Here is a 72,089-nt window from a genome sequence, read left to right on the forward strand (position 1 = left end):
AACTTGCCAGCTTGGTAGAGTCACGTCTAGTCGGCCTGGGTATGATCCATCACCTCTCCTAGACGTAGCACTGCACGGTCGAGCTCGTAGACAAGGTTTGGCCGCTCCTGGCCGTCGTTTTGGCCATGCCAGCTTGGTGACCGCGCGAGGACACGACGCCTGGCAGCGTCTCGACGCGCTCTGGCTGGCGCTTTGCGTTCTGTTTCGCGCGTGTGCATGCAAGCGCTCGCCTCCGACTGCCGCAACGTGCCACAACCCTCGACCCATCACCCATGACCCCTCCCTGGCGCTCGCCGACGCCGGAGCCGCCGCCACAAGCCCGGTCAAGTCGCGGCCAAAACGGCACAGTGCGCGCGTGTGCTTGTCCCCATCTCAAACCGCCTCCTGTGCTTGTCCGCGAGCGTGGGCAAGCGCCGGCGTTGACGCTGCACCCTGTCCCCTCGCGTTGGAGCCTCTCGTCGACGTTCGCCGCGTGTCCAGAGCGCTCCAGCGGCGACACGTCCCCCCTGCTCCGGCTATATAAAGCCACCCCGCCTCCCTTGCTAGCCACGCACCACTCCACACCACCTCCATGAACACGTAGACGAGTAGAAGCCCGGTCGGGCAGGCCTCTGGCCGTCGCCCCGACCCGAGGACTCCGGCAATCCCCGCAGGCCAGCTGCCGCTCTCCAGGGCCTCTCGAGCTCAAGCAGCTGCTTGGGCAGGGCCTTGGTGGTCTGCTGGAGCTGCCCCCGCCAAGCCCTCGGAGCTGCCTCTAGCCACCGTCTTCCACCTCTCCGGCCGCCTCGTATATTTTTTTACAGTAGCAGGATCAGAATAACTTACTCATTAAGTTCGCCACCAAACCCCGTCCGCCACCGAAGCTTGCGAACTCGACTGCGACCAGCTCTGTCCACCTTTCACCAAGCCACGGGTACGGGCAGGTGCGCCGCGAGCCCCGCTTCCGATCTATCCCTCTAGCCTAGCCCCAAACCCCCTCGTCGCCGGCATGAGCTCCGGCGAAGCACCGCCTCCCCTCTGATCTCGATCCCCTTCCCTCTCTCCTGACTGGTGGGGCCCAGTGTCAGCCTCACCACTCGCGCCCGAAGCGGTACGAGTGGAGGGGCACTCCCACTTTACGCCTTCGACGTCACCCCCCCCCCCAGGATTTTCTATTTATTCAAATTTAATTCAGAAATTTGACTAAACTTTGACCAGCCACCATTTCTAAACCATAAGTCCAAATGAATTGATTCTTTTTGCATTGTGTTTGTTACAAAAAGCTCTAGCAGCACACCAAAAGGTGGATTTTTCCTTGCTGTCTAGACCTTCTGGTGATTTTCAGAATGTGTTTTGACATTTATTTTTGTGGTTTTAAAATATTTTCAGAAGGAGGATCTTGCCTTGAAGCTAACCAGGAGGAGTGTGACCCTCCTCTGCTCTAAGGCAAGCCACAGCATCATTTGGATGGTGTTATTTCAATATCTATGATTTTCTACTTGAATATGAGTCTTTATTTGCATTAAAATTTGATAAATTAATATGGTTAATTGCTAGTTGTTTTATGATGCTTGATATGCTTGTTTTAGCTTCTGGTTGAGTTCATAGAATTGTTTGGCTAAGTAGAGTAAGATTTTGCACTAGATATTTTGTTATGGAAAGTTATGGTAGCTATTTTTGCTAGTAATAGTTTTCAACTAAATGATGAACTAATAAAAATGTTGTTTGTAGATAAAAATGAGTTATAACCAGAGAAGTTTCTGATCTCAGTATTGCAAGATAGTTATGTTGCTTGTTTTGATCCATGCTTAAGAGTTGCTTGCTCTGTGTGACGAGTAGTTGCATGATTTCCGGTATGATGCCATGTTAGTAATAAAAAGTTTTTCTGAAAGTTAATACTTGATTAAGTTCAACCTGAATATGATGTTGATCACATCATGGTGCCACTGAATCGGGTTTTTAATTCAGTGCGACCACATTTACCTAATGGGAAGGTCTTGATTCGGTCCTTTGTCGTGGCTCTCACCGGTGCCTCCCGCGAGGGAAGGTTATGGGCGTGCATACCCTGGCCTGGTAGGCAGACATAACCTTGTGTGCTCGTTTTGTTTTTATGGTACCTTGTCCCCGTTTGGGACCGTTTTGCCACGACGGTGGTCGTTGGTGTCTTTGGTAGACACAGGGCCACCCAAGACCTAGCCCTGAGTGGCAGATGGTCGGAGTGGCCGGGGAGAGTGCATGGCAAAGGGAGGGTTTCGTCGGAATACTTTGGTCCATCTGAATGGGAGTACGAGGCCAGGTATTCTGTAGTGTGGGTAAAGTGCGCTACCTCTGCAGAGTGTATTTAATCTATCGATAGCCGCGCCCTCGGTTATGGGCAAGACTCGGGAGTAAGTCACACCATGGATCAACTTTTATAATTAATCTTGCAAACTAGTAATTGTTGTGATGCATTGTTTCGTGGTGAACCTTGAACACTCGAGGTGTTCATGAGTGATTGGTTTCAGGTGTGACCCCGGTGTGGTCACCGTTTGGTTACGAGGTAACCGTCTGGTAAGCGAGTCCGTGTGACTCGGTGTGCTGTTTGGTTGCTTTGCATTTGTAGTAATTTCTTGCATTAATTTAACTTGATTAATTATCATGATATTGTCTGTCATCGTGCTTATGTTTGTTGTGAGCTTGCAAGTACATTCAATGTACTGACCTGGCATGTCATGCCATCTTTCAGGCAAGTTGATTCGCATCGGAGCGCATCTCGTGTCTAGGCCGTGTCCACGTCGGTGTCCCTGTGCCATGGAGTTCCGCTACATCATTCTTTCGCTGCCACGTAGTTTCGTGTGATCGAGGCCCCAGCCATGTTCATTAAATAATGTACATACTGTCTAGCAGCACCGTGTGTGCAGCTTGGCCTCGAATCTCGATGTAATATCAGACCTTTGTACCATGCTAGTATCAATAAAGCGGTTATTTCTGTACCATGTTGTTGTGTATTGCCAGAAGACTCGATCTCTGGGCTGGCAATGCAGGGTAAACCGGTTGCTCTTAGCCGGGGTGCCACAACGCTTGGTATCAGAGCCGCGCTGATTGTAGGACACGCTAGACCGGTAGTGCGTTAGTAAAACGGTAGATAGTTTCGTTTGAGTGCCGGTAGACATAGGAATTGGTTGTTGCATTGCATGCATGACTTATTGTTGTTATTACTAACCGTATGGTTTGTGAGTGTAGATGGCACGAGTACCGATCTTGTACCATCCTGAGCCAGCTCCGTGCACATCGCCGCACCTGCTTCAGAACGTGTGGCGACGACTCTATCCAGCGGGTGCTGATCCAGAGTATCGGGTGTATTGCGAGCATCTGGCTGGTGCATTGTATGAGTATTATGCTGAGGTCACTCTACACCATAGTTCCCCATCCGGCGCTTACACTCGTTCGTCTAAGGGTGGTCTTGCTTCTACGCCATCTCAGGCGGTTCAGTTTGCTGCTATCGAGGCTCTTGTAGACTTGCGCTACAATGAGGTTCGCAGGCACACCCACCCTGGACTTTTCTTCTACCCATCTCTGCACGAGAATGGGCGTATCCGCTTTCCTTTGATTAATCTGGCGTGCGATCGTCCCACTAGCCACCTTGCACGTTACATCACCGCTAGCTATCTCCTTAACTACGAGTTAGCTCGGGAGCTCTCATGCGCTCGCGCCGCTCTCGCTGCTGCTCGTGTAAGGAACCCTCTTCCCGCTGTCATCTACACTTCTGCTCCTCCCACCTCCGTTCCTACGATGACCTCGCAGGGTACCATTAACCCTTTGACAGTGAACCCTCGCAGAGCTCCTGCTGCATGGTCTTCTCTTGTTGCTACTCCTGCCGCTCCTATGCTTAGATCCCATCCCCCGCCTGCCCCTGAGGGAGAGCCCTCAAGGCAGCGCCAGCGCACCTCTCTTCCCCCGGAGGTCTCTACTATCAGTTCAGGATCTGGGTCCGGCTCAGGAGACGAGCCTGCAACAGCACCATCCGAGCAGTAGATCGTTAGAGTATCATGGTAGTCATGAGCATGATGTATGGCTGTAATTGCACTTGTCATGATGCGTAGTTTCATGTACGAGGGTAGTAGACCCATTGCGATGTTTATTTTCATGTTGGGACTATGTATAATTATGTTGGACTCTTTTTCGACTTGGTTTTATTCGCTGCTTTCTTCCGGGATTTGTCATTGGTTTTTCCCCCATTTTGGAATTTCCTCATCATGGTTGCTATGTATTGGGAAAACAAAAAACATGATGCCGCATGGAGGCAGCAGCAATCAAGCTGGTGAGGATGTCCCTGTCCGTTGTTCCGCAAGACAGGCAGGACATTCCCCTGAACCATACCAGCCACCTCCGCCTCCACCGCCACAACCGCCTTCCACCGAGCAAATCCTGCGAATGTTTGAAGAAAGAAGGAGCAACGATCTGCTGGAAATACTGAAAAGTGTACAAGTTATGGTTGGGCAGAATGGAAACCAGAATGGCCATCATTCCAAGCTATCAGATTTTCAGCGAACCAAGCCTCCCAGTTTCAGCCATGCTACTGATCCTTTGGACGCCGACGACTGGCTAAGGACTATTGAAAGAAAACTGGAAATTGCTCGAACAGACGACGGACACAAGGTTCCCTTCGCAACGCATTATCTCGAAGGAGCTGCCGCTATATGGTGGGATAATGCCAAAGCAATATGGCCTACCGACGAGGAAATTACTTGGACAAAATTCAAGGATCATTTCCGCAAATATCATATTCCCACCGGAGTCATGAAGATCAAGCAACGCGAATTTCTCACTCTCACTCAAGGCAGCATGACCGTCGCCAAGTATCTGAATAAATTCAACCATCTGGCCCGCTATTCTCTCTATGATGTGGCCACAGAAGAGCGGAAGATCGACTGATTCCTTGGAGGCCTACATCACCATCTTTGGTGCACTCTCAGTATGTTTGATTTCCCGGACTTCCCGACTCTGGTGAACAAGGCCCTCATCGCCGAGAGGGAACACAAGCTCCTGCACGACAACAAGCCAGCTGCTAATGACCACAAGCGCAAATTCGAGCCCAAGAAGGATATGCAACCAGTGCAAAAGGCTCATACATGGCAACAGACTCAAGTGGAGTACAAACCCAATTGGCAGCAGAACGTCAACAAGACTACTACACAAGTCAAGAATGTCGTGACCAGCCCGGTGCGTGACGATTGCTAGCGCACAATTCGTGCTTCAGGTGTGGTCAAACCAGACACTACGCCCGACAGTGTCCCAAGAACACCAAGCACGTCGCTCCATTTCAGCCGCAAGTCAACTACATGGAGCAGTATTCCGCCCCCGATATAATCCAAGGGCAAGTTCATCACATCTCCGCACACGAAACCCAAGAGGACCCGGAAGTCGTCATTGGTATGTTTCTCGTTAACGACATACCCGCCGTAATTTTATTTGACTCTGGGGCTTCCCACTCTTTTATTCGCGGAGTTTTGCTTCCCAAAACAATTTTTCTTGCTCGATTTTGGGAAAACACATGCTGGTACAATCCCCGGGATCCCTCCTCAGAAGCAATCTCGTCTGCCGAAATTTGGAGATTGACATCAAGGGCGTCAAGTTTCCAACATCGTTGATAATCATCGATTCCAACGAATTGGATGTCATTCTGGGCATGAATTGGTTAACCCAATACCAAGTCTGCATCAGCTGTGCGACCAGAGAAGTTACCATGAAGAATATGGAAGGTCGCACTACCAGTTTTTATGCCCGCAAGCGCATCCCCATGAAGGATATGGTTTTCGCAGCCGTGACAGAAGAGGTGGAATTAATCCTAGTGGTCAGTGAGTATCTAGATGTATTTCCTGAAGAATTGCCCGGCATGCCACCAGACCGGGAATTGGAGTTCGCTATTGACCTAGTGCCTGGAACCACCCCGATACATAAGAAATATTATCGAATGCCCTCCTTAGAATTGGTGGAATTGAAGAAACAACTGGATGAGATGCTGCAAAAAGGATACATTCGTCCAAGCTGTTCCCCATGGGGATCACCAGCAATCTTCGTGGACAAAAAGGATGGCAGTCTACGAATGTGTGTAGACTACCGACAGCTGAATGACGTCACCATTAAAAACAAGTATCCACTGCCGAGGATTGACGATCTGTCTGATCAACTCAATGGGGCCAAAGTACTCTCAAAGATTGATTTGAGGACGGGATATCATCAACTCAAGATTAAGAAGGAAGATATTCCTAAGACCGCGTTCACCACTCGGTACGGTCTTTACAAATACATTGTTATGTCCTTCGGCCTCACCAACGCTCCTGCATTCTTTATGCATATGATGAACAAGGTGTTTATGGACTTCCTGGACAAGTTTGTGGTGGTGTTCATTGATGACATCCTCATTTACTCCAAAAGCAAGGACGAACGTAAGGAACATCTTCGCGCAGTTCTGCAACGGCTTTGCGATCATCAACCGTATGCCAAATTCAGCAAATGTGAGTTTTGGCTCCAGCAAGTGGGATTCCTCGGACATATCCTCTCGGCAGAAGGAATCTCGGTGGACCCAAGCAAGGTAAAAGATGTACTTGATTGGTCCGCACCCACCACCGTCTCAGAAATCCGGAGTTTCCTTGGACTGGCCAGATATTATCGCCGTTTTATCGAAGGATTTTCCAAGATCGCCAAGCCAATGACTGAGCTCCTCAAGAAGGACAAGAAGTTCGTATGGACTGAAGACTGCGAACGGAGCTTCAATGAGTTAAAAACCAGACTGACATCGGCACCCGTATTAACTCTTCCAGATATCTACCGCAGTTTTGATGTTTACTGTGACGCCTCCAAAAAAGGACTAGGGTGTGTACTCATGCAAGATGGCAAAGTGGTGGCCTATGCATCTCGCCAACTGCAACAACATGAAGGAAACTATCCTACTCATGATTTGGAATTGGCCGCAGTGGTGCACGCTTTGAAAATCTGGAGACATTATCTGATTGGAAAGAAGTGCCAGATATGCACCGACCATAAAAGTCTCAAGTATATATTCACTCAGCCCAACTTGAACCTTCGACAGCGAAGATGGCTCAAGTTGGTTAAGGACTATGACCTCGGAATAAATTATCACCCGGGCAAAGCTAATGTGGTGGCTGACGCCATCAGCCGCAAACCAGCCAACCTCAATGCCCTAATGGATTCCTTGCCTCCAGAGCTCTATAAAGAAATCATGCAGCTAAATCTGGTAATCACCGACGCCCGTCTTACCAATATATTGGAAGTTGCTCCTACTCTCGAAGAAGAAATCCGCAGAGCTCAAGTGGATGATAAGGTGTTACAGATATATGTTCAGAAGCTACACCAAGGGCAAGCACCGGATTTCACTACGGATCAGCAAGGTTTGCTAAGGTTCCGAGGAAGACTTTGCGTACCCAACCAAGACAGTCTGAAGAAGAAAATATTGGCGGAAGCACATGAAGCACCATACTCAATTCATCCCGGTGGTACCAAGATGTATGAGGATCTTCGTCAGATATTTTGGTGGGATGGAATGAAGAAAGACATCACATATTTTGTGGCCTGCTGCGATATCTGCAATAAGGTAAAGGCGGAACACCAAAAACCCGCCGGACTCCTCCAGCCTCTGCTGGTATCCCAATGGAAATGGTACGATATTTGCATGGATTTCATCACCGGATTACCAAGGTCTCATCGAGGAAACGACGCGATATGGGTCATAGTGGACACTCTAACCAAGGTGGCACACTTCCTACCCATCCGGACCACATACCGTGCAAATCAACTTGCACAGCTGTATGTATCAAGAATCGTCAGTCTGCATGGAGTACCCAAGAGTATCACCTCCGACAGGGGATCTCTATTCACATCCGCATTTTGGTCCCGACTTCATCAAGCCTTGGGGACCGCTCTGAAGTACAGCACGTCTTAGCATCCTCAGACAGATGGACAGACTGAGTGAGTAAATTAAATACTCGAAGATATGCTCCGGGCATGTACATTGGCCCAAGGAACCAAGTGGGAAGACTGTCTGCCCTACACCGAGTTTTCCTACAACAAAAGTTTCCAGGCTAGCTTAGAGATGTCACCCTATGAAGCCCTGTATGGCCAGAAATGCCGCACCCCATTAAATTGGTCTCAAACCGAAGATAGCCTTATTTTCGGGACTGATTTAATGCTCGAAGCAGAGAAGCAAGTCAAGGAAATCCGAGACAGAATGCAACTGGCCAAATCCCGACAGAAGAGCTACTATGATGCCAAACATCGTCAGATCAGCTTCGAACCCGGAGAACACGTATATCTCTGAGTCACCCCTATGAAAGGAGTCAAGAGGTTTCAGACCCGAGGAAAATTGACACCCAGATATATCGGTCCATTCCCCGTCATGGCCAGAGTCGGAACAGTTGCCTACCAGTTGGAATTGCCACCAGAATTGTCAGAAGTACACAACGTGTGTCACATCTCACAACTAAGAAGATGCATCTCGCCACCGGAGAAAAGGACTGATATGTCAGAGATAGAATTGGCTAAGGATTTGACTTATGAGGAAAAGCCAACCAGAATATTGGATCAGACAGAAAGGGTCACTCGCAGCAAAGAGATAAGATTTTACAAGGTTCAGTGGGAGCATCACACCGAAGAAGAAGCAACCTGGGAAAGAGAGGAATTTTGAAGGACTGCATACCCAGAATGGTTTTCCCAAGCAACCGAATCTCGAGGACGAGATTCATCCTAAGTGGGGGAAGTTTGTGACAACCTGGATTTTGCCTTCTCTCTTTTTACCGGACTTGCCTTCTCTCTCTTTCCGGACTTGGTTTTCATCGTGGTTTTTGCCCTGATTTGATTTGGATTTTTGGATCAATTCAAATGGACTTGTCACTTGGGCATATCCTTGGCTTTCACCCAAGTGACCTATCTACCTTATTCCTCCCACAAATTCCCAAAATAATAAAATGAATATTTTTCCTAAAAGGAAAATATTCATTTTTCTCTCTTAAGCTCATTTCAGAACTTTGTGCTCCAAAGCAACCTCAATTTTTCTTGCTCAGAAATATCTGAGATAATTCTGAATATTCTTAGGACCATGGCACATCTTCCCATGCAAAAATATTGCATCACTTTTTGTAATATTTTTGCTGTAGAAAATCTTTTCACTTCTGGACCAGAAATGCACTTTGTACTGCAAGTGCATTTTTCCTTGATCTTTTGGCCTTGAGATTTCTTGAGCTTAAAGACCTTCCTAAGAAACCCTAAACCCCAGGAGATTAGCCCTAATGGCCTTCTAGAAGGTGGCCAAACTTGGCGACCACGTTTCTGACCAGAAACTTGCCAGCTTGGTAGAGTCGCGTCTGGTCCGCCTGGGTATGATCCATCACCTCTCCTAGACGTAGCAATGCACGGTCGAGCTCGTAGACAAGGTTTGGCTGCTCCTGGCCGTCGTTTTGGCCATGCCAGCTTGGTGACCGCGCGAGGACACGGCGCCTGGCAGCGTCTCGACGCGCTCTGGCTAGCGCTTTGCGTTCTGTTTCACGCTTGTGCATGCAAGCGCTCGCCTCCGACTGCCGCAACGTGCCACAACCCTCGACCCATCACCCATGACCCCTCCCTGGCACTCGCCGACGCCGGAGCCGCCGCAGCAAGCCCGGTCAAGTCGCGGCCAAGACGGCACAGTGCGCGTGTGTGCTTGTCCCCATCCCAAACCGCCTCGTGTGCTCGTCCACGAGCGTGGGCAAGCGCCGGCGTTGACGCTGCACCCTGTCCCCTCGCGTTGGAGCCTCCCGTCGACGTTCACCGCGTGTCCAGAGCGCTTCGGCAGCGACACGTCCCCCCTCTGCTCCGGCTACATAAAGCCACCCCGCCTCCCTTGCTAGCCACGCACCACTCCACACCACCTCCACGAACACGTAGACGAGCAGAAGCCTGGTCGGGCAGGCCTCTGGCCGTCGCCCCGACCCGAGGACTCCGGCGATCCCCACAGGCCAGCTGCCGCTCTCCAGGGCCTCTCGAGCTCAAGCAGCTGCTTGGGCAGGGCCTTGGTGGTCTGCTGGAGCTACCTGGACCCCGCCAAGCCTTCGGAGCTGCCTCTAGCCACCGTCTTCCACCTCTCTGGCGAACCCTGTCCGCCAACGAAGCTTGCGAGCTCGACTGCGACCAGCTCCGTCCACCTTTCGCCAAGCCACAGGTACGGGCATGAGCTCCGGCGAAGTACCGCCTCCCCTTTGATCTCGATCCCCTTCCCTCTCTCCTGACTGGTGGGGCCCAGTGTCAGCCTCACCACTCACGCTCGAAGCGGTACGAGTGGAGGCGCACGCCCACTTTATGCCTTCGACGTCACCCCCCCAGGATTTTCTATTTATTCAATTTTAATTCTGAAATTTGACTAAACTTTGACCAGCCACCATTTCTAAACCATAAGTCCAAATGAATTGATTCTTTTTGCATTGTCTTTGTTACAGAAAGCTCTAGCAGCACACCAAAAGGTGGATTTTTCCTTGCTGTCTAGACCTTCTGGTGATTTTCAGAATGTGTTTTGACATTTATTTTTGTGGTTTTAAAATATTTTCAGAAGGAGGATATAGCCTTGAAGCTAACCAGGAGGAGTGTGACCCTCCTCTGCACTAAGGCAAGCCACAACATCATTTGGATGGTGTTATTTCAATATCTATGATTTTCTACTTGAATATGAGTCTTTATTTGCATTTAAAATTTGATAAATTAATATGGTTAATTGCTAGTTGTTTTATGATGCTTGATATGCTTGTTTTAGCTTCTGGTTGAGTTCATAGAATTGTTTGGCTAAGTAGAGTAAGATTTTGCACTAGATATTTTGTTATGGAAAGTTATGGTAGCTATTTTTGCTATTAATAGTTTTCAACTAAATGATGAACTAATAAAAATGTTGTTTGTAGATAAAAATGAGTTATAACCAGAGAAGTTTCTGATCTTAGTATTGCAAGATAGTTATGTTGCTTGTTTTGATCCATGCTTAAGAGTTGCTTGCTCTGTGTGACGAGTAGTTGCATGATTTCCGGTATGATGCCGTGTTAGTAATAAAAAGTTTTTCTGAAAGTTAATACTTGATTAAGTTCAACCTGAATATGATGTTGATCACATCATGGTGCCACTGAATCAGGTTTTTAATTCAGTGCGACCACATTTACCTAATGGGAAGGTCTTGATTCGGTCCTTTGTCATGGCTCTCACCGGTGCCTCCCGCGAGGGAAGGTTATGGGCGTGCATACCCTGGCCCGGTAGGCAGACATAGCCTTGTGTGCTCGTTTTGTTTTTATGGTACCTTGTCCCTGTTTGGGGCCGTTTTGCCACGGCGGTGGCCGTTGGTGTCTTTGGTAGACACGGGGCCACCCAAGACCTAGCCCTGAGAGGCAGACGGCCGGAGTGGCCGGGGAGAGTGCATGGCAAAGGGAGGTTTTCGTCGGAATACTTTGGTCCACCCGAATGGGAGTACGAGGCCAGGTATTCCGTAGTTGGGTAAAGTGCGCTACCTCGGTTATGGGCAAGGCTCGGGAGTAAGTCATACCATGGATCAACTTTTATAATTAATCTTGCAAACTAGTAATTGTTGTGATGCATTGTTTCGTGGTGAACCTTGAACACTCGAGGTGTTCATGAGTGATTGGTTTCAGGTGTGACCCCGGTGTGGTCACCATTTGGTTACGAGGTAACCGTCTGGTAAGCGAGTCCGTGTGACTCGGTGCGCTGTTTGGTTGCTTTGCATAGCTTTGCATTTGTAGTAATTTCTTGCATTAATTTAACTTGATTAATTATCATGATATTGTCTGTCATCGTGCTTATGTTTGTTGTGAGCTTGCAAGTACATTCAATGTACTGACCTGGCGTGTCATGCCAGCTTTCAGGCAAGTTGATTCGCATCGGAGCGCATCTCGTGTCTAGGTGTCCACGTCGGTGTCCCTGTGCCATGGAGTTCCGCTACGTCGTTCTTCCGCTGCCGCGTAGTTTTGTGTGATCGAGGCCCCAGCCATGTTCATTAAATAATGTACATACTGTCCAGCAGCACCGTGTGTGCCGCTTGGCCTCGAATCTCGATGTAATATCAGACCTTTGTACCACGCTAGTCAATAAAGCGGTTATTTCTGTACCATGTTGTTGTGTATTGCCAGAAGACTCGATCTCTGGGCTAGCAATGCAGGGTAAACCGGTTGCTCTGAGCCGAGGTGCCATAACCAGGGTGTCGGCGGCCGGCTGGGTCGTGAGGATCTGCGACATGGCCGACTGGTCAGTCGGCAAAGAAGAACCCGGCGGACGAAGAAAAGACCAAGAGTCGGAAAACTTACCGCAGGCGGTGGGTGCGCGCGGGTATACGGCCGCTTGCCGAACTGCCACTCTGACTCCGAGAGTTTGCAGTTCGTGATATCGTTCACCAGGCGGGCCACCTCCGTGGCCGTCATCTCCCTGGTGCTCAGCTGGCACAGGTCTCGATGCCCGCTCATCCGGCTGATCAGATGAGGCCGGCCTTGAAGAGGGAGAACCCGACGCTCCACGAAGGCGGTCAGCAGATCGGAGGCCTTGAGGCCCTCTGACTCCGTCATCTCCTAGAGCCGGGCGATGGCGGCGGTGGAGGCGGGCGACAGCATCCTCGGCTTGACGGCCCAATTGGTGCGGGGCTCAGCCGGCGGGCTGGCTTCATAGGACGGCAGGTTGATGAAGTCGATCGCCGGGTTGACGTTCTTGACGTAAAAATATGACTTTTGCCATAGCTTGACCGATTGGGTCAAGGTGATGGACGGGAAGCGGTTCCCAGCACCCGGGCACCGCACCGCAATGAAGGCGCCGCACTGAGCCGCCTCGTTCTTGGAGGAGACGCCGAGCTTGGTTGTAGAAGCATTCTCCCCAGAGCTCAAGGGTGGGGAGAACGCCAAGGTAGCCTTCGCAGAGCGTGATGAAGGCCGACAGCAGCACCACCGTGTTCGGTGTGAGGTGGTGCGGCTGAAGATGGTAGAACTGGAGGAAAGAGCGGAGGAAGCCGCTCGCCGGCAAGCCGAAGCCCCGGAGGAAGTGCGACCGAAAGACGACGCGCTCACCTTCCTCCGGCGCCGGCGAGATCTCTTTCGCGGGCGGAACGCGTGCCCGGACGTAGCCTTCGACGGGCAGCCGCCGCGTATTGCGGAGGAAGGTGTTGTGGTCCTCGATGACGTTCGAGCCATCCCAGTCGCCGGCCCGCTCTCGCGCCATGGAAGCTCAGGTCCGACGAGACGACGGCGCGGCGGAAAGGCTGGGCTTGGTGGCGACGGGCCGCGGCAGCACTTCGGCAAGCTGCGGGAGTGCGGCGGCGGCAGAAAGAAAGGAGAGCAAGAAGATGGCGAAGGGAGAGGAGGGCGCGCGTGCTAGTGCCGTTCCCCTCCTCCCCCTACTATAGCCCCTGGCTGCGAAGCCGAGGGGACGGGGCGTGGGGATCGTGGGATTAATTGCGCCCACGTCCCCACGACCCCGCGATTAACACGCAGTAACGGCGCAAAGTTACTGCGCTGCGGAATCCCAACCGCTTGGCTCGGCCGCATCGGATCCGCGCGCGTGCTGAGGCTTGGTAGTGGTGGGCCCCGACCTGCTACGATGTCCCATCGCACGCATGGGCTGGCAGGCGGCCTGGCCGGCTGGTGCCATGTGGCGCATAGATAGCTGGCGGCGAGCCTGGCACTTAGCTGGCGCGCCACCCAACTCCCGCTGCGACATTTCAAAAACCAGCAGGCGGCCTGCCTGGTCGTGTCCGACTCCTAGCAGTCGGCGCTACGGAAGACGGACGAAGCAAGGCATCAGAACACTCTGAGTAGGAAGCTACCGAGGCTCCTCACCTTTTCGGCCGCGGTGCCCCACCAGCTTCGGGGACTACTGTCGGAGTAAATGACCACGGGTAGCCTCATCAGCCTCCCATGGTATTTCAAGACATCGGGGCCGGCTGCGCCCCTCGAGACTCAAAGATCAACTAGCCGCCTTCTTATGGCCGGCTGGTCCCAGCGGCCGGCTGGCGGAAGACAGCAAGGCCCAGCAGACGGCCTCAAAGTGGGCCAACTCCTAGCAGGCGGCCTCTAGAGAGGCCGGCTCCTAGCAGACGGCCCCAAGTGCCCTCAAAGTCTGCACCCATATAAATACGATGAGACGGGGCGTGGCTACAGTACACCCTGCCACCCCCAAATCCAGGGCCAAGTGTGGCTACAGTGCGCCGTACCAGACGGAGATCTCCTGTCCGGCGCGACACTGTTGCCACTCTGCCCATGACATCGCCCATGACAGGGGGCCATGCCCCCACGACGTGCTGTCGGTACGGCTCGCATGCAGTGGGCCCTACCTGTCCGCGAGGAGCCAGAGGGCGGCGAGCCCTGACCAGTCGGCTTGAGTAGAGGCCGTCCCTAACCAGGCGGCTCTCCCATCCTTGGAGTTTGTGCACCATTAATCAGAAGAGACGGGGAGTGGCTACAGTGATCGCCCACCAGGCGGCAGTACTGTAGCCACGCTTCCCCGACAAAGCCTACATCATCAGTGGCATCACCACAGTATTAAGCAGCCGGCAGGACCCGTCGGCGGCGGGCGCGGCCTGTCAGCCAAGTACAAGACAGCCGGCGGGTCCCACCAGACGGCGGGCCCCAGCGGCCGGCGGAGAAGCCGGCGATCATAGACATTGACGGCCGGGTCCTACACCCACCCATATTACCTTTGTACCCCTGGGGGGTAGGCCTATATAAACCCCCCAGGGCACCCATGCAAAGGGTTCAGACTTTAGTCCATCCACACACATATAGAGAGAGGAAGTTAGGGCTAGCCTTGTTCTTCTTCCCCCTCTAGAGAAACAGCTCAAGTAGCAAGCTTGTAGCTATCATTGTTGCTTGAGTGATCATGCGGAGACCCCGCAGAGCAGGAGTAGGGGTGTTATCTCCTAGGAGAGCCCCGAACCTGGGTAAGATTTGCCGGCGTGCATGTTTGCGCCTTATCCCGTTTCCTGGCACCGGCGACGTTTTATTAGCCCCCCCATGATAAGCCATCCTTTGGCATATGTCGCACGGCACCCCCGACATCCTCTCATCGCCGCCGCCCCTCGAGCGCGCCATTCCTCCGACGAACAACGCCCGACCGCCCACTGCCGCTCGGCGCCCACAACGTGTTTGACAAAACGCTTGCGAGGTATGTATTGCTTCAACTTCATATTTTGTAGATGAATTTGGTGCATGTTGTTTGTAGTTTTATATAGACTAGGTTAAATTCAATATTGTAGATGAGTTCGTCATATGATTCTTCCGACAAAGAATTTGACATTCAGGAGGAGAAGGACCTTGCAATGATCCTAGCTATGCATGCCAATAAAATGCTTAAGCACGGTGGTTCGGTTATGCGTTGTAAAAAAAATTTGGAGGGATAAGATCGATGCTGACAACAGATTGATGAGGCACTATTTTGTGGATAATCCCATATACCCCGAGTCGTACTTTCGGCGCCGTTTTAGGATGAACACCGAGTTGTTCAAACGCATTGCAGAGAAACCGACGAGCCATGATCAGTTTTTTCAACAAAGGAGGAATGCCGCCGGAGAACTCGGTCATAACACCTTTTAAAAGGTGACAGTCGCTTTGCATATGTTGGCTACGGTATTCCGGTTGATCTAGTTGATGACCACTTGACCATGGGTGAGAGTCAAGCCATCATGTGTGTCAAGCGCTTCGCAGTCGGAATTGTGCAAGTGTTTGGTCCGGAGTATTTGAGAGCTCCCAATGCTAAAGACGCTGCAAGGCTTTTGGACATGAACAAAGCTCGTGGGTTCCCAGGTATGCTTCGCTCAATAAATTGCATGCATTGAAGTTGGAAGAACTGTCCTAAGGCATGGCATGGACAATTCCACAGCCAGAAAAAGGGTTCCACTATAATCCTTGAAGCAGTGGCCGATCAGGAGACTTGGATTTGGCATGTTTTTTCTGGAATGCCTGGATCTTTGACATCAACGTTCTTAACCGGTCAACCCTCATGAATATGATTGCAAATGATGAACTGCCATCAGTGCAGTTTGTAGCAAATGGATTTACATACAACTATGGCTACTATCTTGCAGATGACATCTACCAAAAGTGGCAAACATTTGTGAAGCCGTTGAAAAAACCGGAAGGTAAGAAAAATCTTAATTTTCACGATGCTCTAGCGGTGGCTATGAAAGATGAGGAGAGAGCTTTTGGGATTTTGCAAGCCCAATTTGCTATTGTGAGAGGACCGGCTAGATTTTGGGATCAAAAGATCCTTTGGTACATCATGAACGCTTGTGTGATCATGCATAATATGATCATCGAGAATAAGCATGGACAAGATTTAGACTATTCTCAGTATGAGCTCTTGGGATGTTCCGTGCGAGTGCGGCGGAGGGCTGCGAGGGTGGCCCGATTTGTTGCCTTCTATCATGCCATTCGACGTGCCGAAACGCATGATGATCTTCAAAAGGATCTAATCGAGGAGTGGTGGGCTTGAAATGGCCGACAAAACTAGTAATTTGTATGTTTGATGTTGTATTGTTGAACTATTTGTTGTATTGCAAGATAAACTATTTGTTTGAGTTGTAATAAATTCAACTATTTATTGTTGATTTATTTTTTATGTGTTTGATCTTCTTGGTTCTATTTAAGTGTCAAATGTTGTTTGTGCTGGGCGCGAGCGCTGTATATTTACCACGCCTACTGGAGCTGCTCGTGCGCGCAATATTTTGCAGGGCCGCTGGAGCCAGCGCTCTGCTGCGTGCAAAAAGTTGCTATTTCAACGCTGTACAAGTTATTTTAGCGCGTCGCGCGTTGCGCGCCTGTTGAAGATGTTCTAACCAAGACAAACGCGCACGCTCGGCGATGGACGGACCATGGATTATTCTTTCGCGATGGTGCTGGGCATGATGAGGGTGGAGGGGTTGACCGCCTTCTCGGCGACCGACTCCATCACGGATCCGGCGCCGCCAGCGGCTTCCCCGGGATGGGGATCGCGCCGGCGAGTGGCGCCGCCGCGACGGTGGCGGCCAGCAGCAGGACCGCGAGGGCCAGCGCGCAAGACACGTGGATCGAGTTGGAGTTTGGACGGAACGTATGTAGCGGAGAGGAGAGGGTGGTGGAGCGCGCAGTATCAACAGACGAGTCCCTGTACGCGGCCTACCGGTGCGTGCGAGGGATGGAACGGCTAGCTTAACTGATGGTCGCGCAACAGCACAGGAGTCTGTTTCCTTTGTTTGTTCGGTGATCATCCCCTAGTTTAAAAAGAGAGGAAATTAAGTGGTATTCTTTCTTCATCTTTTTAGTCTGCATATAAAATTTGTCTGAAGTCAAACTTTATAAAGTTTTATAAACTTTGTAAAAAAAGTATCAACACGAAATCAATGTTCTTAGATGCATCATGAAAAAAAATTCATATTGATATACTCCCTCCGTTCCTAAATATAAGTCTTTGTAGAGATTCCACTATGAACCACATACAGATGTATATAGATGCATTTTAGAGAGTAGATTCATTCGTTTTGCTCCGTATGTGGTCCATAGTAAAATCTCTCCAAAGACTTATATTTAGGAACGGAGGGAGTATAACCTTAGTATTGCGGATGTTGATATTTTTTTTACGGAATCAATAACTTCCGAACGTCCAACTTTTACGCTCTCGCCCCGAACGACCTTTTGATCGTAGGATGTCAGCATTGATCCTAAAGCATGCCAAAGCAGCCACGTCATCGATTCCTTTCGTTCGGAAAAGGAGGTGGCTGCCCTGAACGTTTCCATCGTCCTCACGCCGCTGCCTTATCCATTTTCTCTCCTCACCAACCACACACTCCCAAGCAAACCTCCATTCCCATCCCCTTTCCTCACTACGGAGCACGGAGGAAGAGCACCAAGCGTCGGCGATGAGGCGGCCATGCGCCGGTGACGAGGCGGGCAGCGGAGGACACGCGGTGGGCGGCGGCGTGGAGGAACTCTACTAGATCCAACATCGGGACATTGTGCGGCTGAGATGGGCCGAGCTGCGCTGTCCTCGTCGGCGTCGCGCCTCCCAAACTCCACCGGCGTTGAGCCTCGAGCTGGGGCTCGGCAGCCTCGTCCAGCCGCCTCTGAGCAGCCTTGCGGTGGCCCGGCAACATGCGCGGTGTCCCGCCACAGGGAGGCTCGCCGGAAGAGCCGCTCATCGGGGAGCGCACGAGGAGCAGCTGACAGATAGGCTCGCCGGGAATGCGCGTCGTGGCCTCCGTCGGTCAATGACGCCCTCATGCCCAGTGCCAGAGCAACGGCTGGGGGCAGAGGTAAGTGGCGGCGATGCCCTCAAGCGGCGCGTCCTACATCGACAGCTGACGGTCGTCCATGGGCCAGTGCCCTCCGCCGGAGGAGTCGCTGGTGCTCGCTTAGGTCGGGGGCTTCCTCTTCCATTTTCCCCACGACGCGTGCTTGGACAGGATCTGGGGAGGTCGGGTGCTTCCTCTTCCATTTTCCCCGCCAGTCGAGTGAGTAGGAGCAGTTTGCTGCTCCTGTGGTATGCATGCTATCTCCTTTTTTGTGATTGCTTCTGTTTTCCCTCTAGATCATATGCAGTGTTTTTGCTTTTGGTGATTGGATTAAGTTGCTACAAGTACTGAGTTCACATCATCACGGCAATTTTCAGAAATCTTTGTAATAGTTCACACATCATCACGGCAATTTTTAGAAATCTTTGTAATAGTTGCACGGCAAATTTTAGTTTAAGTTGCCATGACAATTTTTAGTTTAAGTCGCCATGGCAAACTTATTGTAAATAGCATGGCAATTTTTGTTTGAAATATGACGGCAAATATACATTTCCAAAACATGGCAAATTTAACTACGTATCACGGAAATATACTTGTATAGCCATGGCATTTTTAATTTGTTTCCATGGCAAAAGTACTCCATTTTTGCTATGGAAAAAATTAATCCGTTTATTGACATGGCAGTTTTCACTCCATTTTTGCCATGGCAAATTTAACTTCATTTTTTGGCATGACAAAAATATGTTTATTTTTCGCATGGCAAATTTTAGGTTAAGTTGCCATGGCAATTTTCAGTTTAAGTCGCCATGACAAATTTATTGTAAAGAGCATGGCAGTTTTAATTCAAATATTATGCAAATCTAAATTTATAGAACATGGCAAATTTTATTATGTAGCATCTTAAATATACTTGTGTAGCCATGGCATTTCTTAATTTATTTTCCATGGCAAAAGTACTACTTTTTTGCCATGGAAAATTTCACACCATTTTTGGCATGGCAAATTTAACTCCATTTTATGCCATGTCAAACTTCTATAATTAACATGTTCAAAAACATGTAAACTTGCCATGGCAAACTTATAGTTGTTCAAAAACATGGCAAACTTTGCCATGGCAACTTACGATGTTCAAAAACATGGCAACCTTTTGTAGATGTTCAAAAATATGACAAATTTGACATGGCATTTTAAAATGTTCAAAAACATGGCAAACTTGCCATGGCAACTAAAGTTGTTCAAAAACGTGGCAATGTTTGTAGATGTTTAAAAACATGGCAAATTTGCCATGGCAACTAAAATAAGTATTGTTTATAGATGTGTCTTTTTCCATGGCAACTAAATTCATTTTTTGCCATGGTTCGTTGTGTCTTTTTGCCATGTCCATCTTAAGAATGTTTGTCATGGGCATTACAAATTAGTTTGAGAACATGGCAAGTTTGTTCTTTCAAATTTGTTTTTGCCATCGGGATTACAGGTAGAATATCAGTACAACTTAAGATGGTTTCTCCATTTTTTTCCGAAAATTTTCTATGTGTCTAGAGATAGCTTTTTTCACCATATCACTTCATGGCAACTTTTGCATTTTTTTTGTAAACTTTGTAGTGTTGGCAATTTTTTTATACTGTACAGATGCAATGATTTATTCCTTTTTTCTTGTTATTTTTTAAAACATAAACTTAAACATGGCAGTTTTTTCATAGAATGGCAAAAATCCATGGCAATTTTTTCGTGCAATAGACCATTGTTTATTAGTAATCACAGAAAAAACTGGGCTTCTTTTACTAGTTGTAACTTAATATGGGCTTTATTTTTCGTTTTCCTTTTCACAGGAAAAAGGCCTGTAGGGCCCGATGGTGGGGCGTTCGTGCTGGGGCGTTCTCCTCCCGAACGAGTCGTTCGGTCGATGCCCCTCCCGTCCCGAACGAAGCCTTCGGGGTCCTTTTTTTATATAAATTTGATCAAACTTTGCTTCTTATAAGGGGCCGTGCATTGTGTTTTCCTAGAGGAAAGCGGAGCTCCAGGGTTAGCCTCGTTTGAAAGAAGAAACAACTTATATATCCGCATCTCTGGAATACACAGGGTTCTCTGGAATACTCAGGGTTTGGATTCGATTCAGTAAGTTTACTCGTAGCTGTGGAACGATTGAGACACTTTTGGGATTGCAGTCAGGTAGTAGCATCAGCATATGCTCTATTTTTATACAGTGATACTAATGTTCCTCTGAAACCTATACATCTGATGTAGCGGCTGGAGCCACAAAGGTGCAACAAGACAATCAAAGAGTAAACAGTTGCTGCAACACAGGCACTTTGAAAGAAAGAAACAAGAAAACATACTTGTGGACACACACAAACACATATTATATTTCCTTGACACGGGTTGTTTCTTCAATTACAGACCTTAATTAGTACCACCAAATCGCCAAACCGGTACATGTTTCATTCCATCTCCTTAACGGCAATTGGGCAGATCGCGAGGGACACGGTTTCACAATAAACTGGGAAAAGAGCTGCAGGCAGCAGACGCCGAATCTACATTTCAAATCCCCAGTAGCTCTATGATTGCATAATTAACCTTTCAGATTTTCTATGCAGTAATTAATCACAAGCATGATACCATTGTTTCCCACCGACAGTCATGCATCCATTTTTCATCAAATTAGTTTCCGTTGACAAAGCTCAGTTGGTAAAACATTAAATAAGAAAAAAAACATAATAAATGAACTTCGGCAAGCATAAATCACACAATTGGAACAAAGCTAACTCAGTCCATCTGTGGTTACACAACCCCAATTTATCATCAGAACATCAAGAGATCTTACGTTCGAGATAAAAAAAACTGTAAATCTAGAGCAATATGGTTTTGGTACCAGGGAATGGATTTTTTTTAATGAAAATCAGGGTATGGATTTTCTGCATGCTTTTAAAGAGAAATGGAGAACACAGATTACTCAAATGCTCTGCCCAAATTCAGGCCAACAGTTTTTCATTCATATCTGATTTTTTTACAACATGATTTGTTACTCGGTACATTGAGGACTTGCTTAACTTGAAGGTTCACCCACACGGACTCAAGAAAGGAGTTGGTTGCTTCTTTGGTGCAGCAACAACAATATGGTTTTGCTTCGGGATTTTGCAGCTGAGATCCCGCATTCCCCTTCGAGCACCCAGAGTTGAAACTGGAGTCACCTTCTTCACGCTAGGTGAAGCAGCAGTGACAGGCAGTGGTGTAGAGCCGAAGGAACACCAAGCAAACATGGTATTGTGAAAACAGAGACGAATCCATTGGATCTGTGCCTCAGTACACACTTTTCCTACTAGAGCAGCAGAATGTTTTAAGGAGCCACAGAAGCATACAAGAATAAATAGATACAAATTCAGGCCAACAAATTTTTATTCATATCTGAAATCGATTACAGTGCGACTTGATAGTCGGTACATTGAGGACTTGCTTAGCTCAAAGCTTCACCCACACATACACACAAGAGTTCACTAACCAATGTTACTCGTCGGAAACTGCAACTTTAACACACCAAGACGCCAGTGCCTAAGAATCCAATTCAGGCAAGATTAATTTTACAGGAGAGTCAGCATAGTCTCCAAACCCTAGGCAGCTCACAAGATTACGTGTGTATCGACAAGTTCAATTCTACTCCTTTTTTCCTGCTACAAGCCGGGTAGCAAACGGGCGTTTTGCATTTTGCAGCGAGTGCGTTTTCCGCTCTGTCTTGTGCTGGAATTGCAGTACATGAGTTTCCATTTTTTTTGGCTCATCTGCTTTACTTTGATTCATTGAACATGCCCTTTATTTACTTAAACCCTTGACTTAGGACCAGGTATGGATGTAGTGTAACTATGCCGTACACATCTTAACAAGGTTTTTGCTGCCTAGACTAGATGGAGACTCTGCCGACACTCTTGTAAAATTACTAATGACTGAAAGGGATTCAAAGAACACTAGAAATCTTGGTGGTTAAGTGCAGAACCTAGAGATGCAAAGATTAAATGAAACTCATGTGTGAATGGTTTAGGAAGGTAAAAGACTAGCAAGGGCGTAATACCACTGGACGCACCCAAGGAATTGGTTGCTTCCTTGGTGCTGCAGCGGTGACACGGTTTTGCTTCGGAATCTTGCAGCTGAGCTCCCCCATCCCCCTTCTTGCGCGCAGAGTTGAAGCTGGAGTCGCCTTCTTCACGCTGGGCGCAGCAGCAATGACAGGCAATGGTGTAGAGCCGACGAAAGAGCGGGCCTTGGAAGCGACGGGACAAGAGACCTTCTTCACGGGCGCAACAGCAGTGGCAGGCAGGCAGAGTGGAGCCTTGGAAGCCGGGCGCTTGCGGTGGTGGCAAGCGGACTCCTCGTCTTCAGCCATCTGGCGTCCACGGGCACGGATCGCGCACCGGACATCCACGGGGTCAGCACCAGCAGCAGCCGGCAAGGTGGTGGCAGGCCCAGGGCGCGCGGCGGAGGCAATATCAGAGGCATCGAAGGAGCCGGGAATCGCCGGCGCAGGGCTGCGTTCTCCTTGGTTGACACCCTTGAGGTGGTGAACAAGTGGGCACCAGGCACGGACGGGATCAGCACGGGCCGCCTTGGCAGGAGCAGCGACATGAGACGCGGCCGTGGCGGCGTGGCGATGGGGACGCCCTCCATGGTCGACGTAGCGGCGGAGTTCTTGGGCGGCTGCAGCGGCCTCCTTGGCGAGGCCGTCTTCCTCGAGACGGCGCTGGAAGTCGGCGTCCCAGCGGGCGAGGGACTCCCGGGACTCACTGGTGGCCTTGGCCAGGCTGTGCTTGGTCCAGTACTCAAGCACCCTCTCGAGGACGCGCGAGGGCACCCGCATCTTCAGCGGGAGGGCTTGGGTGGCGGTCGGGCGATAGTCCCACGCCGGAGCGACGAGCACCTTGCCGTCGGAGCTACGGAGCTGGAGCACCTTCGCCGCCATCGGTGGCGTGTCTTGGATTGGATCTGGGGATCGGGGAGGGAGGCGAACGAATCGAGTTGGAGCCGCTGCCCGACCGCAAGCGCTTTTATTCATCGGCGACCCGACCGCAAGCGCTTTTATTCATCGGCGAGCTCCTGGTTCTTGGCGGACTCGGATTACCAGCTGTCGCCGGCTGAACTGGAAATGAACTCGAACTCGAATTCACAGGGCTGCCACCGCGCGGGGCCGTGTACCAGCCGAGCGGGGCAGGCGATGCCACCTCGCTGGTCCGACCGGCGTACGGGTTGGCCGGCGGCATCCGCGTCTCGGCGTGCGGTCACGGCCATTCCATCAGCGGGCAGGCGCAGGTACCCGAGCTCCGCGTCGCTAGCCATGGAGATCTTCAGGTGGCTGGCTCGTTGATTTCCCAGAGATCCCCGAACCGCAGCTCCCACCGGTGCGAGGAAGACGGCTGCATCCCTCCCGTCCGCTGTCGCGCCCTGCGCCGCCTCCTCCACAAGGCCGTCAGCCGGCGCACCCACACGGCGCGGCTCTGTTCCTCTGTTCTCGTAGCTTCTTCCTCTGTTCCTTTTCTTGGCTCCGGCCTCTCGGGCTCTGCTGCTGCCGAGGGCATTTTCTTTAACATTATCGAGACTTTTATTCCTCAAATGATCACCGTATCGTTTACAAGTGCTAGGGAAATAATCCCAACTTCCAGAACTACTATAAGAATTAATGAAAAAAATATCACACTCTGTTGACCGTGCACATGAAAACATAAATAGGAGATGTAAATCGCTGCTCTAAAATTACGCTGGTTCTTAAAGCATACACCTTCAAAGATGTCACACCCTTTGAAAAAGACCTGAAAACCAACAAAAAGATAGCTAAGTGTAGTACAACAACACGAGGCTACCAGCACGACCAAATCACAAATATTACTTTGCTGAGCTTGTGTCAGATCTAGAAAGCATCTAAACTAATACAACATCCTCACGCACCAACCTCCCTGTTGGTAAGAAACAACTCTTTGAAAAGCACTGATGCTACCAACAGAAATGAAAACAGAGCAAACATAAGTTTCTCGGGCGTTCAAATCTTCAGCCAATTACAATTTCTTGTTGTTACAGTGAGATGTATATATACAAATTTTAATTTGGTAGCGCAAAGACCTATTGGAACCCACACCAGGCAAGGCTCCAAAAGAATTCTCTTCGCGGCACTGGACCAGAGCCATCCTCGGGAAGCTCTAGCTCTACCCAAGGATAGAGCCATCCTCTGCAACATCACACAGATTACAAGAGGGACGACAAAGCACACCGAGCTACCACGGCCTCCAAAATAGGTATAACGGCCGAAACGAACGCACACATCCTGCTGACACGTAAGAATGAGATATAATAAAGCACACGACACCCGACCATGTCCGGAATATACACGTAGATGATTAGGAGCCCATAATTTGCTTTACAATATGCTTAGAGAAAATGATAACACATAGAAAAATAAAACAGAATGATGAATCACCTAAAGCATTTGCCATGTGGCGTGGATGATAATATTGCATATAAAAGCGTGTGAAGAAGAGAAGCAATAAGGCAAAGGACGTAGCAGACATATTTCTTTCCTTGGATTTGAGAATACATCTCTAAATGTAGCATACAAAGGTATTGACTTTTCATATAGTTTCAACATGGGTTGTTCTGCATAGCCAATCCGACATAACAAATATAGTCTAATACAATGCTATATGAAGTGCTATTATGAGAGCATAAGCTGCCAAGTATATATATCTTCAGCAATCAGCAGAAATATCATATATGGCCAGAAACCACGGCAGGAAGATAGGCAGAGATGAGAGTAGCAAACCTTGACGAGCAGAACAGAGACAGCAAGAAACAGAACGGAGATGCTGCACCCGACAAGATCGACTCTGCAATGGTCAAGATCGAACAACCTGCAAAAAAAGGGCAGCCCGGTGCATGTAGCTCCCGCTTGTGCAGGGTCTGGGAAAGGGTCCAACCAGAATAGACAAAAAAAACATCAGCAGAAAACAATGGTATTATGTAGCAACACATATGAAAGCAAGAAGGTGCCGCTGGTCGGAGAAGCAAAAAAAAACATTAGCAGCATGCACCATAAAAAGGGAAAAAAAATCTTATACGACCTAGGTCGTACGCTTCCCTAGATGAGACCCACTCCGATTCGTGACACCTGTATACATCAATCTCAAAGCACCGGTGCCTCTGTTATCTCTAGTCTTCCCGATTCCCATCCATTCTTTATTTGACGACCCCTCGCCGGCGGCGACCGTGCGGCACGACCAGGCACTGGGCACGACGCCGTCGTCTTTGATGCACCTGCGCTGGCTACACCTCGCCGGCGGCGAACGTGCGGCTTCTGCTCCGTCACGCGCCAAGTAAGCCATGGCGACAAACTGCACAAGGTATTGTCGACGGCGGCCGAGCTGTGTAGTTGGCCATGGCAACGAACTCCATGGCAGAAAAATAAATGAGAGCAAGCTAAGTCATGCAGTGAACCCAGTGCCAAGAAACAGGTGCCAAGAAACAGCGAGTGAGACACTGACGGCGAGAAGCATGGACACGGCTAAGTGGTGCATGCAGCCTTCGTAATACGCCGGCGGTGCCGCGAGTGGAGGCGCCAGGAGCACAGCCGCCGTCAATGTGACGCCCCCAATTCGACCGTACACTAATCATGCACACAAATGTGTACGATCAAGATCAGGGACTCACGGGAAGATATCACAACACAACTCTACAACATAAATAAGTCATACAAGCATCATAATACAAGCCAGGGGCCTCGAGGGCTCGAATACAAGTGCTCGATCATAGACGAGTCAGCGGAAGCAACAATATCTGAGTACAGACATAAGTTAAACAAGTTTGCCTTAAGAAGGCTAGCACAAAAGTAGCAACGATCGAAAAGGCAAGGCCTCCTGCCTGGGACCTCCTAACTACTCCTCGAAGCCGAACTCCATGTAGAATCATCCTCGAGATCTCTAGCTCCTGGACTCCAGCATCTGGTTGCGACAATCAGGTATAGACAGGGGAAAAGAGGGAGAAAAGCAACCGTGAGTACTCATCCAAAGTACTCGCAAGCAAGGAGCTACACTACATATGCATGGGTATATGTGTAAAGGGCCATATCGGTGGACTGAACTGCAGAATGCCAGAATAAGAGGGGGATAGCTAATCCTGTCGAAGACTACGCTTCTGGCAGCCTCCATCTTGCAGCATGTAGAAGAGAGTAGATGGTAAGTTCACCAAGTAGCATCGTATAGCATAATCCTACCCGGCGATCCCCTCCTCGTCGCCCTGTTAGAGAGCGATCACCGGGTTATATCTAGCACTTGGAAGGGTGTGTTTTATTAAGTATCCAGTTCTAGTTGTCATAAGGTCAAGGTACAACTCCGGGTCGTCCTTTTACCGAGGGACATGGCTATTCGAATAGATAAACTTCCCTGCAGGGGTGTGTTGGAAATATGCCCTAGAGGCAATAATAAAATGGTTATTATTATATTTCCTTGTTCATGATAATTTTCTATTGTTCATGCTATAATTGTGTTATCCGGAAATCGTAATACATGTGTGAATACATAGACCACAACATGTCCCTAGTGAGCCTCTAGTTGACTAGCTCGTTGATCAACAGATAGTCATGGTTTCCTGACTATGGACATTGGATGTCATTGATAACGGGATCACATCATTAGGAGAATGATGTGATGGACAAGACCCAATCCTAAGCATAGCACAAGATCGTGTAGTTCGTTTGCTAGAGCTTTTCCAAATGTCAAGTATCATTTCCTTAGACCATGAGATTGTGCAACTCCCGGATACCATAGGAGTGCTTTGGGTGTGCCAAACGTCACAACGTAACTAGGTGGCTATAAAGGTGCACTACGGGTATCTCCGAAAGTGTCTGTTGGGTTGGCACGAATCGAGACTGGGATTTGTCACTCCGTATGACGGAGAGGTATCTCTGGGCCCACTCGGTAATGCATCATCATAATGAGCTCAATGTGACCAAGTGTTTGGTCACGGGATCATGCATTACGGTACGAGTAAAGTGACTTGCCGGTAACGAGATTGAACAAGGTATTGGGATACCGACGATCGAATCTAGGGCAAGTAACGTACCGATTGACAAAGGGAATTGTATACGGGATTGATTGAATCCTCGACATCGTGGTTCATCCGATGAGATCATCGTGGAACATGTGGGAGCCAACATGGGTATCCAGATCCCGCTGTTGGTTATTGACCGGAGAGTCGTCTCGGTCATGTCTGCATGTCTCCCGAACCCGTAGGGTCTACACACTTAAGGTTCGGTGACGCTAGGGTTGTAGAGATATTAGTATGTGGAAATCCGAAAGTTGTTCGGAGTCCCAGATGAGATCCCGGACGTCACGAGGAGTTCCGGAATGGTCCGGAGGTGAAGAATTGTATATAGGAAGTCCAGTTTCGGCCACCGGGAAAGTTTCGGGGGTCACCGGTATTGTACCGGGACCACCGGAAGGGTCCCGGGGGGTCCACCGGGTGGGGCCACCTATCCCGGAGGGCCCCATGGGCTGAAGTGGGAGGGGAACCAGCCCCTGGTGGGCTGGTGCGCCCCCTTGGGCCTCCCCCTGCGCCTAGGGTTGGAAACCCTAGGGGTGGGGGGCGCCCCACTTGGCTTGGGGGGCAAGCCACCCCCTTGGCCACCGCCCCCCTTGGAGATTGGATCTCCTAGGGCCGGCGCCCCCCCAGGGGCCCTATATAAAGAGGGGGGGAGGGCAGCCGCACCCAAGCCCCTGGCGCCTCCCTCTCCCTCCCGTGACACCTCTCCCTCTCGCTGAGCTTGGCGAAGCCCTGCCGAGATCCCCGCTGCTTCCACCACCACGTCGTCGTGCTGCTGGATCTCCAACAACCTCTCCCTCCCCTTGCTGGATCAAGAAGGAGGAGATGTCTTCCCCAACCGTACGTGTGTTGAACGCGGAGGTGCCGTCCGTTCGGCGCTCGGTCATCGGTGATTTGGATCACGACGAGTACGACTCCATCAACCCCGTTCACTTGAACGCTTCCGCTCGCGATCTACAAGGGTATGTAGATGCACTCTTTTTTCCCTCTCGTTGCTAGAAGACTCCATAGATTGTTCTTGGTGATGCGTAGAAAATTTAAATTTCTGCAACGATCTCCAACAGTGGCATCATGAGTCAGGTCTATGCGTAGTTTCTATGCACGAGTAGAACAAAAACTTGTTGTGGGCGTAGATGTTGTCAATTTTCTTGCCACTACTAGTCTTATCTTGTTTCGGCGGCATCGTGGGATGAAGCGGCCCGGACCGACCTTACACGTACGCTTACGTGAGACAGGTTCCACCGACTGACATGCACTAGTTGCATAAGGTGGCTAGCGGGTGTCTGTCTCTCCCACTTTAGTCGGATCGGATTCGATGAAAAGGGTCCTTATGAAGGGTAAATAGAAATTGGCATATCACGTTGTGGTTTTGGCGTAGGTAAGAAACGTTCTTGCTAAGAAACCTATAGCAGCCACGTAATAAACTTGCAACAACAATTAGAGGACGTCTAACTTGTTTTTGCAGCATATGCCGTGTGATGTGATATGGCCAAAAGGATGTGATGACCGATATATGTGATGTATGAGATTGATCATGTTCTTGTAATAGGAATCACGACTTGCATGTCGATGAGCATGACAACCGGCAGGAGCCATAGGAGCTGTCTTAATTTATTTATGACCTGCGTGTCAACATATAACGTCATGTAAATTACTTTACTTTATTGCTAAACCGTTAGCCATAGTAGTAGAAGTAATAAATGACGAGACAACTTCATGAAGACACGATGATGGAGATCATGGTGTCATGCCGGTGACGACGATGATCATGGTGCCCCGAAGATGGAGATCAAAAGGAGCAAAATGATATTGGCCATATCATGTCACTATTTGATTGCATGTGATGTTTATCATGTTTTACATCTTATTTGCTTAGAACGACGGTAGCTTAAATAAGATGATCCCTCGCAATAATTTCAAGAAAGTGTTCCCCCTAACTGTGCACCGTTGCGAAGGTTCGTTGTTTCGAAGCACCGCGTGATGATCGGGTGTGATAGATTCTAACGTTCGAATACAACGGGTGTAAGCCAGATTTACACACGCAATACACTTAGGTTGACTTGACGAGCCTAGCGTACAGACATGGCCTCGGAACACGGAAGACCGAAAGGTCGAGCATGAGTCGTATAGAAGATACGATCAACATGAAGATGTTCACCGATGTTGACTAGTCCGTCTCACGTGATGATCGGACACGGCCTAGTTGACTCGGATCATGTTTCACTTAGATGACTAGAGGGATGTCTATCTGAGTGGGAGTTCATTGAATAATTTGATTAGATGAACTTAATTATCATGAACTTAGTCTAAAATCTTTACAATATGTCTTGTAGATCAAATGGCCCACGCTAATGTTGCCCTCAACTTCAACGCGTTCCTAGAGAAAACCAAGCTGAAAGATGATGGCAGCAACTATACGGACTGGGTCCGGAACCTGAGGATCATCCTCATAACTGCCAAGAAAGATTATGTCCTAGAAGCACCGCTAGGTGACGCACCCATCCCAGAGAACCAAGACGTTATGAACGCTTGGCAGCAGCGTGCTGATGATTACTCCCTCGTTCAGTGCGGCATGCTTTACAGCTTAGAACCGGGGCTCCAAAAGCATTTTGAGCAACACGGAGCATATGAGATGTTCGAAGAGCTGAAAATGGTTTTCCAAGCTCATGCCCGGGTCGAGAGATATGAAGTCTCCGACAAGTTCTTCAGTTGTAAGATGGAGGAAAATAGTTCTGTCAGTGAGCACATACTCAAAATGTCTGGGTTACACAACCACTTGACTCAGCTGGGAGTTAATCTCCCGGATGACGCGGTCATTGACAGAATCCTTCAGTCGCTTCCACCGAGCTACAAGAGCTTTGTGATGAACTTCAATATGCAGGGGATGGAAAAGACCATTCCTGAGGTATATTCAATGCTGAAATCAGCGGAGGTGGAGATCAAAAAGGAACATCAAGTGTTGATGGTGAATAAAACCACTAAGTTCAAGAAAGGCAAGGGTAAGAAGAACTTCAAGAAGGACGGCAAGGGAGTTGCCGCGCCCGGTAAGCCAGTTGCCGGGAAGAAGCCAAAGAATGGACCCAAGCCTGAGACTGAGTGCTTTTATTGCAAGGGAAGTGGTCACTGGAAGCGGAACTGCCCCAAGTACTTAGCGGACAAGAAGGCGGCAACACCAAAGGTATATGTGATATACGTGTTATTGATGTGTACCTTACCAGCACTCGTAGTAGCTCCTGGGTATTTGATACCGGTGCGGTTGCTCATATTTGTAACTCAAAGCAGGAGCTGCGGAATAAACGGAGACTGGCAAAGGACGAGGTGACGATGCGCGTCGGGAATGGTTCCAAGGTCGATGTGATCGCCGTCGGCACGCTACCTCTACATTTACCTACGGGATTAGTTTTAAACCTCAATAATTGTTATTTAGTGCCAGCTCTGAGCATGAACATTGTATCAGGATATCGTTTAATTCGAGATGGCTACTCATTTAAATCCAAGAATAATGGTTGTTCTATTTGTATGAGAGATATGTTTTATGGTCATGCCCCGCTGGTTAATGGTTTATTCTTAATGAATCTCGAACGTAGTGTTACACATATTCATAGTGTGAGTACCAAAAGATGTAAGGTTGATAATGATAGTCCCACATACTTGTGGCACTGCCGTCTTGGTCACATTGGTGTCAAGCGCATGAAGAAGCTCCATGTTGATGGACTTTTAGAGTCTCTTGATTACGAATCATTTGACACGTGCGAACCATGCCTCATGGGTAAGATGACCAAGACTCCGTTCTCCGGAACAATGGAGTGAGCAACCAACTTATTGGAAATCATACATACTGATGTGTGTGGTCGAATGAGTGTTGAGGCTCGCGGTGGCTATAGTTATGTTCTCACTCTCACTGATGACTTGAGTAGATATGGGTATGTCTACCTAATGAAACACAAGTCAGAGATAGTTCAAGGAATTTCAGAGTGAGGTTGAGAATCAACGTGACAGGAAAATAAAATTCTTACGATCAGATCGTGGAGGGGAATATTTGAGTCACGAATTTGGCACACACTTAAGGAAATGTGGAATAGTTTCACAACTCACGCCGCCTGGAACACCTCAGCGAAATGGTGTGTCCGAACGTCGTAATTGCACTCTATTGGATATGGTGCGATCTATGATGTCTCTTACCGATCTACCGCTCTCATTTTGGGGCTATGCTTTAGAGACTGCCGCATTCAATTTAAATAGGGCTCCGTCGAAATCCGTTGAGACGATACCGTATGAATTATGGTTTGGGAAGAAACCTAAGCTGTCATTTCTAAAAGTTTGGGGATGCGATGCTTATGTCAAGAAACTTCAACCTGAAAAGCTCGAACCCAAGTCGGAAAAATGCGTTTTCATAGGGTACCCTAAGGAAACCATTGGGTATACCTTCTACCTCAGATCCGAAGGCAATATCTTTGTTGCCAAGAACGGGTCCTTTCTGGAGAAAGAGTTTCTCTCGAAAGAAGTAAGTGGGAGGAAAGTGGAACTTGATGAAGTACTACCTCTTGAACCGGAAAGTAGCGCAGCTCAGGAAGATGTTCCTGTGGTGCCTGCACTGACAGAGAGGAAGCTAATGATGATGATCAAGGTACTTCGGATCAAGTTACTACTGAACTTCGTAGGTCCACGAGGACACGTTCCACACCAGAGTGGTATGGCAACCCTGTCCTGGAAATCATGTTGTTAGACAACGGTGAACCTTCGAACTATGAAGAAGCAATGGCGGGCCCAGATTCCAACAAATGGCTTGAAGCCATGCAATCCGAGATAGAATCCATGTATGAAAACAAAGTGTGGACTTTGACAGACTTGCCCGATGATCGGCGAGCGATAGAAAACAAATGGATCTTTAAGAAGAAGACGGACGCGGATGGTAATGTTACCATCTATAAAGCTCGACTTGTCGCTAAGGGTTATCGACAAGTTCAAGGGGTTGACTACGATGAGACGTTCTCACCCGTAGCGAAGCTGAAGTCCGTCCGAGTCATGTTAGCAATTGCCGCATACTATGATTATGAGATATGGCAAATGGACGTCAAAACGGCATTCCTTAACGGCTTTCTTAAGGAAGAATTGTATATGATGCAGCCGGAAGGTTTTGTTGATCCTAAGAATGCTAACAAGGTATGCAAGCTCCAGCGCTCCATCTATGGGCTGGTGCAAGCATCTCGGAGTTGGAACATTCGATTTGATGAGATGATCAAAGCGTTTGGGTTTACACAGACTTATGGAGAAGCCTGTGTTTACAAGAAAGTGAGTGGGAGCTCTGTAGCATTTCTCATATTATATGTGGATGACATACTGTTGATGGGAAATGATATAGAATTCTTGGGAAGCATAAAGGCCTACTTGAACAAGTGTTTTTCAATGAAGGACCTTGGAGAAGCTGCTTATATATTAGGCATCAAGATCTATAGAGATAGATCAAGACGCCTCATTGGTCTTTCACAAAGTACGTACCTTGACAAGATATTGAAGAAGTTCAATATGGATCAGTCCAAGAAGGGGTTCTTGCCTGTATTGCAAGGTGTGCAATTGAGCACGGCTCAATGCCCGACCACGGCAGAAGATAGAGAAAAGATGAGTGTCGTCCCCTATGCCTCGGCCATAGGGTCTATTATGTATGCCATGCTGTGTACCAGACCTGATGTAAACCTTGCCGTAAGTTTGGTAGGAAGGTACCAAAGTAATCCCGGCATGGAACACTGGACAGCGGTCAAGAATATCCTGAAGTACCTGAAGAGGACTAAGGATATGTTTCTCGTTTATGGAGGTGACGAAGAGCTCGTCGTAAAGGGTTACGTCGATGCTAGCTTCGACACAGATCTGGATGACTCTAAGTCACAAACCGGATACGTGTATATTTTGAATGGTGGGGCAGTAAGTTGGTGCAGTTGCAAGCAAAGCGTTGTGGTGGGATCTACATGTGAAGCGGAATACATGGCGGCCTCAGAGGCAGCACAAGAAGCAATCTGGGTGAAGGAGTTCATTACCGACCTAGGAGTTATTCCCAATGCGTCGGGCCCGATGACTCTCTTTTGTGACAACACTGGAGCTATTGCCCTTGCCAAGGAGCCCAGGTTTCACAGGAAGACCAGGCATATCAAGCGTCGCTTCAACTCCATTCGTGAAAATGTTCAAAATGGAGACATAGATATTTGTAAAGTACATACGGACCTGAATGTAGCAGATCCGTTGACTAAACCTCTCCCTAGAGCAAAACATGATCAACACCAGAACTCTATGGGTGTTCGATTCATCACAATGTAACTAGATTATTGACTCTAGTGCAAGTGGGAGACTGTTGGAAATATGCCCTAGAGGCAATAATAAAATGGTTATTATTATATTTCCTTGTTCATGATAATTGTCTATTGTTCATGCTATAATTGTGTTATTCGGAAATCGTAATACATGTGTGAATACATAGACCACAACATGTCCCTAGTGAGCCTCTAGTTGACTAGCTCGTTGATCAACAAATAGTCATGGTTTCCTGACTATGGACATTGGATGTCATTGATAACGGGATCACATCATTACGAGAATGATGTGATGGACAAGACCCAATCCTAAGCATAGCACAAGATCGTGTAGTTCGTTTGCTAGAGCTTTTCCAAATGTCAAGTATCATTTCCTTAGACCATGAGATTGTGCAACTCCTGGATACCATAGGAGTGCTTTGGGTGTGCCAAACGTCACAACGTAACTGGGTGGCTATAAAGGTGCACTACGGGTATCTCCGAAAGTGTCTGTTGGGTTGGCACGAATCGAGACTGGAATTTGTCACTCCGTATGACGGAGAGGTATCTCTGGGCCCACTCGGTAATGCATCATCATAATGAGCTCAATGTGACCAAGTGTTTGGTCACGGGATCATGCATTACGGTACGAGTAAAGTGACTTGCCGGTAACGAGATTGAACAAGGTATTGGGATACCGACGATCGAATCTCGGGCAAGTAACATACCGATTGACAAAGGGAATTGTATACGGGATTGATTGAATCCTCGACATCGTGGTTCATCCGATGAGATCATCGTGGAACATGTGGGAGCCAACATGGGTATCCAGATCCCGCTGTTGGTTATTGACCGGAGAGTCGTCTCGGTCATGTCGGCATGTCTCCCGAACCCGTAGGGTCTACACACTTAAGGTTCGGTGACGCTAGGGTTGTAGAGATATTAGTATACGGAAATCCGAAAGTCGTTCAGAGTCCCGGATGAGATCCCGGACGCCACGAGGAGTTCCGGAATGGTCTGGAGGTGAAGAATTGTATATAGGAAGTCCAGTTTCGGCCACCGGGAAAGTTTCGGGGGTCACCGGTATTGTACCGGGACCACCGGAAGGGTCCCGGGGGGTCCACCGGGTGGGGCCACCTATCCCGGAGGGCCCCATGGGCTGAAGTGGGAGGGGAACCAGCCCCTGGTGGGCTGGTGCGCCCCCCTTGGGCCTCCCCCTGCGCCTAGGGTTGGAAACCCTAGGGGTGGGGGGCGCCCCACTTGGCTTGGGGGGCAAGCCACCCCCTTGGCCGTCGGCCCCCCTTGGAGATTGGATCTCCTAGGGCCGGCGCCCCCCGGGGCCCTATATAAAGAGGGGGGAGGGAGGGCAGCCGCACCCAAGCCCCTTGCGCCTCCCTCTCCCTCCCGTGACACCTCTCCCTCTCGCTGAGCTTGGCGAAGCCCTGCCGAGATCCCCGCTGCTTCCACCACCACGCCGTCGTGCTGCTGGATCTCCATCAACCTCTCCCTCCCCCTTGCTTGATCAAGAAGGAGGAGACGTCTTCCCCAACCGTACGTGTGTTGAACGCGGAGGTGCCGTCCGTTCGGCGCTCGGTCATCGGTGATTTGGATCACGACGAGTACGACTCCATCAACCCCGTTCACTTGAACGCTTCCGCTCGCGATCTACAAGGGTATGTAGATGCACTCTTTTCCCTCTCGTTGCTAGAAGACTCCATAGATTGTTCTTGGTGGTGCGTAGAAATTTTTAATTTCTGCAACGATCTCCAACAGGGTGCACCACATAACCCAACACGCTCGATCCCATTTGGCCGGACACACTTTTCTGGGTCATGCCCGGCCGCGGAAGATCAACACGTCGCAGCCCCACCTAGGCACAATAGAGAGGTCAGCACGCCGGTCTAAATCCTATGGCGCAGGGGTCTGGGCCCATCGCCCATTGCACACCTGCACATTGCGAACGCGGCCGGAAGCAGACCTAGCCTAGCAGGCGTTCCAGTCCAATCCGGCGCGCGCCACTCAGTCGCTGACGTCACGAAGGCTTCGGCCGATACCACGACATCGAGTGCCCATAACTGTTCCCGCGTAGTTGGTTAGTGCGTATAGACCAAATGGCCAGACTCAGATCAAATACCAAGATCTCGTTAAGCGTGTTAAGTATCCGCGAACGCCGACCAGGGCCAGGCCCACCTCTCTCCTAGGTGGTCTCAACCTGCCCTGTCGCTCCGCCACAAAGTAACAGTCGGGGGCCGTCAGGAACCCAGGCCCACCTCTACCGGGATGGAGCCACCCGTCCTTTCAGCCCCCTCATCAGAATCACTTGCGGGTACTCAACGAGCCGACCCGTCTTTAGTCACCACATGTGTCATGTATATAAAGTATATAGTATATACCCGTGATCACCTCCCGAAGTGATCACGGCCCAGTAGTATAGCATGGTAGACGGACAAGAGTGTAGGGCCACTGATGGAACACTAGCATCCTATACTAAGAAGTAGGATAGCAGGTAAGGGTAACAACTGTAGCAACAATGACAGGCTATGCAACAGAATAGGATTAACCGAAATCAGTAACATGCTACACTACTCTAATGCAAGCAGTATAGAGAAGAATAGGCGATATCTGGTGATCAAGGGGGGGGGGGGCTTGCCTGGTTGCTCTGGAAAGAAGGGGTCGTCATCACCGTAGTCGTACTCAGTGGCATCAGCAACGGTCTCGGGGTCTACCGAAGAAGAAGAGGGGGAAGAAACAGTAAATACGGAGCAAGCAAAACATCACAATACATAACGAGCTAATACGCGATGCTAGGTGTGCCCTACCGCGGTAGGAGGTGATACCGGCGAAGGGGGGAAACATCCGGGAAAGTATCCCCGGTGTTTCACGTTTTCGGACAGATGAACCGGAGAGGAAAGTTGCATGTTCGCTATGCTAGTGATGTCTGGCGGACGAACGGGCTGCGTATCCGGATTCGTCTCATCGTTCTGAGCAACTTTCATGTAGAAAGTATTTTCATCTGAGCTACAATTTATTTTATATGATTTTCTAAAGTTTTAAATAATTTTTAGAATTAATTTAATTAATTTAATTCAACATTATCCAGAATAGTGCATGCGGGCGTCAGCATGATGTCAGCAGTCAACAGAGGTGTTGACTGGGTCAAACTGACATGCGGGTCCCACTATCATACACTGTTAACTAATTAACAAATTTAATTAGTTTAAATAACAGATTAGTCAGGTTAATTAATTAATTAGTCTAATCTAATCAGGAATAATTAAGTTAATTAATTCTTTAATTAATTATTATTTTTAATTTAATTAATTTTTCTTTTTAATAATTTTTTTTTCAAAACGTTCTGGGCAAGGGCCCACTTGTCATAGGGCCAGAGGCCATAGCGGGCGCACGGGTGGCGGTTAACAGGGCGGCGCCCGAACGAGGGGCGGACCGGGCCGCAGCGGGGGGTACGGGCGCCATAGCGCGCCGGCGGCCACGGCGGGGCTCGCCGGCCGGCCGTCTCCGGTGAAGAAAGCCGGCGCGGAGGGGTGCGGTTGCGGGCGACTACGACGCGTGTGGGGAGGCCACGCGCATCGGTGCGGGGAGGCAGCGGACGCGGCCTGGCGACGAGCGCAGCAGGGCTTGCGGACGGCGCGGCCAGCGGCATAGCTCCGGTGGGCAAGGGCGCGGGCGAGGCCACGCACGAGCGGGCGAGCGCGGGGCTGCAGTGGCTACGCCGCACGAGGGAGGAGGTAGCAGCGGGGCGAGCGCGCGCGGGGTGGACGACGGGCGCGGTGACGGTGCTCGGCAAGCGTCGCGGCGAAGCGGGGACATGGACGGCGGCGTTCGGGCGAGGCGCGTGCGCACAGATGAGGCAAAAGTGGCAGTGGCCGCGGGCAATTGCGGGCGCGCGCGGGCGGAGCACTGTGACCGCGGGGTGAGGGAGAGGGGCGGTCGCGGTCCTCACCGCGGTTGTAGGGAACGTGGCAACGAGGGGCGAGGAGGAGACAGAGACGACGTGCATAGGGGTAGCAGGCCGTTGGGGAGGTCCGGTGAGGTGGAGGGCGGCGACGCAGCTCCGGGCGGCGGGGATCGTCGGCGGCGTCGGCGCGGTTTGTTCCCCCTCCCGATCCAATCGGGAGAGAGGGGGAGGGAGATATTTCGGGGGAGGAGTGGGGTGTCGGTGGGGGTTCGGGGTCTCACCGGGTGGGGGATAAGGGAATTGGGGGGTGGCCGGTTGGGCCAGTTGGGCCGGCCTGGCTAACAGCTGGACCAGCTGGCCCAGTGGGGGGTTCTTTTCTTTTTTGTTTGTTAGTTTGTTTTCTGTTTTGTATTTTCTTTTCTTTATTTATTTTCTTTTCTGTTTTAATTCATTTTAAGTATTTAGGTCTTTTATAAAAGCATGGATCCCACACCATAAATTCCTAGGCATTTATTTGCACACCCCGAACATTTTTGTTTTAAATTTTGAAAAACTTTTATTGTTGACATTATTTTAAATTTAAATTTTGAAAAGTTTTGATCCAACGCGATATTAACAACAGTAACCGGGGTGACGTGGCACCGTTATCGTGGGATTACTGTAGCTTAATTATCCGGGCGTTACAAAACTCCTCCACTACAAGAAATCTCGTCCCGAGATTTAAGAGGGGGTCTAAGGGGTAAAGGTTTGGTTACGGTATTCTAACGGACCTTCTCGAAGAAGTTAATCCCTTTCGTTGATGTCTTCAATTCTTTATTCCAATGCATCATGATGAAGTTGTCTCCCTTCAGGATCTCCATCGTACTTACGAAAGGATAAGGGGGTATTACGAAAGAACGAACCGCTACAATGTTTGTTTATCTAGCTGATAACATCAGGGAAGGTGGCGGAAGTAACTCTCGAATTGAAACTTTAGACATTATCGAGAGCAAGTGAGGAGGTATCATGAGAAGTTTCGAGCGGATAGACAATCGTTCGTTGCCTGAAACAGTGTGTGAGAGGGGTGCAAGGCAACGGGAATAAGTACTGTGTCTAATACCAGAATTGTTGATCACAGGGAAGGTGGTCGTGAATTATATACGACGTCACGCGCGAGGAACAACCTTGGGAACCAGTGGTGTACAGGAGAGTCAGGTTTTTGATCCCGTGGAACTGTGGGTTATGGACCCACCATGTGGGTTAAAAGTAGGAAGAGGGGTGACGTCTTGCATGATCATGTAAGCAAGGCATGTCAGAGAATAACCGGTCAGTTATGTTGGCAGCAACGTTGGTACCAAGGGCGAGGGACGAAGAGAACCATTTTCATGCTTGTTGAAACGAGGCGGACCAATAGGCAAAGTTCTCGTCCATCAGTGGTTACCGAAATGTCATCAACAATAGTAACACAGTCTTGCTGACACAGTTGCACACCAAGGTGTTTACATAAGCAGAATAATATTACTGCTTAGATCATATAGATCACAAGCAACGTTAAACCAACCAATGGAAAGGAAAATATGATTATCAGATTAAACAGAACAATGGAAAGGAAAATGTGTTTAAACACATATTTCAGGGGTATATCCTTCCCAAGGACAATGGTTAGAAGAGAACCGGTTAGGTTAGGGAAGAGGAAGTTCATGACATTACCCAAACAACGGTGTTTGAATAGTTGGTAACGAAAATTTAGCATTGTGCTTCAAATGTTTTTATTGAAGATCGGAGTACCACAGACATGCTTCGAGATAGCATTGACATGGTCATTAGGTAAAGATCAGGCTATGGATACACAAAGGATCCATCAGGAACAACTTATGGAATAAGTCTTACAATTTCCTCATGGAAGAATGGCTAACCTTGGTAAAGAGGATACTATATCAATAGGTCATCCGGCCAGGTGTGCTAGGCATGACATCATCTTACCGGGTTATATAAAGACCAATGTTAGAACTCTTGGAATTATGTTCCAGCCATCATTTCTGACCAAGATTCAGATCAGATTGGTGTCAGGATATCTCAGACTCGGGATGCCTGAGAAGAAAAGGTGCAACACCAATTGATGAGATGACATTGTAAGATTCTCGGGAAATGAACTATGGAAGCGAGTTCCGAACAAGGGTTCATCATTAAGTCAAGGAGAGGTGAGGAGGTGACTGATTGACTCAGCGACAATCCATTGAGATTTCCAAAAGATGGATTTCCACAACTATGTGAACAAGGAGATAACATTAGCTAGATCGAATGACTTAATGATGTATGCTCGAGGAAAACATACACAATTAAACATTGGTTGAAAGGTGCACCCGAATATGGGCTTAGGTAGCATGATCAATGTTAGAATGGTGATTCGATAACCAATACACAAGGAATGAAACTATCGTTCATTAACTTACAAGCAATAGGGTTGCTGGAAGTTTTGAATTTTACACATCACAGTTCATTTGTGGGTACTTCGGTTAAAATCAACATGGGGACCAAGAACTGAATGTAGACGGCAAGATGTATTACTATATCAAGAATTCTTAAGAGGTGGTGAAATTCTCACGACATTCTTGATATAAAAGATGGTAATACTCCAAAGTAAAGAAGAACAAATGCTGGATAGCAAGGATCTCAAGGTATAACACAAAACACGAACAAGTTTGTGTTGGGGGGAGGCAAGAATGTTGTCGATGATAACACAATTCATCGAGGGGCAAGGATGGTATTTCTCATCCTGAATTTCGACACACAACTTGGAAGAAGTCAAATTGTTGACAATGATCTCGACAAATTTGTCGAGAGGTTTTCAAGAAGATGTAATTGATCGACGATGACATCAAGTCAAAGGAATGATGAAAGCGAAAGGGCTATTGGAACGACGGTTAGGACACAAACTTGAAATCAAGTTTGCTGTTCAAGGAGAAGTGATATGACGAGGAAGATCGATTGTAAGATTAGCTCACCGTCGCAATTTGTGGTCCGGGAAGAAGGACCCAGTAGCACAGTTAAAATTTAGAACGATAATGATATAGCCAATCAGGCTAGGAATGACGTGATCGAGTACAAACTTGCAAGTAAAGAAGATTACTAAGAGTTGTTTAATCGCGACGCGGACTCGATTCAGTTATCGATGTCCTTGAGTGTTTAATAACTCGAAGCCCGTGAAAAACTGTAATCAGTGAGAAAGTAGTACTTGATGAAGAACTCATAAGAAGTTATGCAGTTCCGTGATAATCTCGAGATACCAGGGGGGTAATACTCGATGACAAACCAAAGTAGAGGTTGGACTGGGGTATTGCTCTGCAGAAGACAAGTGCTTAACTTGTACGAGAAATGGTATTTAAAGGAGAACATGGTCGGAACCACGATTGCAAAAGGCCAGATCCTAGATATAAGATGAACTTATACCAAGGGAATAATTAATTTAAGAGAAGCTTTTAATGATAAGATCTACATCGTGTCCATGGGCATGAACACAAAGTTCAAGGTCGACTCCCACTTCTCCAATGCATAACCTTTCATTCACTTCTCGCATTCGATGAAGTTGTATGGTAGAAAATTATCTGGTAAAATACCAGAAGGGTATGGCTTGTGAAAACCTTCGGGTTCATACGGTTTTTAGGGAAGGTATAGGTTCAATCCATCGGGGCATCTTAGAAACATATACCTCAAACTTCAAGAGTAAAATCACCAGCTCAAAAGTAGAGTATGGTTATCAAGCAGAGGATACAAATTGCCAAAGGCATTATATATCCATGGAAATGATCACAAGGTTATTGAATATGAAGGGCACTGTCGGATAATAACCCAACAAGGGGTCTTGTGGTCTACAACGGAGCTGATGCGAGTATCGGTACTCTATCAGAGGAAGAAGGAACGAAAGGGCATTGGACTATAAAAACAACTGAGTAATTCAAAGCTCAAATACAAAGGAATTATCATTTCCAAATCAAGGGATCAGAAGCCAATGGTCTGATTAAGAATGGATAAGTTGAACAGACTTAGGGGTACAACCGACGGCAATTTGATTGGTCGATAACCAGTTCACGTTTCAAATGACGTCTGAGCCGGAAGGATGAATTCTAGGCTCTGATTGAGGATTGCGAGCATTCGCAACAGATTGAATCAACGGACTCAAAATGATAATGACAAGAGATGCTAATAAGATTACGAGACTTAAGATTAATCATAATGCAAGTAAGCAAGAATTTCAAGAGCAAAAGGCTCCTGAGGATTTTCGGAATATCGAATGGTATTTTGAACACTTTTGTGAAATACTTGAATCAATTGGGGATGAGCGGATACTCGGTAAGTGCGAGAATTATCCGTAGGGGTATTCAAGTGACAAAGAACAGCAAGGCAGTAAGCTCAAAGGATTCTCGGAACAACAGAGAGAATTTCGGGGTATCTTGTAATAATAAGATCAACTGGGAAACATTGTATGAATGGCGAGTATACGTGGTTATCCATAGGAGTTTATCGATGAAAGGGAATTGCAAAAGCGATGAACACAAGTTCTCGGGTTATCAGCGGAGAGTATCTTCAGGGTCTTCATGTGCAGCAGACGATCATCAGTAATAAGGGGCTCTCCGGGTGAAAGTGATAACGAGATCCTAATGTTAGATTTAGCAAAATTCACTTAACCCGAATAGAAGAGAGATCAGAGTCCCAGAGTATAGACAAGGAGTAAAAGATCCTAATATCACCCAATGGTGACGTGGGCCCGTAAGCCACACATCCGTGTTAGTAAAAGTTTTTCAATGACTAGACTCGACTTCGGCCAAGGAGTTGGAAAGGGGGATTCCTACAAGCAGTCGGCTCTGATACCAACTTGTGACGCCCCCAATTCGATCGTACACTAATCATGCACGCAAATGTGTACGATCAAGATCAGGGACTCACGGGAAGATATCACAACACAACTCTACAACATAAATAAGTCATACAAGCATCATAATACAAGCCAGGGGCCTCGAGGGCTCGAATACAAGTGCTCGATCATAGACGAGTCAGCGGAGCAACAATATCTGAGTACAGACATAAGTTAAACAAGTTTGCCTTAAGAAGGCTAGCACAAAAGTAGCAACGATCGAAAAGGCAAGGCCTCCTGCCTGGGACCTCCTAACTACTCCTCGAAGCCGAACTCCATGTAGAATCATCCTCGGGATCTCTAGCTCCTGGACTCCAGCATCTGGTTGCAACAATCAGGTATAGAAAGGGGAAAAGAGGGAGAAAAGCAACCGTGAGTACTCATCCAAAGTACTCGCAAGCAAGGAGCTACACTACATATGCATGGGTATATGTGTAAAGGGCCATATCGGTGGACTGAACTGCAGAATGCCAGAATAAGAGGGGGATAGCTAATCCTGTCGAAGACTACGCTTCTGGCAGCCTCCATCTTGCAGCATGTAGAAGAGAGTAGATGGTAAGTTCACCAAGTAGCATCGTATAGCATAATCCTACCCGGCGATCCCCTCCTCGTCGCCCTGTTAGAGAGCGATCACCGGGTTATATCTGGCACTTGGAAGGGTGTGTTTTATTAACTATCCAGTTCTAGTTGTCATAAGGTCAAGGTACAACTCCGGGTCGTCCTTTTACCAAGGGACACGACTATTCGAATAAATAAACTTCCCTGCAGGGGTGCACCACATAACCCAACACGCTCGATCCCATTTGGCCGGACACACTTTTCTGGGTCATGCCCGGCCGCGGAAGATCAACACGTCGCAGCCCCACCTAGGCACAACAGAGAGGTCAGCACGCCGGTCTAAATCCTATGCCGCAGGGGTCTGGGCCCATCGCCCATTGCACACCTGCACGTTGCGAACGCGGCCGGAAGCAGACCTAGCCTAGCAGGCGTTCCAGTCCAATCCGGCGCGCGCCACTCAGTCGCTGACGTCACGAAGGCTTCGGCTGATACCACGACGTCGAGTGCCCATAACTGTTCCCGCGTAGTTGGTTAGTGCGTATAGACCAAATGGCCAGACTCAGATCAAATACCAAGATCTCGTTAAGCGTGTTAAGTATCCGCGAACGCTGACCAGGGCCAGGCCCACCTCTCTCCTAGGTGGTCTCAACCTGCCCTGTCGCTCCGCCACAAAGTAACAGTCGGGGGCCGTCAGGAACCCAGGCCCACCTCTATCGGGATGGAGCCACCTGTCCTTTCAGCCCCCTCATCAGAATCACTTGCGGGTACTCAACGAGCCAACCCGTCTTTAGTCACCACATGTGTCATGTATATAAAGTATATAGTATATGCCCGTGATCACCTCCCGAAGTGATCACGACCCAGTAGTATAGCATGGCAGACGGACAAGAGTGTAGGGCCACTGATGGAACATAGCATCCTATACTAAGCAGTAGGATAGCAGGTACGGGTAACAACTGTAGCAACAATGACAGGCTATGCAACAGAATAGGATTAACCGAAATCAGTAACATGCTACACTACTCTAATGCAAGCAGTATAGAGAAGAATAGGCGATATCTGGTGATCAGGGGGGCTTGCCTGGTTGCTCTGGAAAGAAGGGGTCGTCATCACCGTAGTCGTACTCAGTGGCATCAGCAACGGTCTCGGGGTCTACCGGAGAAGAAGAGGGGGAAGAAACAGTAAATACGGAGCAAGAAAAACATCACAATACATAACGAGCTAATACGCGATGCTAGGTGAGCCCTAACGCGGTAGGAGGTGATACCGGCGAAGGGGGGAAACATCCGGGAAAGTATCCCCGGTGTTTCACGTTTTCGGACAGATGAACCGGAGAGGAAAGTTGCGTGTTCGCTATGCTAGTAATGTGTGGCGGACGAACGGGCTGCGTATCCAGATTCGTCTCGTCGTTCTGAGCTACGATTTATTTTATATGATTTTCTAAAGTTTTAAATAATTTTTAGAATTTATTTAATTAATTTAATTCAACATTATCCAGAATAGTGCATGCGGACGTCAGCATGACATCAGCATGACGTGAGCAGTCAACAGAGGTGTTGACTGGGTCAAACTGACATGCGGGTCCCACTGTCATACACTGTTAACTAATTAACCAATTTAATTAGTTTGAATAACAGATTAGTCAGGTTAATTAATTAATTAGGCTAATCTAATCAGGATTAATTAAATTAATTAATTCTTTCATTAATTATTAATTAGTTAATTAATTAATTAATTATTATTTTTAATTTAGTTAATTTTTCTTTTTACTAATTTTTTTTCAAAACGTTCTGGGCAAGGGCCCACTTGTCATAGGGCCAGAGGCCATAGCGGGCGCACGGGTGGCGGTTAACAGGGCGACGCCAGAACGAGGGGCGGACCGGGCCGCAGCGGGGGGTACGGGCGCCATAGCGCGCCGGCGGCCACGGCGGGGCACGCCGGCCGGCCGTCTCCGGCGAAGGAAGCCGGCGCGGAGGGGTGCGGTTGCGGGCGACTACGACGCGTGTGGGGAGGCCACGCGCATCGGTGCGGGGAGGCGGCGGACGCGGCCTGGCGACGAGCGCAGCAGGGCTTGCGGACGGCGCGGCCAGCGGCACAGTCCGGCGGGCAAGGGCGCGGGCGAGGCCACGCACGAGCGGGCGAGCGCGGGGCTGCAGTGGCTACGCCGCACGAGGCAGGAGGTAGGAGCGGGGCGAGCGCGGTGACGGTGCTCGGCAAGTGTCGCGGCGAAGCAGGGACATGGACGGCGGCGTTCGGGCGAGGCGCGTGCGCACGGATGAGGCAAAAGTGGCAGTGGCCGCGGGCAAGTTCGGGCGCGCGCGGGCGAAGCGCGGTGACCGCGGGGTGAGGGAGAGGGGCGGTCGTGGTCCTCACCGCGGTTGTAGGGAACGTGGCAACGGGGGGCGAGGAGGAGACGGAGACGACGTGCGTAGGGGTAGCAGGCCGGTGGGGAGGTCCGGCGAGGTGGAGGGCGGCGACGCAGCTCCGGGCGGCGGTGATCGTCGGCGGCGTCGGCGCGGTTTGTTCCCCCTCCCGATCCAATCGGGAGAGAGGGGGGAGGGAGATATTTCGGGGGAGGAGTGGGGTGTCGGTGGGGGTTCGGGGTCTCACCGGGTGGGGGATAAGGGAATTGGGGTGGTGGCCGGTTGGGCCAGTTGGGCCGGCCTGGCTAACAGCTGGGCCAGCTGGCCCAGTGGGGGGTTCTTTTCTATTTTTTTTGTTAGTTAGTTTTCTATTTTCTTTTCTTTATTTATTTTCTTTTCTGTTGTAATTCATTTTAAGTATTTAGGTCTTTTATAAAAGCATGGATCCCACACCATAAATTCCTAGGCATTTATTTGCACACCCCGAACATTTTTGTTTTAAATTTTGAAAAACTTTTATTGTTGACATTATTTTGAATTTAAATTTTGAAAAGTTTTGATCCAACGCGATATTAACAACAGTAACCGGGGTGACGTGGCACCGTTATCGTGGGATTACTGTAGCTTAATTATCCCGGCGTTACAGTCAAGGAGCATACCGGCGGCTGGTGTTTGGAAGCTTTGGATAATCGAACAGGTTAGAGGAATCGCGATTTGGAAACGATGAAGTGGGGAACGAGATGTTGCTGCTTTGAGATTTGTATTGCCAGCTGTCAGACGCTGGAGAGGGTCTCCCGTTCAGCTGCGTACAACCAGGTCGTATAGGATTCTTTTCCCATAAAAAGCACACAGTTTCATGTTCTCAGTAAAGGGAGAGGGATTCGCGACTTTGTGGTTAGTATCACCCGTCAAACCAAAAAGGAAGTAACCATAAGGAAGTACGGTGGCGTTCCTGGTGTTCCTGCAACCTGATCACTTATATTGCTCCCAGCTCGTACCTTCTGAAATGTCTGCCTCTTGGCCAAGATCATGATGATATTCAGATCTTCACCAAAAGGAAGTAACTTCATCGGTTCTGACCCATGAGCACATATATATCTAAAACCCAAAGTCAAAAGGAAGTAACTTCATGAGTTGTGACCTATGAGCACATACATATATCAATAGCAGCTGAAAAGAAGTCACCATCTGAAGATTTTTACCATATGTATCACAGCTAGACATCTTTGCTTCAAGCAAATCGTTCAGTCCTTTAGTCGCTGTCACAACTTCTTCAGTTTTTCATTGTAAAACCTACGTGGTGCAGGCAAGCATAAGTACCAAGTTATTGGAAGCAACAAGAAAGAAAAGACAGTAGTATTCTAGCTAGATATTAGTAAAAGTGAAGTACTAGGTGCGTCGATGCTAAATTAACAGACTATTTAGACTCTGTTTCTAAATTTAATATATATTTATTTAAGTATAATAATCTACCTATTTTTCTCTCTCCTACCATTTATCCTCATCTTCTATTCCTCTTCCGCACAATCCACACCCCATGTCCCTGAACTCCTCTCTCCTCTGACCCAATTCCCACGACCAACTCCCTGAACAAATCCCAGTAAATGGTTTGAGGAGATACATTCATTGCCTTACACACTACTACACATGTATAACTGATAAATGAATGCCTATGACCCAGCTGCTCGAAATTTCTTCCAGATCATCATGTTTCTTCAAGTGCTCGCATGAACCTAATGAATGGGTGGTCTGAACCTTGCATTTTTTTTCAGAACATAAATAGTCAAGCTCGATTGATACATACACTATGAGAGATCAACCTTGCCAACTTTGATGCTCGGATTATCTTATTATAGCTCTGAAAAACTTTCACCTGCGAAGGTCCTCATCACCACTTTGCAGGTGTACCTCACCATTCCCTGCTATTAATGCCTTCTTTCTTGAACCTCATCCCGCCACTCCAATATGAAGAAAAATGCATGACAAAGCTAGTGCAGTTGAGAACATAGTTCAAATAATCAGCTGCTATATCAAATATGAAAAACTTACATGTGGATGTCAGTAAATATGACCAGATTTTCAGAAAGCACCCATATCCCTATGCATGTCCTTACTCATTAATGATCTTAGGCCATGATCGTATTAGCATCCAATTGTATCAAAAAAATGGAATAAGGACAACAAATATCAAACTACTTGATCAGATTGTTGAAGTTATCAATTTTTTGAAATAATGACAAAAATATCAAACTATTTGATGGGATGAATTACCAGAAAATATATGAAGAACTCGAATTGAAGCTATTCACATACAGAAGTACACCTTTTAGCATTGTTAATAAACAACATGACCTAGATGCATGCCAAGCAATGTGAAAATGAATCTTATTTGCAAAAACATGAAAGTGTGTTATATCGACTAGAGGGGGGTGAATACGCAATTTTTACAAATTCATCACTGAGGAAATACTACTTGAGGAATTTGCTAAGTGACGAAATACAAGCAGCGGATAAAGTACTCAGGTGCATGCATAACAAGACAGTAGCATAGTCATCATGATGAAATGAAACATACACAGAGCACATGTAGCATGTAAACAGGATAAGCAGGCAGAAGATAAGGTGACTGAAGAAATAGGATTGAGGAAATTAAGAAAGTCTTCAGTCAAAGTATTCAAACAGTAACGATTAATTTCATCAACAAGTAAGCGAGGAAATGAAAGGGTTGAGGAAATAGAACCAGTAGCTCGGTGAAGACAGTGATTTGGTAGACCAGTTCCAGCTGTTGTAACAGTTGTACGTATGGTTGGAGCGGCTTGGTATTTAAACCAAAGGACACGTAGTCCCAGGACACACAGTCCTTACCGTATTCTCCTTGAGCTAAGGTCACACAGACCTCGCCCAATCACTCATGGTAAGTCTTCAAGTTGACTTCCAAACCTTCACAAACTCGGTCACCCGGCGTTTCACAATTCCTCTTGGATGCTCTAGACCATGACGCCTAACCGTCTGGAAGATGCACAGTCTTCAAAGGTAACAAGCGTCGGTTCTGTCGTGGTACTAAGACTGACAGTAGAATAGGGGGGGTAGTATGGAGAGGCAAGATCCTAGCTATGGCGAAGTTGTACACACGAGTTTTGCGAGTTCAGGCCCTTCTCAGAAGAAGTAACAGCCCTACGTCTCAGAGCCCGGAGGCGGTCGACTGGATTATGCGTATGTGTGTTTACAGGGGTGCGAACCCTTGTGCGTGTGGAGGGGGTTGTCTTATATAGAGTGCGCCAAGACCCCAGCCAGCCCACGTTACAAGGGATTTAAGGTACATCAAGTGAGGGGCGTTACTGGTAACGCTAGTAATAAAGAGACATAATGACCATTAAAGCTATGGTGTAATGTCCGACCGTTGCAGTGCAGAGTGGCTTTAGATCTTCTGGCGTTCGAGTGACAGTCTCCATGGTCGAGTGACTTCAAGTCTTCCGAGTGGAATGCTTCATGGTCGAGTGGATAGTGGCTCCTCTTCGAATGCTTCTGGTTTTAGGGTGATGTCCTTGGGAAGGGTATCTAGGTCGGGCCTATGACCCTACCCTAGGTACATAGCTTCATCATTAGCCCCCGAATGGATCAGGGTTTGAGTGGAGAAGGAGTTGGAAATACTTCCGACTCACTTTTCGCGCTTCGGATGTGTATTGTTCGGACGACGGACCAACATGATGACACCAACTTCTTTTTCAGTCGCCTTGGTCCATTCCTGGTTTTGTCGAGTGAACTTTTGCTGAAAGAGCTTCGAGTGTTAATATGGAGAAGATCTTGCGTCTGACAGGTTGTTCTGCTATCCGCGGATCTCGCGGGATTCGAATTTTGGGAAGCGCGCGGGGTGGAGGAGGCCGCAGTAATCGGACTGGATAAGGCAGGGTCGCCTCGATTTCTGCACCACCTTTTTCGCCACGTATCGCGCGCGCGACTGTTGTGGGATTTGATAAGATCGTCCGGGCCTACAGGTCAGTCACTCGGAAGCAACCTCATATAAGGCGCCGGACTGGGGTTTTTTGAACAATGCGCCCTCATTCTTCTTCCTTCCTCTCAGTTTTCCCCACAGCGTCCGTTCCTGCTCCAGCGCCACCGCTCTGTTCGAGCTTTGTCCGCTGTGATGGGGAAAGAGAAGACGGAGGCCCTGGAGCGCGCGAAGAAGACGACGGCGAAGGCGAAGGGGTAGAAGTCCAGCCGGGGCGGATCCTCGTCGAGGTCCGGTCTGCCGCGCGGCTGGATCTAGGGCGACTGGATCCGGTCGACGATCCGCCAGGACGACATCGACGATCTGGCAGAGGAGGGACTGATTCCCCATAGATCTGTGCGGCTCCCGGGGAATGAGACTGAGCCTCGACCGCAGGAGGGTGAGTGCGTCCTCCTCGCCACCCACATCGACCGCGGGTTTTCTTTGCCTCCGCACCATTTTTTTCGAGCTTTCTTGAACTTCTTTGGGGCACAACTTCACCACTTTTCCCCCAACACCATCGTGTATCTTGCTGCTTTCGTGTCTCTATGCGAAAATTTCTTGGGTTGTCGACCACACTGGGGCCTCTTCAAGCACATTTTCACGTGTCGCTCCCAGTCGGTCAAAAAGGCCAATCGAGTGACGAGAAGACAAAAGTAATTCAGATGTGTGGGGGTCTTGGAATTCAAATGAGGGGTAAGAGCTCTTTCCCAGCCATAATCCTTCCCGAGTCAGTCCGAGGGTGGCAGTCGACCTGGTTTTGCTGCAAAGACCAACCGACTCCAGGACAGTCGAATGGAATTCCTCCCTTTTCCATGGCTCGCGTGGAGAAGCCCTCCGCCTTGAAAGTGACCCCGGGGGAGAAAGCGGAGGTGAAGGTGCTGGTTGAGCGAGTGGTCTACCTCATCCGTGAGGGCGTGACCGGTATGGATCTGCTGGAAGTCTTCCTCAGACGACGTATTCAACCACTTCAGGCCCGTGACCATCTGATGTGGATGTATTCGGGCATTGAAGATTCCACTCAGGTGCATCCAGAAGAAGTCGACGAGGACACGGTGGAGAAGTGGTTGAGGGGTATCACTGGCAACAAAGATAACCCCAGAGGGGCCAGGAGAATCCCTCCACTCGACCAATCCTATGAACCAGACAAGGTCCAAGTCTGAATTACCGAGTGTTATCTTGATTTATCATGCAATTGTTTATAGTCCACTAACTAATTTTTTCCTGCTTGTTTTCTTCTAGGCCCTTACTGAGATGTATTCGATGCCCAACGGAGAGCAGGAGCAGGACCCGGAAGGGAAGGCAAGCGGAGGTGAAAGCGGCGAGTGACATTCTGACGGTGAAGGGGACGAGGAGAGCGATGACCCGAGTGATGAAGAAGAGGTCGACTCACCTCCCTGCAGGGAAAGGCGGTCCAAGCTCACCCACGATCTGGCAAGCGCCAGCGACAAGGCGACCGTTCAGACCGGGCAGTCGTCAAAGCGTCCTCGGACGTCCTCTCCGACGCCGACTGAAAAGGCCCCGAAGCAGTCCAAGGTTGTAGTGCAGAAGACCCGGAAAGCGCTGCCCAGAATTAAAATTGACATCCCTGTTGCCTCTGCGTGAGTGTCCTGTCTTCATTTTACCCGAAGTTTTGTGATGTCCATTTTTCCTTGATTTGACCGAATGAATCTTGAAACTAACAGTGCCGCTACCTTTGGGACCTCTGCTTATAAAAACGAGGATGAGGACATGGAAGATGCGGTCACCTCCAACCCAGGTATAATCTTTGTGATCTTGTTTTAGCTTTGTCGATTGAATTGCGATATAACCAATTGGGGATGAAATTTTGGCGACTGATCTTTTTACAGCTCCTCTCAACGTCATTGAACTCCCCGACGACGACGAGGACGAGCCGCAGAGGCCCTTGGGGAGAAGAAACAGGAAAACGTCCGCTGGCAAGACGCCTCAGTCGACGCCGGTGGCGGAACCGGTAATTCAGGACGTCGGCAATGCCAATCGGACTTCCGTCTCCTTCGCCATACCACTGTCGAGTGCTCAGCCTTCAGCGTCAGCTGCACAGACTCCCCCGATCCACCATCACTTTTTGCTGCACATTACGTCCCAGAGGACCAGGTGGGTGATGCAAAAGAGGCTATACGCCAGGCGGGCATTATGATGGAGAAAATGAAGATGGTGCGGGAAGCCAGCCAAGCTGCTTATGATGCCAGCTCCGCTCTCCAGAGCAACGTCCAGGTTAGCAGATTGTCGACTGACTCTTTTGGCTTGTTCTGTTAGGATATGGTACCTGAAAACTTTCTTTCAAAGAATCTTTTCATCTGTCTGCGCTTCGCATCTGTACACCCGCTGGGTGTTTTGATTTGCCACTGGGCAAACTCTCACTTTGAACTGAGTATGTTATTGTCGATTGAATCTTTGAACCAGTGGGGGCACGCTGAGTGCACCCACTGGGTGTAGTCCCCGAGACCATAGTGGACTGCGGGCAGTCGACTGTGGTCTGAGAATCGGATTTTTCCACTCGGTTTGGACATTCCACGTCGAGTGGAAACTGGATTAGTGGGGGCACGCTAAGTGCACCCACTGGGTGTAGTCCCCGAGACCGTGGTCCACTGCGGGCAGTCGACTATGGTCTTAGATCTTCTTCTCTCTCTTTTTTTCCGCCTGGATATTCCATGTCGAGTGGAAACTGAATCAGTGGGGGCACGCTAAGTGCACCCACTGGGTGTAGTCCCCGAGACCGTGGTTGGCTGCGGGCAGTCGACTACGGTCTGAAAACAACTTGAATTGACCGAACTATTGTTCTGAAGTAACTGATCTTTCCATCTGTCGATTGACTGTCCCTTGATTACAGAAATCTTGTGAACTCGGAGTTTGTTTTGCAAAATTGGAGAAAAAATAGATTCAGCTCAACCTCGATCTGGAACTGGCCAAGACAAATCTGCAGAAGGCCAAGGATGAAGCTGCTGGTAAGAGAAAGTTTGCCGACTAGTTTGTCTTTGTACCAGGTTCTATTTTACTTTTCTGAACCGAGCGCTGTTTCCTTCAGAGAAAATGAATCAAGCTTTGGCGAAAAAGGACCAAGATCTTGCAGCCGCCCAGAAAGCAGCTGGCGAGAAAACTGCACTCGCCGAACAGAAGCTAGCTTCAATCGACAAACTGGAGGAAGAAAACGCCAAGCTGAAAACTGCCCTTGATGAAGCCAATAAGGAAGCGACCCGTCTGAAGAAGGATAAGAACAATCTGAATGATAAAATGGAAGGCATTGCTCGCAAGAGGGACGATCTGGATAATTATCTGGGAGGTCTTGCCAAGAAGCTGTTCGTCATGCTTGAAGGTGTTTTCTTTGAACCGACTGACTTGTCATTGTCGACTCGATATACAACCGCTGACTCATCTTTGAATCGTACGTGTAGAATTTTGCTGGAACTTCGAGGAAGAGACTGGGCGAGTTGAGACAAGCTTTGACCCCATCCATTCTCCGGTGAAGGACGAGGCTGCCATGAATGTACTCCGATTGGAATTCGTGTTGCTGGTGTTGTTAACTAACTTGCTCGACTGAAGGTCGCGATGTCGCGGATCGACACGGCACTCTGGCCAGGGGCAACACTCCAGAATGACCTCGAGTCTCTGATGACTCGACTTAATGAGATTCCCGGTCGAGTGCAAGAATGGAAGAAGTCTTCTGCCCGGTGCGGCGCTGATGTGGCCCTGTCTTTGGTTCGTGTCCACTGCAAGGAAGCGCGAGAAGAGAAACTGGCAGCGATCAAGGTTGCCAACACCAAGAAGCATGACTTCCAATCCTTCATGGAGACCTTCATTGCTGCCGCCACTCGAATTGCCGATGGAATTGACCTGGACGAATTCGTCGAGCCTGCCAGCCCTCCTCCTGCGGAGTGAACAAACTTTTATGCTCCACCTTAAATTTGCCTCGGGATGCCGAGTGATTTTTGTAACCGTTAAACTCCTTCGGGCTTGATGCCCGAGTACTTTAATCCGCGGTCAGAACCTTAGGATTCATCTGGATTTGGTTTATCTCCGAATATGCTTGTGCTTGCCTTCGAGTGGAATTTATCCTTCACTCGGAACACCTTTGTACTTGAGATGCAGCTCTGAGGAGGAGGTTCCAGTCGACCTGCACCTTGTCGTCCTTGCGGATCGGGACGGAGCGCACGTTGTACTTGTGGCGCAGTTTCGAAGGAGAAGGTTGCAGTCGACCTGCACCTCGTCATCCTTGCGGATCGGGATGGAGCGCACGTTGTACTTGTGGTGCAGCTTCGAAGGAGAAGGTTACAGTCGACCTGCACCTCGTTGTCCTTGTGGATCGAGATGGAGCGCACGTTGTACTTGTGGTGCAGCTCCGAAGGAGAAGGTTGCAGTCGACCTGCACCTCGTTGTCCTTGCGGATCGAGATGGAGCGCACGTTGTACTTGTGGCGCAGCTCCGAAGGAGAAGGTTGCAGTCGACCTACACCTCGTCGTCCTTGCAGATATGGGCGTGTTACAAACTTAAGCGAGAACTGGACTGCAGCTAAGCCCCCGAGTGGGAGGGTTGCTCTCCACTTCGGTAGGATTTTTTTAAACTTAGGCGAGTACTGGACTACAGCTAAGCCCCCGAGTGGGAGGGTTGCTCTCCACTCTGTAGGATTTTTTAAACTTAGGCGAGTACTGGACTGTAGCTAAGCCCCCGAGTGGGAGGGTTGCTCTCCACTCGGTAGGATTTTTTAAACTTAGGCGAGTACTGGACTGCAGCTAAGCCCCTGAGTGGGAGGGTTGCTCTCCACTCGGTAGGATTTTTTAAACTTAGGCGAGTACTGGACTGCAGCTAAGCCCCCGAGTGAGAGGCTTGCTCACCACTCGGTAGGATTTTTTAAACTTAGGCGAGTACTGGACTGCAGCTAAGCCCCCGAGTGAGAGGTTTGCTCACCACTCGGTAGGATTTTTTAAACTTAGGCGAGTACTGGACTGCAGCTAAGCCCCCGAGTGGGAGGGTTGCTCTCCACTCGGTAGGATTTTTTAAACTTAGGCGAGTACTGGACTGCAGCTAAGCCCCCGAGTGGGAGGGTTGCTCTCCACTCGGTAGGATTTTTTAAACTTAGGCGAGTACTGGACTGCAGCTAAGCCCCCGAGTGAGAGGCTTGCTCACCACTCGGTAGGATTTTTTAAACTTAGGCGAGTACTGGACTGCAGCTAAGCCCCCGAGTGAGAGGCTTGCTCACCACTCGGTAGGATTTTTTAAACTTAGGCGAGTACTGGACTGCAGCTAAGCCCCCGAGTGGGAGGGTTGCTCTCCACTCGGTAGGATTTTTTAAACTTAGGCGAGTACTGGACTGCAGCTAAGCCCCCGAGTGAGAGGCTTGCTCACCACTCGCTAGGATTTTTAAACTTAGGCAAGTACTGGACTGCAGCTAAGCCCCCGAGTGGGAGGGTTGCTCACCACTCGGTAGGATTTTTTAAACTTAGGCGAGTACTGGACTGCAGCTAAGCCCCCGAGTGGGAGGGTTGCTCTCCACTCGGTAGGATTTTTTAAACTTAGGCGAAACGGATTCGCAGCTAAGCCCCCGAGTGAGAGGCCTGCTCACCACTCGGTAGGATTTTATAAACTTAGGCGAAACGGATTCGCAGCTAAGCCCCCGAGTGAGAGGCCTGCTCACCACTCGGTAGGATTTTATAAACTTAGGCGAAACGGATTCGCGGCTAAGTCACCCACTGGGGGATTTCAGACACAAGTATATGCAGCCACAATCATTCTTAGAAGACTGTAAAACTCTTGTCTCTAATAAACAAACTACAAAGGTATTTCTTATTACAACTCAACAGAATGAGCGCTTAAGTATAAAAGGGGCGGAGCAGCTCCGCATTCCAAGCCCGTGGCTCGTCTTTCTGATGTTCGACATTGTAAAGATGATACGCCCCATCGTGAAGCACTCTGGTGACAATGAAGGGACCTTCCCAAGCAGGGGCGAGCTTGTGTGGTTTCTGCTGGTCCACTCAAAGAACCAAGTCTCCCTCTTGAAACGCTCGAACTCTCATGTTTCTGGCATGGAATCGGCGCAAGTCTTGCTGGTAAATGGTCGACCGGATTAAAGCCATATCTCTTTCCTCTTCTAGGAGATCAACTGCGTCTTGCCGCGCCTGTTCTGCTTCATCTTCAGAGAAAAGCTCGACTCGGGGTGCATTGTGAAGCAAGTCACTCGGTAGAACAGCTTCAGCTCCATAGACCAAGAAGAATGGAGTTCGACCAGTCGACCGATTGGGAGTTGTCCTCAATCCCCAAAGAACTGATGGAAGTTCATCGACCTAGGCGCCTGCTGCGTGTTTGAGATCACGCATCAATCGGGGTTTCAGTCCTTTGAGAATCAAGCCATTTGCTCTTTCTGCTTGTCCATTCGACTGGGGGTGGGTGACTGAAGCATAGTCGACTCGAGTGCCTTGGGAAGCACAAAAGGCTCTGAACTCATCGGAATCAAAGTTCGATCCATTGTCAGTGATGATGCTGTGCGGAACCCCATATCTGAATGTCAACTCTCTGATGAAGCTGACGGCATTACTGGCTTCAAGATTCTTGATAGGCTTGGCTTCAATCCGTTTGGTAAACTTGTCGACTGCTACAAGCACATGAGTGAAGCCGCTCCTACCAGTCCTCAGGGGCCCAATCATATCTAACCCCCAAACAGCAAAAGGCCAGACGAGTGGAATGGTCTTCAGGGCTGATGCAGGCTTGTGGGACATGTTGGAGTAAAACTGGCAGCCTTCACATTTGTCGACTATATCTTTCGCCATTTCATTTGCTCGTGGCCAATAAAATCTAGCTTGGTATGCTTTGGCCACAATGGTCCGAGAGGACGCATGGTGGCCACAGGTGCCCGAGTGGATGTCGTTGAGGATCACTCGACCGTCTTCTGGTGTTATGCATTTCTGGCTGACTCCAGTCACGCTTTCTTTGAACAGCTGTCCTCTTATTACAGTAAAGGCTTTGGATCGACGGACGATCTGTCGGGCCTCCTCTTCATCCTCTGGGAGTTCCTTCCTAAGGATATACGCAATGTATGGCACTGTCCAGTCGGGAGTTATGACCAAAACCTCCATGATCAAGTCGACCACGGCTGGGACTTCGACTTCAGTCGGATCTGTGGCACTTTTAGGCTGCGGGGGCTCTTCAGTGAAAGGCTCTTCTTGAACTGAAGGTGTATGAATGTGTTCCAAAAACACATTGCTGGGAATGGCTTCCCTCTTGGAACCTATCTTTGCCAAATCATCGGCTGCTTGATTTTTCAGTCGGGGTATATGATGGAGCTCTAACCCCTCAAACTTATTTTCCAACTTCCTCACTGCATTACAGTAACCAGTCATAGCTGGGCTTCTGATGTCCCACTCCTTCATCACTTGATTGACTACCAAATCTGAGTCGCCGTAGACCATGAGGCGACGAACGCCGAGTGAAATGGCCATACGTAACCCATATAAGAGTGCTTCATATTCAGCTTCGTTATTGGAGGAATCAAAGTGAATCTGGAGAACATATCTGAGCTTATCTCCTCGGGGGGATACCAGTACCACCCCAGCACCGGAACCATTCAGCATCTTGGAGCCATCAAAGAACATGGTCCAGTGCTCCGAGTGGACTTGAGTCGGCAACTGCTGTTCGATCCACTCGGCGAGGAAATCTGCTATTGCTTGGGACTTGATAGCTTTCTTTGCCTCAAACTTGATATCCAAGGGAAGGAGTTCAATCGCCCACTTTGCCACTCGACCAGTTGCATCTTTGTTGTTCAAAATCTCTGGTAATGGAGCGTCGCTGACGACTGTAATGGAGTGGTCAGAGAAATAGTGTGCAACCTTCTTCGTGGTCATATAAATCCCATAGACAAGCTTCTGATAATGTGGATATCTTTGCTTGGATGGAGTCAGAACTTCAGAAACATAATATACTGGGCGCTGAACTTTATAAGCTTTTCCTTCTTCTTCCCGCTCGACCGTAAGTACTGTACTGACAACTTGTCCAGTGGCTGCAATGTAAAGCAGTAAAGGCTCTTTGCTGATTGGGGCAGCAAGCACCGGCTGGGTGGAAAGCAGGGCTTTGAGCTCTTCAAATGCTGCATCAGCTTCGGGAGTCCACTCGAACTTATCAGACTTCTTCATCAGTCGGTAAAGAGGCAATGCCTTTCACCGAGGCGAGAAATGAATCGACTTAAGGCGGCCAAACAACCAGTAAGCTTCTGGACATCGTGCACACGCACAGGGCGTTTCATCCGGAGTATAGCACCAACTTTCTCTGGGTTAGCGTCGATCCCTCATTCGGAAACGAGGAAACCGAGTAATTTTCCGCCAGGAACTTTGAATGTGCACTTTGATGGATTAAGCTTGATATCATACCTTCTGAGGTTGGCAAAAGTTTCAGCAAGGTCAGCCAGCAGGTCAGAACCCTTACGTGACTTGACCACAATGTCATCCATGTATGCTTCCACATTCCGACTGATTTGAATGAGCAAGCACTTCTGAATCATCCTCATGAATGTGGCTCCAGCGTTCTTCAGGCCGAATGGCATGGTGACATAACAGAAGCACCCGAATGGAGTGATGAAAGCCGTTTTTATCTCATCGGGTCCATACAGTCGGATCTGATGATACCCGGAATAAGCGTCCAAAAAGGACAAGCGCTCACACCCCACAGTCGAGTCGACTATTTGGTCGATGCGGGGGAGAGGAAAATGATCTTTCGGGCAGGCCCGATTGATATGCTTGAAGTCAATGCACATGCGAAGTGAGTCGTCCTTCTTGGGGACCATGACAACATTGGCGAGCCACTCGGAGTGGTAAATCTCTTGGATAAACTCAGCTACCAGGAGCCGAGCCACTTCTTCACCAATTGCTTTTCTCTTCTGTACAACGGTCCGTCGAAGATGTTCCTTGACTGGTTTCACTTTTGGGTCGACTCGCAAACGGTGCTCAGCCAGCCCCCTGGGAACACCCGGCATGTCAGAAGGTTTCCATGCAAAGATGTCCCAGTTCTCACGGAGGAACTGGATGAACGCTTCTTCCTATTTAGAGTCAAGTGTTGTCGAAATGTGAGTCGGAGCAGCATTAGGATCGGTCGGATGAATATGAATCGGCTTCGTTTCACCAGACGACTGAAATGCAGAGTCTGTGGCAGGCTTCTTGGCTCGTAGCAAATCACTCGGATCTACATTTTTCTGATACTCTTGCAATTCTACTACTGCCATTTGTGCATCGGCGATCTTTGAGCCCTCCTGGAAGCACTCTTCCGCCTTCTGCTGATTGCCAGTGATAGTGATCACTCCTCTGGGACTAGGCATCTTCAGTTTGAGGTACACGTAACATGGTCGAGCCATAAAACGTGCATAAGCAGGCCTCCCCAGAATAGCGTGATAAGCACTCTGGAAATCCACAACTTCAAACGTCAACTTTTCCTTGCGGTAATTTTTGGAATCACCGAAAACCACGTCAAGGGCGATCTAGCCGAGTGATTCAGCCTTCTTGCCAGGTATGATGCCATGGAAACTCATATTGCTTTCACTGAGCTTGGACATCGGAATGCCCATTCCCTTCAAGGTCTCCGCATACAGGATATTTAGGCCACTACCACCATCCATCAGCACTTTAGTCAGTCGAGTGCCTTCAACAACTGGGTCAACCACCAGCGCTGGCCTCCCAGGGGTGGCTATACGTGCTGGGTGGTCAGACTGGTCGAATGTGATGGCAGTCTGGGACCACTTCAGATAACTGGGTGTCGCCGGAGCAACCATATTCACCTCTCTGTTTATAACTTTCAATCGACTTTTGCTTTCAACATCAACAAAAATCATCAGAGTGGAATTGACGTTGGGAAAACCATCATCATCTTCTTCTTTATCCTCACCCTTTTCCGACTCCTTTTCCTTCTCCTTGGGCTGTTTCTCTCGGAACTGTTGAATCAGGAGCCGACATTGTCGAGTGGTGTGTTTGGGGTAAATTAGGTTACCCTCCTCATCTTTCTTGGTATGAATGTGACAGGGTAAATCCAACACATCATTTCCATCTTGATCTTTCACTTTTTTGGGATTCCACGGCCCTTTGGGCTTCCCCTTGAACTTTCCTTGAGTCACGGCTAAGGCTTCACCAGGAGCAGCTGGCTCGGCTTTGCGCTTCTGCTTTCGACTGGAGTTCCCTCCTCCGGTTTCGTGGGCGACTGTTTTGTGCTTGCCACTCCGGAGCCGATCCTCCTCTTCACCATTAGCATACTTGGTGGCAATTTCCATCATCCGACTCAGAGACATATCCCCAATCCGACCGAACTTCAGGTTCAATTCTCGATACTTGACACCTTCCTTGAAGGCACAAACTGCTTGGTGATCTGATACATTCTCCACCGTGTGGTGCAACATGATCCATCTCTGGATATAATCTCTCAAGGTTTCATTCGGTTTCTGCACACAGGACTGCAACTCTGTTAACCCTGTTGGTCGTTTGCATGTACCTTCAAAGGTGCTAACAAACACTCGGGCGAGTTCCTCCCAACTATATATGCTGCCCGGTGCTAACTGATTCAACCACGCCCTGGCCGAGCCTTCCAACATCAAAGGAAGGTGCTTCATGGCCACTTCATCATTGCCGCCACCAATCTGAACAGCCACTCGGTAGTCCTCAAGCCAAGTGTCAGGCTTGGACTCACCAGTGAACTTGCTGACTCCAGTCGCCAACCTGAAGTTGGGAGGAATCACTGCAGCCCTGATGGCTCTGCTGAAACACTCGGGACCTGAAACATGCACTCTGCTGCCAGTCGGGTAATCTCTGTCATGGCCTTCTTTGTGCGCTCTATTCCTGTTAACCAGACCTTGAACGAGAATAGATCTCGCATCAAAGCCCGGCTCCCGGGGGTTGACTGGAATCCTTCGCCCACCATTGTGAGGGCGTCTGTCATCGTGCTGCCGAGGCACGTATGACCCACTCCTTGGGGGAGGCGTGGGCACTCGACGATGATCATCGTGGTCGAGTCGGTGATCATACTGCTCACGGTTTCTATACTGATCTCGTCGGTCTCTACGTCCCTCACGCCTCGGGGGCGATCTTGGGCTGTGAGCCGACTGGACTGTGTCTGCTACCACGGATCTGCTGTGGATCCTATTCCGCGACTGAGATACTGCTGTGTTTTGTTCTCCCACTGCCCGGAGTAAAGCCCTGATCTGCATCAAACCTCTGCCAGCTTCTGACTGGGAGGGCTGAATCGACTCTGCTATTCGGGCTGCAGCTGTGAGATTCTGAATCGGAGTTCGGTATACCTGAGTTGGAGGCGGAAAAAGTTGTCGTCGACTGGACTCAGGAATCCGCTGCCGAGCACGCTCGTCGAGTGCGTGCTGGAGATTCTCCAGTCGAGTGCGCTCAGCCAAGTTGGCCAGGCGCGCCTCCTCCAAGGCCCGGGCCTCGGGGGTTTCTCCAACGATAGGAGTGTGAAGCGCATCCATGTTACGGCGACGAAGTTCCTCCCTCTGCGCGAAGAGAGGGGCTCGGGGCGGTATTCCTCGTGGACATGCGACGGATCGCCTCCGCCATCGCCACCGTCTTGCGGGGGAAGCCAAGAGGACTGTGCGGTCCATTGACCATCAGGACTTCCACCGCGGGGTCACTGCTGTCGCACTCGGATGCAGTCTCGACGGAGCCAGTCGACAGGTCGAACATGCCGTAGAGAGTTTCGTCGGGCTCGATTGCCGCGACTTGCGGGGTGGCCGACTGGCGAGCCACCGCGTGCCTCACCCATCGCTGGAGCCGCGACCGACCGGAACGCTTGCGCCGGTGAGCAGCAGGGAGCGAGGATGCCACAGGAGCCGAACGATACTGAGTCGGCGGCTGCCGCAGAAGGACGCCGCGGACGCACGCGCGAAAGTGCGTTGCCCCGCGGACGGGGAGCGCCTCGACGTCGAGTGGAGCCTCTTGGAGCCAAGCGGAGTCGTCGGCGATGAACACGAGCGCGCCGAGACGGATCTCGTGGCCCTCGACCAATCCTCCGCCAGAAACCAAGATGATGGGGATCGGAAAAATTGCAACTTCTCCAATAAGTCGCTAAGACACCTGCCCCACGGTGGGCGCCAACTGTCATGGTACTAAGACTGACAGTAGAATAGGGGGGGGGTAGTATGGAGATGCAAGATCCTAGCTATGGCGAAGTTGTACACACGAGTTTTACGAGTTCAGGCCCTTCTCAGAAGAAGTAACAGCACTACGTCTCGGAGCCCGGAGGCGGTCGACTGGATTATGCGTATGTGTGTTTACAGGGGTGCGAACCCTTGTGCATGTGGAGGGGGGTGGCTTATATAGAGTGCGCCAGGACCCCAGCCAGCCCACGTTACAAGGGATTTAAGGTACATCAAGTGAGGGGCGTTACTGGTAACGCTAGTAATAAAGAGACATAATGACCATTAAAGCTATGGTGTAATGTCCGACCGTTGCAGTGCAGAGTGGCTTTAGATCTTCTGGCGGTCGAGTGACGGTCTCCATGGTCGAGTGACTTCGAGTCTTCCGAGTGGAATGCTTCATGGTCGAGTGGATGGTGACTCCTCTTCGAATGCTTCTAGTTTTAGGGTGATGTCCTTGGGAAGGGTATCTAGGTCGGGCCTATGACCCTACCCTAGGTACATAGCTTCATCATTAGCCCCCGAATGGATCAGGGTTTGAGTGGAGAAGGAGTTGGAAATACTTCCAAATCACTTTTCGCGCTTCGGATGTGTCTTGTTCGGATCGACGGACCATCATGATGACACCAACTTCTTTTTCAGTCGCCTTGGTCCATTCCTGGTTTTGTCGAGTGAACTTTTGCTGAAAGAGCTTCGAGTGTTAATATGGAGAAGATCTTCCGTCTGACAGGTTGTTCTGCTATCCACGGATCTCGCGGGATTCGAATTTTGGGAAGCGCGCGGGGTGGAGGAGGCCGCAGTAATCGGGCAGGATAAGGCAGGGTCGCCTCGATTTTTGCACCACCTTTTTTTCAATGTATCGCGCGCGCGACTGTTGCTGGATTTGATAAGATCGCCCGGGCCTACAGGTCAGTCACTCGGAAGCAACCTCATATAAGGCGCCGGACTGGGGTTTTTTGAACAGTGCGCCCTCATTCTTCTTCCTTCCTCTCAGTTTTCCCCACTGCGTCCGTTCCTGCTCCAGCGCCGCCGCTCCATTCGAGCTCTGTCCGCTGTGATGGGGAAAGAGAAGACGGAGGCCCTGGAGCGCGCGAAGAAGACAACGGCGAAGGAGAAGGGGAAGAAGTCCAGCCGGGGCGGATCCTCGTCGAGGTCCGGTCTGCCGCGCGGCTGGATCTAGGGCGACTGGATCCGGTCGACGATCCGCTAGGAGGACATCGACGATTTGGCAGAGGAGGGACTGATTCCCCACAGATCTGCGCGGCTCCCGGGGAATGAGACTGAGCCTCGACTGCAGGAGGGTGAGTGCGTCCTCCTCGCCACCCACATCGACCGCGGATTTTCTTTGCCTCCGCACCATTTTTTTCGAGCTTTCTTGAACTTCTTTGGGGCACAACTTCACCACTTTTCCCCCAACACCATCGTGTATCTTGCTGCTTTCGTGTCTCTATGCGAAAATTTCTTGGGTTGTCGACCACACTGGGGCCTCTTCAAGCACATTTTCACGTGTCGCTCCCAGTCGGTCAAAAAGGCCAATCCGAGTGACAAGAAGACAAAAGTAATTCAGATGTGTGGGGGTCTTGGAATTCAAATGAGGGGTAAGAGCTCTTTCCCAGCCATAATCCTTCCCGAGTCAGTCCGAGAGTGTTATCTTGATTTATCATGCAATTGTTTATAGTCCACTAACTAATTTTTTCCTGCTTGTTTTCTTCTAGGCCCTTACTGAGATGTATTCGATGCCCAACGGAGAGCAGGAGCAGGACCCGGAAGGGGAGGCAAGCGGAGGTGAAAGCGGCGAGTGACATTCTGACGGTGAAGGGGACAAGGAGAGCGACGACCCGAGTGATGAAGAAGAGGTCGACTCACCTTCCTGCAGGGAAAGGTGGTCCAAGCTCACCCACGATCTGGCAAGCGCCAGCGACAAGGCGACCGTTCAGACCGGGCAGTCGTCAAAGCGTCCTCGGACGTCCTCTCCGGCGCCGACTGAAAAGGCCCCGAAGCAGTACAAGGTTGTAGTGCAGAAGACCCGGAAAGCGCTGACCAGAATCAAAATTGACATCCCTGTTGCCTCTGCGTGAGTGTCCTGTCTTCATTTTACCCGAAGTTTTGTGCTTTCCATTTTTCCTTGATTTGACCGAATGAATCTTGAAACTAGCAGTGCCGCTACCTCTGGGACCTCTGCTTATAAAAACGAGGATGGGGACATGGAAGATGCGGTCACCTCCAACCCAGGTATAATCTTTGTGATCATGTTTTAGCTTTGTCGATTGAACTGTGATATAACCAATCAGGGATGAAATTTTGGCGACTGATCTTTTTACAGCTCCTCAACGTCATTGACCTCCCCGACGACGACGAGGATGAGCCATAGAGGCCCTTGGGGAGAAGAAATAGGAAAACATCCACTGGCAAGACGCCTCAGTTGACGCCGGTGGCGGAACCGGTAATTCAGGATGCCGGCGATGCCAATCGGACTTCCGTCTCCTTCACCATACCGCTGTCGAGTGCTCAGCCTTCAGCGTCAGCCGCACAGACTCCCGCCAATCCACCATCACTTTTTACTGCACATTACATCACTTTTTGCTGCACATCACGGTCTTCATGAAAACATCTAGATAATCATCGTGTTCTGGTAGAAATACTTTAACCTTTGCATGCCCACCAATCATGTAGTTTGAGAGGTAATCTTGAGTAAACTGCTTTGGCAACCACTGCAAAGGAATAAGATTTCAGACATTGTCATCTAACACAACTCATTGTGGGCAGTAAAAAGAAGGTTGCAGAGTTCTTACTTACCATCCTGCAGTTCGCTGTTGTCTTGGATAAAGTGTAAACAAATAGTTTAATTGCCATCTTTGGACCTATTTTACTAACAATCGTTACCAGCTTCCTCACTTGATGCTGGTTCATCGATATCTCATTGCCCCATACGCAGAAAGGGCCAAAACGCGGATCTTTACCAATGACATATGTACCTAAAAGCACCAAGTTAATATTAGAAGCTAAACAACAATGGCACAATGATGTAGTACAACACTCTTTTATAATATGTCTATGTACATCCGTATGTGGTAGTCCATTTGAAATCTCTAAAAAGATAAATATTTAGGAACAGAGGGAGTATCTTATAACATCCAATATACTCACAAATTAGATGAATTAACATCTTATATTATGGGCCGGAAGGAGTTTAGTTCGTTCTTAAAAATTATCTGCTGCTGTATCCATGGGTTACAGTTAGTTTGAGCTAGTTCAGGATCAAATAACCCTAAAGTATATCTAAACATGAGGGCTAGTTTGAGCTAGTTGCATCTATAACCCAGCCAAAAAAACTAGTATCCAACCAAAGAGGTGCTAATTGGAGCTAGTTCTCCTAGTGCATTTATTGTCAATCTAACCCTGCCATCCAAACAACTCTTTGGATGGAGTTAGTTCAGGGTTAGTAATGAGCTAGAAACTAACTCTAACCTCTAGCTAAGTTGAGTATCCAAACAGGGCTGTGTTGTTGCTGTTGCTGCTCTTCTACATATATGTAGATATCATTAGAACATTAATGTAACACTCTTCCTTGTTGCTATGTAGCCTAGGATTGCATATTTAGACATTAAGTACAGTGCATGTTGCTATGTAGCCTCAGATATATTACATATGGCCCTAGTTAACCTAAGAAAAAATGGGTTGCAGATATATTCAGTTAAAAGTCCAATTCACCGATTAATCCCTTATCAGCCGCCGGCCTATATGGTACCAGTTACGGATATCCTGAACAGTGAGCAGATATAAGCCATGGGATGAAACTAACCTCGATGGAAAACAACAGTCGTTCCCAAAATTGTCCTGTGTAGGTACATCAAGAAGCATGTTAAGCACAACATGCTAAACATCAACCAAAATTACACATGGCAGGCAAAATAATCTCCAAAAGATAGCTTCAGTGTGCAGGTTTAAGCACGCTAGTAAAGCAAAACAAGTGGAAAGGTGTGCTAACTGCAACAGGCCTAACATTTAACAACAAGCAAACATGGTCATTCAAACTGGTATTGTGCCGGTCTAAGTACACTGGTTATGGTTAAATAAAAATGGAAAGGCGTGTTAACTACAAGATCCAGCAACCAAATGTAGTCATTCATAGTGGTATTGTTGAAACTGGTACTGGTGAAATTGAACTGCACAGTTCATACTTGCACATATAGAACATCACGTTGTGAATAACTGGAATAAAGAAGGCATACTATGAACGACCAAAGATAGCATTTGAAACAGAACATATGCTAAATACAAACAACCGAACAATCAAAAAACTTTAAAAGAGGCATATGCTAGCTATAACAGGCTTAACAACAAGCAAATATATGCATTCCTATCGGTATGTTTAAAACTGGATTGATGAAATGTACTGCACAGTAAATAATTGCACATATAGAGCATCACATTGTTTAACTGAAATAAACATATCATGGGTTTCCTCACTTGTCACAGATGGGATCGTTCCCGTGGGAAGAGCACGGACCCTGGATGCGCTCCATGTTGTCGCAGATGGACTCCTTCCCCTTGGAAGAGCACGGCTGTAGGGTACCCTCCCTGATGGGGCGCTTTCCCCTTAGAAGAGCAGATGGGCTCTTTCCCCTTGGAAGAGCCGGAGAGGGTGCCCTCCTCGTGGTCACCGTCGATGAGGTCTGACTTGGAAGCTGTGGACCAAGCCAGCGTCGCAGAACATGTCCTTCAGAAATGACAAAAGGGGCTCGATGGCGATGTAGAATGGCAAATTGTTAACAGCGAGCCAGAGGAGATCAGCGGCGGGGCCATGGATGAGATCGACGATGGTTGAACCCGAGGGGTTGGGGGTGGGCCACTTAACCTGTGACACAGCCCACCTCAGGGCGTTGCTGTCGATGACCTCGATGTCGTAGCCGGCGGACGAGACATGCCCGCATACTCTAGCCCACTGCTTGAGTGCCTGCCGCCAGTAATGATCGTCAGCTTCCTCGGCGATGTCGGGCAAAGAGACCGCTATACACCTCTTTTGGGCCAGTCACGGAAGCTCGGTGTCAAAACCGGCGGATCTCGGGTAGGGGGTCCCGAACTATGCATCTAAGGTCGATGGTAACAGGAGACAGAGGACACGATGTTTACCCAGGTTCAGGCCCTCTCTATGGAGGTAATACCCTACTTCCTGCTTGATTGATCTTGATGAATATGAGTGTTACAAGAGTTGATCTACCACGAGATCGTAATGGCTAAAACCGTAGAAGTCTAGCCTGTATGATTGTGATCGTCCCTAGGGACTAAGCCCTCCGGTTTATATTGACACCGGAGGGGACTAGGGTTGTACAAAGTCGGTTATAGAGAAAGGAATCTTCATATCCAGACGCCAAGCTTGCCTTCCACGCTAAGGAGAGTTCCATCTGGACATGGGAGAGAGTCTTCGGTCTTGCATCTTCACAGCCCATCAGTCCGGCCCACGTCTAACAGGCCGGACGCCCGAGGACCCCTTAGTCTAGGACTCCCTCATTAGCCCCCGAACCAGGCTTTCAATGACGATGTGTCTGGCGCGCAGATTGTCTTCGGCATTGCAAGGCAGGTTCCTCCTCCGGTGACTTCAAAGAGCTGTATTCGGCCTTTCATTTAATGTCATACCCATCGGCTTCTGTGTATGCATTGCTTCAGCTTCCATGTGTCGAGCGAATACGAGAGGTCAGGGTATGTTTTTCCATATAACACCCCGGCCATGTAAGAAAAGCGTCTACTTAAAGGGATTGTATCTCAGATCCGCTTCACATGACGCGGAAAATTCTCCGATTTGCTAGGAGAGACCACTCCAACATGGCTAGCGCTCCCAGTTCTTCCTCCCATCCCCACGGCCCTGAAAAAGGCGATTGGGAGAGATGTTCCGTATCCCACGGTCAGCTAGTGAAGCTGCAAACACAGGGATTTCTTCCCCCCGCGGATCTAGTCCCCGTTCGAGCAGAATTGACTTCCTCCAATGGCGGGGCTCAGGCTGAGAATTTTCCCAATCCATCCAGGGGGAACGAGTGTGCTTCATTCCCTACCTGCTAAGAGGCGTCGGTTTTCCAATTCATCCGTTCCTCCGAGGAATTCTGCAGTGTTATGGTCTTCAACTTCACAATTTCACTCCTACCTCCATTCTGCACATCGCGGGTTACGTCGCTCTTTGTGAGCTATTCCTGGGTTGTGAGGCCCATTTTGAATTGTGGAGTAAGCTATTCTGCCTCGTCCCTCGTAACCAAGAGGGATCAATATTTGAAGTGGGCGGAGCCGAGGTATGGAGCATCGCCGGGACCGGATACCTGTCCAGCACACCAAAGAAGGCATCCGAAGAGTGGCCTTACGAATGGTTCTATATTGAGGACGTCGCCCTTCCTGACCCAGTCCGAATGGGTCTTCCCGAATTCGCAAGCGTTCCGTTGAAGAAACGCCACAGCTGGCACCCTCGGAGCCTTGAGGAGGAAGATAGTGCGGAAGTCTATCAACTGATGAGCAAGATAAAGACGCTTGGCCAGTTTGGATTATCAATAGTTGAGGTAATGGCGACTTCCATAGTGCGAGGGGTCCAGCCACTCCAGTACTGAGGGCTTCCTATGTGGCACTATAATGGGGAAGATGACGCCTCCCGCTGCGGTCGGAAGGGTCCGGACACCCCCGCCGCTTTGGCAAAAATATTGGCCGAGCTGTTCAAAGGGGAGGATGAGGAATTTATTCGTATCAAGCGCAGAGATGGATTCTCCATGTACAATCCTCCTAGCTGGGTGAGTTCCAACCCCGCTGCTCCACTCATTCCACTCCCTGAGTCAATTTGAATGAACATTAATCCATCCATTTGTAATAGGGATGGCGAAAGATCACCGAGGGGCTACACTGCCCCGCCCCACAGCCAGAGGACCACAACCGGGACCTTGACCCCGGATTCAAAGAGGATCCGTACATATTCGTGGTGCTCGAGGATTGGGTGTTCTACCAGGCGAGCTATGATGGCACGGAAGTGGCCATCACCGCCAACTACCCCGGTCTTCTCCCCGCCTCCCACGTAAGTAACCAGGAGACATCCCCGAAAGAGCTTCCTCGTTCTGCCTCACCCGCCGCACTGTCTCGTGCTCCAAAGGGGAGGCACTCAGCGCATCATGTTGTACCAGAGGTGACTCCAAAAAGAACGGCGCCCACGTCGGGCAAGCCTTCAAAGAGGAAAGCAAACAAAGACATGACCGAACCCTCACTGAAGAGGTATGCTTTTGTAAATATGCCCCTGGGCAGTCACATCCAACTATGACACTTTTCGCTTGTGCCTTATCAGGAAAAGAATTCGCCGGACTATGTCCGGGGGTCCGGCCGGTCATACTCCCAACAGCCAGGTTCCAGACCATGCCGTAAAGACGGGGGCTGATATGGGAGCGACACCGGATTGTCCTTTGGCCAAGGATTCGGATGATGCACCGTCACCAACTCGGAAGTGGAGAGCGCCATGGGTCATCGGCGCCGGAGGGCCGTTCTTCGCGACCCCAGTTTTACAAAAGAGGCCTTCGATGCCTTTAGCTCGGCGGATGCATACATCCGAGCTGCCCGAGACGGGCTTACTAGAGCCGCAGTCCAGCATTTGAGAGATATGCAGGTAAGTTTATTATACAAAACTGATAATTATATACCAGTAGCCCCTGAGACTTGAAGTAGTTGATACAACTTATTTAAGGATCATTGTATAACCAGGTGCTTACGGAGAAGAACAACCTGCTGTCTTAGGAACTAGAAAAGTGTCGGACCCAGCTAACTGCTGCTACCGCCGAACTGGAGAAGTCCAAGAAGGCATCACCTGGTAACATTCCCCTCCATCGAGAAAACATAATATATACACCAGCAATGCTAACACTATTGCTCATCTTATGATAGGATCGTCAGATCAACTGAAGGAGCAACTGAAAGCCGCCCAAGCGGAAGAACAAGAAGCCAAAAGACTGCTGGCCGCGGGCGAACGTGTGCTGACACGAGTCAGGGATGAGAAAAACAAGCTGCAGGATTCCTACACCCAGCTGGGCGAAGAACTGAAAGATGTACGGGCCCAGCTGGCAGATTCCGTGAAGGAAAATAAGAGGCTGCGCGGCGGCATATTTGGTATGTGGTCACACTTACCTCCGTGTAGTTCGGAGATGAAAGGGACTGACAAAATTATATCTGTAGGTATGCTGCCTGGCCATCTCGAAGAGGAGATGTCCAGAATCTCGGGCGATCTGTTACAAGAGCTGTCGCAAATGCATGAGCTAGCTCAGCAGGCGATGCGAAGTGTTGCCAAGGCTTTATGGCCATCCGCCTCCCCTCCAGGAAGGATGGATGAGCTTATACAGCTATTCAAGGGAGCGCGTCGGCGCTTCCGATTATGGAAGATATTGGCCTGCCGGGAAGGTGCACGAGAAGCCTGGGCCATGGTGAAAACACGGTATACCAAGCTTGATCCAAATCATATGGCCCGGGTCGGACCTCTAGGGTCAGATGGGAAAGAAATTCCTGTGAATTTGGTATATGACCAAGTAGAAGTAGCCGCCAAATATTCCCAACAGGATTGTATGTTAGACAACCTGTTAGATGGTATAGAGGAGGAAATTTATGAGTCCAAGTGACTATGTACTTTCCTTGACATATTTGTCCCTAGCCGGATTATAAAACGATTGTCATGGCAGACCTTTTCGCTTCGACCTCTGGACCCGAAGGTGCAGAGTGTTTCCGAATACTTGAGCGGCAAAATAGACCGGGGTATGCGTGGAAACCAGACGTAGGGGTCATAGTTGCTTGAACAGACAAGTTGTATCCGGCTAGCTATGTTATATTACATTGTGATTGTAAGAAACATCTTCCAGAGAGAATAGTTCCGTTAAGGGTTCCTTTCCCTAGGTGCACATGCGTTAATGTGCATGTCTGAACTGTGATTGAAAAAATCGCAGTATATTCAACATCTGGGGGTTCATATTTTAATGAATGTAAAAACATCTTTAGTTCGCCGACCGAATATTCTCTTAAGAATGCTAGCTTTCGGCTTCACCCAGTCTGAGGTACACATCCGGATGACCCGGCAGTAACAACCGCAGAGGTGCTGCCTTTATGCCCTAGCCGAACTAACGGGAACGTAGGGAATAAGCACAGGAGCTAGGCAACCCAGCTTGGCCAAAACATAAGTCATATCGATGCATATTGGCGAATAAAAGGTACATATGGGGAAAACGCGCATATGTGATGAGCTTGATGCTCGAAAAATAACAATAATAAGCTTCTGTCAAAGAAGCCCCCGGGTATAATGGACGTACATATTTGAGGATGTGTATGTCACAGGTGCACGGTTTAGCCGCACGAAAAGCTTTAAGGCTAAAAAGGAAAAAGCAAAAAGAGAGGAAAAAGTAATGGAAACAATAGGTAGAGGGAGACGAACAAAGAGTTCGGCGCTAGGCATAGAATCTTCGGAGTCTGGCCGCGTTCCAGGGGTTCGTCTCTAGGCGATTGTCTGACACATCATGCATGCGGTACGCTCCTCCGATGAGAACTTCGTCAATGATGAAGGGACCCTCCCACTTGGGCTTGAGTTTGTCCTTTTTCTTCTCCGGCAGGCATAGAACAAGTTCGCCAATACTATAAGTCTTGGCCCGCACTTCTCTGCTTTGATACCTGCGAGCCTCCTGTTGATAAAATGTGGAACGGGCTTTTGCAACGTCGCGCTCCTCCTCCAGGGCATCTAAGCTGTCCTGCCGATCAAGCTCGGCCTCTCTCTCTTCATACATGCGCACTCGAGGTGAGTCATGAATAATGTCACAGGGTAACACAGCCTCTGCGCCGTACACCATGAAGAAAGGTGTATATCCGGTAGTGCGATTGGGCATGGTCCGCAGCCCCCAGAGTACGGAGTCGAGCTCCTCAACCCAGTGCTTATCTGATTCTTTCAAAGACCGCACTAGTCTAGGCTTGATGCCGCTCATAATAAGACCATTGGCTCGTTCGACTTGACCGTTTGTTTGCGGGTGATAGACGGAGGCGTAATCGAGCTTAATGCCCAGATTGGCGCACCAGTTTTTCACCTCATCGGCTGTGAAATTGGAGCCGTTATCGGTGATGATGCTGTGTGGGACACCATAACGGTGTACAACGCCGGATATAAAGTCTATCACTGATCCAACTTCGGCCGTTTTAACTGGTTTGGCCTCTATCCACTTAGTGAATTTATCCACCATGACCAGCAGATATTTTTTCTTATGGCTTCCTCCTTTAAGGGGTCCAACCATGTCAAGCCCCCAGACCGCAAAAGGCCAAGTGATGGGGATTGTTTGTAGAGCGGTGGGTGGCATATGGCTCTGGTTGGCGAAAAGCTGGCATCCGACGCAACGTTGGACAAGGTCCTGTGCATCTGCTCGGGCCGTCGGCCAATAGAAACCTGTACGGAAGGCCTTACTTACAAGGGCCCGAGCCGCAGTATGGTGACCACCGAGGCCGGCATGAATTTCAGCCAAGAGCTGCCGTCCCTCCTCTTCGGAGATACATCTTTGGAGTACTCTGGTAGCGCTTTTCTTGTAGAGTTCTCCATTGTGAACCTTGTAGGCTTTCGAGCGCCGGACAATGCGCTGAGCCTCATTCTAATCCTCAGGGAGTTCTCGCCTATTAAGGTAGGCCAAGAA

At 49.2% G+C, this 72,089-nt stretch overlaps 1 protein-coding gene and 1 long non-coding RNA gene across 3 annotated transcripts; one reads left to right on the forward strand and one right to left on the reverse strand.

Annotated features, from left to right (window-relative positions):
• Window positions 1-17,754: 17,754 nt before the first annotated feature.
• On the forward strand, window positions 17,755-20,869 carry LOC109754680 (uncharacterized). Of its 2 annotated transcripts, XR_012184705.1 has the most exons (3): window positions 17,755-18,489; window positions 20,071-20,410; window positions 20,486-20,869. It is a non-coding gene; the product is annotated as an uncharacterized lncRNA (long non-coding RNA). The 2 variants fall into 2 exon arrangements; XR_002230760.4 differs by lacking the exon at window positions 20,486-20,869 and having other exon boundaries at window positions 20,071-20,422.
• A 747-nt stretch (window positions 20,870-21,616) lies between these two features.
• Window positions 21,617-23,853, reverse strand: LOC109754679 (uncharacterized). The gene has a single exon (XM_020313590.4). It carries the CDS (start codon window positions 23,277-23,279, stop codon window positions 22,284-22,286), a length of 996 nt encoding a protein of 331 aa, XP_020169179.1. The 5' UTR covers window positions 23,280-23,853; the 3' UTR covers window positions 21,617-22,283.
• Window positions 23,854-72,089: the final 48,236 nt, after the last annotated feature.

This window comes from Aegilops tauschii, chromosome 5, assembly GCF_002575655.3.
Source record: "Aegilops tauschii subsp. strangulata cultivar AL8/78 chromosome 5, Aet v6.0, whole genome shotgun sequence".
In the NCBI taxonomy this organism is placed as follows: Eukaryota; Viridiplantae; Streptophyta; class Magnoliopsida; order Poales; family Poaceae; genus Aegilops; species Aegilops tauschii.

What these genes read in the sequence shown, in the direction of transcription:
- LOC109754679 (XM_020313590.4), bottom strand. Translation starts at nt 23,279, where the DNA reads ATGAATAAAAGCGCTTGCGGTCGGGCAGCGGCTCCAACTCGATTCGTT.